Here is a 72,089-nt window from a genome sequence, read left to right on the forward strand (position 1 = left end):
TGTGGAAGAAATATAGAGCTGAGTATCATCAGCATAACAGTGAAAGCTAATTCCATGTTTCCTAATGATATCTCCTAAAGGTAGCATGTACAGAGTGAAAAGCAGCGGTCCGAGAACTGAGCCTTGTGGTACGCCATACTGAACTTGTGATCGATAAGACATCTCTTCATTTACTGCCAACATAGTTTTCTAGTCTATTTAAGAGAATGTTGTGGTCAATGATGTCAAATGCAGCACTAAGATACAAGTAACACTAATAGAGAGATACAACCACGATCGGATGATAAGAGCAAATCATTTGTGACTCTAATGAGAGCTGTCTCAGTGCTATGGTGCGGTCTAAATCCTGACTGGAAATCCTCGCAGATATCATTTCCTTCAAGAAAGGAACACAGTTGTGAGGATACTGCTTTTTATAATATCTTTGACAGAAAATGTAGATTTGAGATTGGCCTGTAATTGACTAATTCTGTAGGGTCAAGTTGCGTTTTTTTAACAAGTGGTTTAATCATAGCCAGCTTAAAGGTTTTGGTACATATCCTAGAGACAAAGACGAATTAATGATGTTAAGAAGAGGATCTATGACTTCTGGAAGCATCTCTTTCAATAGTTTAGTCGGTATAGGGTCTAACATACATGTTGTCGATTTAGATGAATTAACGAGTTTGCAAAATTCTTCCTCTCCTATGGCAATGAATGAATCAAATTTTACCTAAGGGAGACTATAATGTACTCCCTGATGCGATGCTGTAGTAGACGGTTGCATAGTTATTATTTTGTCCCTAATATTATCAATCTTATAAGTGAAGAAGTTCATAAAGTCATTACTGCTGTGTTTCTTGGAAACTTCTGGGCTTGAAGCTTTCTTTTTCGTTAGTGTAGCCACATTTTCAAATAAATACCTAGGATTATGTTTATTTTCTTCTAATAGGGTTGAAAAATAAGCATATCTAGCAGCTTTTAAAGCCTCTCTGTAAGCAATCGAGCTCTCCTTCCATGAAATCCGAAATACCTCTAGTTTTGTTTTCTTCCAGTTGCGCTCCATTTTTCTGGCTGCTCTCTTAAGGGCCCGGGTGTGCTCGTTGTACCACGGCGTTGGACTATTTTCTTTAATCTTCTTTAAGCACAACGGAGCAACTGTGTCTAAAGTGCTGGAAAGGAGAGAGTTAAAAGTTTCTGTTGTAATATCAAGTTCTTCTAAGCCATCTGGGATGCTGAGATGATGAAACTGATTAGGAAGATTATTGATAAAGCAATCTTTAGTGGAAGAAGTGATAGGTCTAACATACTTGTAACACGGAGTTGGCTTTGCAGCCTTGGCTAAATGTAATTTACATGAGACTAAATAATGATCTGGGATGTCGTCGCTCTGCTGCAGAATTTCAAAAGCATCAACATTGATTCCATGTGATAATATTAGATCTAGAGTATGATTACGACAATGAGTAGGTCCTTTTGTTGTCTACACGTGTTGTCTAACTCCAATAGAGTTAAGAATGTCTTTAAATGCCAATCCCATTGCATCTTTTTCATTATCTACATGTATATTAAAATCACCAACAATTAGGACTTTATCTGCAGTCAATACTAATTCTGATAGAAAGTCAGCAAATTCTTTGATAAAATCTTTATGGTGCCCTGGTGTCCTGTATACAGTTGCCAGCAGAATTCTCAAACTTGATTCATCGTTTACATTATATATTTTTACATTAAGCACCAACACTTCAAAAGAAGTATATTTAAAACTAGATTTTTTAGTGGTTTTGAAAATATTACTATAAATTACAGCAACACCTCGCCCTTTGCCTTTCAGACGAGGTTCATGTTTATAACAGTAATCATGCGGGGTGGACTCATTTAAAGTAATGTAATCGTTTGGTTTTAGCCAGGTTTCTGTCATACACAGCACATCTAGGTTATAATCTGAAATCATATCATTAACTATGAGCGCTTTCGAAGGGATCGGATATTCAGCAATCCAAGCTTTATTGTTTGTTCATCTGTATTATATCTATTTTCTATTTGTTGAATATCAATTACATTTTTAACCTTAGATCGGTTTGGAAGTTTTTTGGATTTCCAAATTCGGGGAACAGACACAGTCTCTATATGATGATATCTAGGTGAAAGAGGCTCTATGTGATGGGATTTATCTGACCTTGGTGACGCGAGGCCGCTAGCAGATGGTCGGTTTAGACAGTCTGTCTGCTTCCTGACCTGAGCCCCAGATTGTCATGTTTTGTCTCTGAGACTATGAGCCAAATTACAAGAGAGAAGAGCAGCACCATCCCAGGAGGGATGAATACCATCTCTTTTCAACAGGTCAGGTTTGCCCCAAAAACTTTTCCAATTGTCTATGAATTCTCTATTATTTTGCGGACACCACTTAGACAGCCAACCATTGAGTGATGACAATCTGCTAACTATCTCATCACTCCTTCGAAGAGGAAGGGGGCAAGAGCAAATTACAGTGCCTGACATTGTACTTGCGAGTTCAAACACTTCTTTAATATTAATTTTGGTGATCTCCGACTGGCGGAGTCGAACATCATTAGTGCCAACGTGAATAACAATCTTAGAGAATTTACGATTAGCATTAGCCAGCACTTTTAAATTTGCTTTGATGTCAGGCGCTCTGGCTCCCGGCAAACATGTGACTATGTTGGCTGGTGTCCCTATTTTCACGTTCCGTGTGATCGAATCCCAATTACCAGGGCACAATTAACAGAATTCTCAGTGGGTGTTTCACTGAGTGGGGCAAATCGATTTGTTATGGCAATCGGAACGGAAGAGTGGTTTTTTGATCCGTGACTAGAGCGATCCCTGACCGTCACCCATTTGCCTTGCTGCACAGGCAATAATTCAGCCGGAACCGAATCATGTAAAGAGTTCACTATGCTTGGCGCATCCAAAATAGAATCTAAAGCACACTTATTATCCTCAATTAAAGTTTGGATGCGTGTTTCTAATTCTGAAATCTTCTCCGTCAGCCTGACTTTCTCCTTGCATTTATCACATATAAACCCTATATTGCCGACGGGGAAGGCTATGCTAAACATGTAACATGAAGTGCAGGTGACAATAACTGGACAAGACATTACTCACCGTGTTTGTTGACTGATTCTTACTCACCTGGGTTTTTTACAGGAAGAAACAGGAAAGAAAACAAGAGCATAACAGGAACAAACACCACAGTCAACGAGAACAATCAGACAAAGACAACGCACGAAAAGGCTGCTTATAAAGGGAGAAGAAAAAGTGTGCAGGTGTCGCATTAATCAGACGGTGGCGGGAAATGAGCGTTGCTGAGCAATTGATTATTGATTTAAGAGACTACAGTAGTGTTATCTGTACAGACTAACACAAGGTAACCCCTCAGCGGTGGAAGGAAGTGTTTCAGAGCTAGAAACACTGCCCTTATCCTGAGGCAGTTTGTGACAGACGAGATGAGGGTCCCCTCAAAGTCCACATGCTGGCCGGCAATCGAGAAGCACACCCAAGCCCGTGAAAGCCGCGTCTGTCGTGAGAGATTTGCGACGGCAACACGCCCCTTCTGCCAGGCCACAAAATACAATAAAGTACCTCCTTTCTCTCTGGCAGGGGTACATCTTCCGTGGCCGCTTTTGCCTGTAGAGAGCGCAGCTCTTGTTCAAGAAATTTTTGGTCTCCTATCTGGCGTGGAGATCAGCTCCTACAGATCTGAGATGACCCACCCTCTCTGCCTTACCCACCAAGTTTGATGTTACTCGGCAGGGCTTTGCGGGTAAGGTGGGTTTCCTCCACAATGATGTGCATAAGGGGGAGAGATGGCCAGCGAGTGTGCTTATCTACATCCAACCCCTCGGAGTCAGATGAAGAAAGCATAAGTTCCTCGTTATGAAGTCTGAAGAATTAGCAGAGTAAGTTTCAAGATCCAGAACGGGGTCCTCTGAGTCAGCCGCGAGCGCGAGAGATGGGGAATATCCTCCGTCCCAAACTCGCCAAATTAACCTGCGAACCGTGACCGAAGTTGAGAAATGGGCCAATCGGAGATTGAAGAGAGATAGATGATTATAATGCTTAGTCAGCCCCCTCAAGGACTGACCTTGCTTGCTTCTTATCTATGCACATACTGCACATTTTATGTGAGTCATCCGCCGTAATAAAGCGGGGCCATGGCATCACACGCTCTCTGTATCTCAACCCTGATATGATACAGTACAATTTTCAAATTGTGGATCCGTGCTCACTATAAAGGTTAATATTCCCCACAACCCATTGCCCTTTGGAGGAGGAACTACAAACATGAGTAAAAAGTGTTACAAAACTACAAAACATGGCAGATATGCGCAACCGATGGTGAGAGGTTTGAGTGACTAATGTAAGCCCGGATAAGTTGAATTTACTTAAACCATTTGAGGAAACCCGTTGCCCCAAAAAAATTAAGTAATGGTAACTTAAAAATTAAAGTTAATTTAACTTAAAATGTTTTGTAATATCAATTACTTTGCAATTATTACACATAGTATATTTAAGTTAAATGTACTAGCCCGGATACTTAAAAAATTGCAGCAATGGTTGCCCTAAAAAAATTAAGTATGCGTACTTGATAACTTGAGTAAACTTAAAGCTCCAGTAGGTAGCTTTTGTAAACAAATATTTGTTAAAACTGTCATTATGTCCTGAAAGTAGAATATGAGACAGATAATCTGTGAAAAAAATCAAGCTCCTCTGGCGCCTCCCTGTGGTCCTACTGCCATTTGCAGAAATACACCGCTCCCGGTCAGAAACAACCAATCAGAGCCAGGAGGAATGTCTTAGCAGTGTCAATCACGCTCGTGTACGCGCTGATCTCCCCTCTCTTGCACAGCGCGAGCGCGTACCGTCGTTCGTGACTCTCCTGTTCAAACTTGTTCATCCAAATGAACGAATCTTTTTTCGAGTCATTTCGTTCATTCTACGAACGAATGATGCGAAAAAAGATTTGTTCATTTGGATGAACGAGTTCGAACAGGATCACGAACGTGCATCACAGAACAGAGCAAGGCGAGCATTTGTGCTTATAAAACTTAAAGTTTTTGATTTATTTTTGAAATGACCGATCGTTTCACTAGATAAGACCCTTATTCATCGTCTGGTATCGTTTAAAACCCTTTGAAGCTGCGCTGAAACTGTCATTTGGTCCTCGAAACGTTTGTTTCCTATTGAAGTCCATTATATGGAGAAAAAGCCTGGAATGTTTTCATCAAAAAACTTAATTTCTTTTCGACTGAAGAAAGAAAGACATGGACATCTTGGATGACATGGGGGTGAGTAAATTATCAGCAAAAGTTTTTTTTTAAAGTGAACTAATCCTTTAGCGTTATCTTAGTAGCTATAACTTATAGAGAGAGTGCAACCTTATAAAGTTACATGTATTGCAAATTACATAATGATTTGAGGACCAAGTTTGTAGTCAAAGTATGGGCAGGCCATCGTCAATGTAAAGCATATTGTTGATGTTTCGTCCCTATTAGTGAATGTTCCATAACTGTTTATAATCCGCCGTCATCGGTGGTCCTGCTTACTAGCCTGTGCGTTCACGGCAGCCTCCGCTGTGGGGGAGGAGCTGTGGAGGGAGGGCTGTAGCGCAGCAGAGAGCAAGGGGGTTGGACCTGTAAGTTGTGCTTGTTCAAATTTTCAGGCTAAGTCAACATTTTCTCAAAACTCCCTACTGCAGCTTTAAATGAAATAAAAACAAGCAAACAACATACATTTTTTCCCCCTCTTTTTATTTCAATTGAAATCTTTTTTTGATTTCAAGATACAACACAGTGAAGAAACATCATTCCTTGCCTTCAAGTTTAAGAGGTTTCTAACTTTAGTAATAAAAGTGTCTCTACTCAGAAACAACCCTTAATGAAATGCTTGAAAGTGGCAAAATGTGAAAATTCTCCTGAGAATTTTTTTTCTCCATAAAACAGCTGTATATGCATACAGATATAATTAAAACTACATCGTTTGCATTCACTTACATTCAAAAAAGAAAAAGTATACATTCAGATGTCTTGTGTAGAGGAAGCACCGTTGCACTGTAACTTACAGCAGATTTTTTTAAAGATTGAATTTTAGGTGTCAGCTCACCCTTTCCAAAGTCAAGAAATACCTGCTGGATGAAGTGGAAAGTGTTTTTCATAGTCCAAGTGCAGGGCATAAATGAGTCCGAAGAGAAGACAGAAGGCCTGAGGTTTTCCGGTTCCATTACTAAGCTCCCTTCCAAGATGATGTGCACACTGAAAGGGGTTTGTTGTGGACTTTCTGAATCCAGGCAGAGGATTCCCGATGGAATTTGGTGGTACAAGTCCCTGTCATTGACATCCTAAGAAAGAAACTGATTGACAAGACATTATCATTCCATGTCAACTAAAATGCATTTTCAACTAAAAATGAAAATCACCATACAATGTAAACTACACTGCATGTAAAAAAACAATACTAGTCTTAAACGGAGTCCTTCATTAACTGGATATTTTATACACTTTCAGCCCCAGTTGTGCACAAACATTTTTGGTTAGCTGCCAAGCCACATTCACTGCAGTTTTGCTACCAATACTGTAATTGCATTTGTCCTTTCAACTCAAAAGACATTGGTAAAATGTATTACTTTTAATTGTACTTAAAGGGCTTCGTTTACCCAAAAATTAAAATTCTGTCATTAATTACTCGCCCTCATGTCATTCCAAACCTGTAAGACTTTCGTTCATCTTCAGAACACAAATCAAGATCTTTTTAATGAAATCTGAGAGAATTCTGTCCCTCAATTGACAGTCTGCAAAACTATCACTTTCAAGATCCATAAAGGTAGTAAAGACCTCATTAAATTAATCCATATGACCTAAATTTTATGAAGCAATCAATGTGAATGCTTGGTGTGCACTTAAAAAAAAAAGAAAAATATTACGTTATTTACAAAATATATGTCTCCAATGCACATTCACAAGAGCACCATGATGCCACTGGGGTCACATGGATTACTTTATTGATGTCTTTACAACCTTTCTAGGGCTTGGAAGTGGTAGTTGCGTGGACTGTCACTGAAGGGATTTGACAGTGTTGCCACTTTCGGGTGTGCATATGGCATTTGTCGAGTCAGATCCTGAGATGACGGCCATGCTTTTCCGGGCCGCCGCAAGCGTCGGACTAGAGTGGAACCTTCCACCCTGTCCTGTGCACTCGCTGCTGCACGATTGGTTTTTTGCTGTGGTCGCTGACACCTGTCGGCGTCCACTCCAATACCTTTCTTCCGGGATGTACATCAGGAGATCTCAAAATCCTTGAAGACCCTGTCTTCCAGCGATCCCTCGTTGATCTTCTCCGCCCTTCCTGCCCTCCACGGGGCCACTGCCCATGGGTACACTGGGGTCCCCCGGTTGAACGCTCTGTTGTGATACTAAAATAACTGCGTCCTGAGAGTGCTTCTTCTCGGCGCGATCCTAAGCACCCGTCCGATGCCTGTAGTTTTTCGTCTACACTTGTGGCGAAATCCTATAGTGCCCAGCACAGGCAGCCGCCTCACTGCATGCCATCAAATAAATCCAAGATGGCGCCGCGGATGGCTGCCTCGGTGTGGAGCTCTCCAGCTATTGTGTTGTTTTTGTTCGTTTGTTCTGCGTTTAGTCATTCTTTTCCTATCAGTTTCACCAAAGACGAACTACTGGACATTAGGAAACACACACCAGAAACCTTTTCTACAGTTTTTGATTATTCGGACGTTTTGCTGGACATTCTCGTCGGAGGGGCAGCGTTGTTGTTCAAACGCGCGTTCAGACGCAAACGCGGGAAGCGAGCCGGCGCGCTGGTTAAACTCCGCGAGCGCGGCCTGCGCACTGCACTCCCCAGCATTCATCTCGCGAATCTCCGATCCCTTCCTAACAAAACGGATGAACTTCTTCTCCTCACCCACACTAACAAGGATTTTTTAAACTCTGCTGCTTTGTGCTTCACTGAAACCTGGCTGAGTGAAGCCATACCGGACAACGCAATACATCTGCCGGGCTTCCAGCTGTTCCGAGCGGATCGCATCGCGGAGCTAACGGGGAAAACGAGAGGTGGTGGATTGTGTTTCTACATTAACGAAAGTTGGTGTTCAGATGTAACAACACTGAAGAAGATGTGCTCTCCTAATTTAGAGGCACATTTCATAAACTGTAAACCCTTCTACTCGCCTCGGGAATTTTCCTCTTTCATTCTCGTGAATGTTTACATCCCTCCAGACGCGTGCGTGAGCGCGGCGCTACAACAGCTGGCTGAACAAATATCTGAAACGGAACAAAGGTACCCAGACTCTCTTTTAATCATTCTTGGGGATTTTAACAAAGCAAATCTTTCCCGTGAACTACCAAAATACAGACAGCACGTTACATGTCCCACCAGAGACAGTAATATACTGGACCACTGTTACACCACAATAAGAAATGCATATCACTCCGTCCCACGGGCAGCTTTGGGGCTCTCTGATCACTGTTTGGTTCATCTCATACCGACCTACAGGCAGAAACTGAAATCAGCTAAACCTGGAATAAGGACTGTGAAAAGATGGACTAATGAAGCAGAGCAGAATCTACAGGCCTGCTTTGATTGCACTGATTGGACTGTTTTTGAAGCTGCTACCAATGATCTGGATGAGCTCACAGATACTGTAACATCATATATAAGTTTCTGTGAGGATACATGCATTCCTACCAGGACATTCTTATCATTCACTAATGATAAACCATGGTTTACTGGGAAACTCAAACACCTTCGTCATGCCAAAGAGGATGCTTACAGAAGTGGGGATAAAATCTTGTATAACCAGGCCAGAAACAGATTGACAAAGGAGATCAGAGTTGCTAAAAGGAACTACTCTGATAAACTGAAAAAACAGTTTTCATCCAACGACCCATCATCAGTCTGGAATGGCCTGAGGAACATTACCAACTACAAGTCACCATCCCCTCGATCTGTGGACAATCAACACCTGGCTGACGATTTAAATTCATTTTACTGCCGGTTTGAAAAGCCCTCATTCACACCACACACCCGGTCTGATCTGCACTTCACACATTCAGCATCACCTCCTGTTCTCCAATTATCACTCCCCCCTCCTGCCATCCAACCTGAGCTTAAGGTCTGTGTGGAGGACGTGAGCCGAGTCTTCAAAAAACAGAAGACTAGGAAAGCCTCAGGCCCAGACGGCATCTCATCTGCTTGTTTAAAAGCCTGCGCTGACCAACTGGCCCCGGTCTTCACGCAGATCTTCAACAGATCATTGGAGCAGTGTGAAGTTCCCTGCTGCTTCAAACGCTCCACTATCATTCCTGTCCCCAAAAAACCCAAAATCACTGGACTTAATGACTACAGACCTGTCGCTCTCACGTCTGTGGTCATGAAGTCGTTTGAAAGACTGGTGCTGGCCCACCTGAAGGACATCACTGGACCCCTGCTGGATCCCTTTCAGTTTGCTTACAGAGCAAACAGGTCTGTGGATGATGCAGTCAACATGGGACTGCATTATATCCTGCAACATCTCGAAAGACCAGGGACTTATGCAAGGATCCTCCTTGTTGACTTCAGTTCGGCCTTCAATACCATCATGCCTGGTCTTCTCACAGCCAAACTGACCCAGCTCTCCATACCATCCTCGATCTGTCAGTGGATCACCAGCTTCCTGACGGACCGGCAGCAGCGAGTGAGACTGGGGAAACACACATCCAAGACACTCACAATCAGCACTGGTGCTCCCCAAGGGTGCGTTCTCTCCCCACTGCTCTTCTCCCTGTACACTAATGACTGCACTTCTAAAGACCCCACTGTCAAGCTCCTGAAATTTGCAGACGACACCACTGTCATCGGTCTCATCCGAAACGGTGACGAGTCTGCTTACAGACTGGAGGTTGAAAAGCTGGCTGCCTGGTGCAGTTATAACAACCTTGAGCTGAACACGCTCAAAACAGTGGAGATGATCGTGGACTTCAGGAGGAACAGTTCAGCACTCCCCCCACTCACCATCATGAACAGCACTGTGGAAGCAGTGGAGTCATTCAGGTTCCTGGGCACTATCATCTCTCAGGACCTGAAGTGGGACAATCACATTGACTCCACTGTGAAAAAGGCCCAGCAGAGACTGTACTTCCTTCGCCAGCTGAGGAAGTTCAACCTGCCACAGGATCTGCTGATTCAGTTCTACTCAGCCGTCATTGAGTCTGTCTTGTGCGCTTCCATCACTGTCTGGTTTGGTTCAGCTACCAAATCAGACATCAGGAGACTACAACGGACAGTCCGGACTGCGGAGAGGATTATTGGTGCCCCCCTGCCAAACCTCCAGGACCTGTACTCTTCCAGAGTGAGGAAGAGAGCAGGTAAAATCATCACAGACTCCACTCACCCTGGACACCACCTGTTTGAACTGTTACCGTCAAGACGGAGACTCAGATCACTGGCCACAAGAACATCTCGGCACAGGAACAGTTTCTTCCCACAGGCCATTTCCCTCCTGAACAGTTAACACTCCTCCCAAGGCATATGCCTGTAAGTGCAATACTCCCACTGTTTAGTGCAATATCCCACAACTCAGGTGATACTTATATGTACATTTATTTATTTATAATATTCAAAACACTGTAAATAGGTTCATAATCTGTAAATCTGAAAATGTCTATTCTGACTAAACCCAACTGTGATAGTTTTATTCTCATATATTTATATTTTTATTTTTTATTCTTATAATTTGTAGTATTATGTTTCATGTTGTATTTGTATATGTCCACTGGAAGCCTCAGTACCAAAACAAATTCCTTGTGTGTGCAAGCACACTTGGCAATAAAGCTCTTTCTGATTCTGATTCTGATTCTGATTCTGATGCCATGGCCATTCTGCTGGTCTACCTGGCCCAGGTGCTCATGGACATGCAGAAGGGTAGGACTGACCAAGGGCTCTTCATCGAGCTGCGCGCCGCCACTGACCTTGCTCACCGAGCGACGAAAGTGGCCGCATGCTCCCTGGGTCAGGTGATGTCCACCATTCAAGCCTGTGGCTTAACCTGTCCGATGTGCAGGATGTCCGGCGGACCCGTCTGCTCGACACCCTCATATCCCAGGTCGGCCCTTCGGCGGTGCGGTTGAGGGCTGTACAACAGTTCTCAACCGCCCATGAGCAGACTGAGACATATTCTGTCCCAACGCCCCGCCGTCCACTCAGATCCCTCAGTCTGCCCACCGCTGAAGGCTCCCACCCTGTCCGTTCACCCGGGCTGGTTCTGGAGGCCGCAGTGGGACGCATCCGCCCTCTCCAGCCCCGCCCCCCGCTCTTGAGACGGGCGGCTCAGAGATGGGACTCAGTTCTTTCCAGGAGCTGGTAGCAGGGCCACTCCTTTCTCTGGTGGAGGGCCGGGGAAAAATCCTTATTCTCAGAAAGAACTGACTCTCCCGTCTCTGAGTACACAAAGTTCTCGGACGACACGGTGCGCCGCCCCCGAGCCGTGCACCCCTCGCCCCCCTCTGTATCAGAGCCGGATGACAGTGTGTGCAATCCCCGGACCGTACCGCTCTCATCCCCCTCTGTCGCCAGACCCCTGGCAGAGCAGGCCCCCCGCAGAATGCTGGTCCTTCCCTGGCCTCCTCTGTCAGGGTGTGGTTATGCCTGTGCCCCCACACCAGGCCGCTATGCCGTCCACGTCTGGGCCGGTCATTCCGCTTCGCTGCACCACCGTGGGGACGTCTGTGGTTTGCATGACTCCGCTGGCACAGTTGTTGGGAAACTGAATAGAGCTTCCCAATCTGTTCCGCTGGGTCACGTGGACCACCGGCTTGGCTATGCGATTCAGTTTGCTCAGTCTCCTCCCCGCCTCTGGGGAGTCCGCTCCAATATGGTCGGTGGCTATGCCCCTATCATGAGAGCGGAGGTTGCTACCCTACTGGTGAAGGGTACGATCGAGACTGGCCCTCCAGCTGAAATGAGGTACGGGTTTTACAGCCCCTACCTCATTGTCCCGGAGAAATCCGGTGGGTTATGGCCAATCTGAACCGCCCCTTCACAGGCTGCCGTTCAAGATGCTCCTGGCCAAACGCATTTCCGTATGTGTGCGGCCACAGGATTGGTTTGCAGCGATCGAACTGAAGGACGCCTACTTTTATGTCTCCGTTCTCCTTCGACTCAGACCGTACCTACGGTTTGCTGTCAGGGGGCGCGCATATCAGTATATGCGTTTCCCCCAGTGAGCCTTCTTGCGCAGACCTTGCGCAAGGTCAGGGAGGACGAGGAACAGGTCATTCTGGTTGCGCCACACTGGCCCACCCGGACCTGGTTCTCCGAACTAGTACTCCTCGCAACAGCACCTCCCTGGCCGATCCCTCTGAGGAAGGACCTCCTTTCTCAGGGACGGGGCACCCTATGGCACCCTCGTCCCGATCTTTGGAACCTCCACGTGTGGCTCCTGGACGGGTCGAGGCAGGTTTGAGTACCCTACCACCACCGGTGGTGGCTACCATCACTTCCACTAGAGCATTGTCCACGAGACATGCCTATGCGTTGAAGTGGATCCTCTTCGTCAAATGGTGCTCTTATCACCGAGAAGACCCCCGGAGATGTTCGATCAGTGTCGTGCTTTCCTTCCTACAAAATGGGTTGGAGCGAAGACTGTCTCCCTCCACTCTAAATGTCTATGTCGCCGCCATTGCCGCACAGCACGACTTTGTTGAAGGTAAGTCCTTGGGAAAGCACGACTTGAATCGTCAGGTTCCGGAGAGGAGCGAGGAGACTGAATCCTCCTCGCCCTCCTCTCGTTCCCTCTTGGGACCTCTCAGTGGTGTTAACTGCCCTGCAGAGTGCTCCCTTTGAGGCTCTGCAATCAGTGGAGCTAAAAAAAAAAATAATAAGTTCCTGTCAATGAAGACAGCGCTCCTGGTTGCACTGGCCTCCATCAAGAGGGTAGGGGATCTGCACGCATTCTCCGTTTGACGAAGCGTGCCTGGAATTCGAGGCTGGCTTACTCTCACGTCATCCTGAGACCCTGGCCTGGATATATGCCCAAGGTTCCTACCACTCCTTTTCGGGACCAGGTGGTGAACCTGCAAGCGCTGCCCCTGGAGGAGGCAGTCCCAGCCTTGGCACTGCTCTGTCCAGTACGTGCTCTCCGCACCTATGTAGACAGAACGCAGTGTTTCAGGACCTCAGACCAGCTCTTTTCTGTTATGGTGGGAAGCTGAAGGGAAAGGCTCTCTCCAAGCATAGGTTGTCTCACTGGATAGTGGACGCCATTGCTTTGGCATTCCAACAGCAAGGTCGACCGTGCCCTCCACCGGAGTGTGGCGTCTTCTTGGGCTCTAGCGCATGGCGCCTCACTAACAGACAGCTGCAGAGCTGCAGGCTGGGCGACACCGAACACATTCGCCAGATTCTACAATCTCCGTGTGGAGCCAGTGTCCTCTCATGTACTCGCTTCAACAAGCTAGTACTGGACCCGCTCAGGTGTCTTCGCTTGCTCGCCATTCAACTCCACGGACTGGATACCTGCGATATTCTCCTCAGGTGAGCTTCCCCGAAAGCCCTGAGTTCCTCCAGGACTCCTGACGTCGGCGCCAGTGTCTATTGCCTGCGCGTCGGCTAGGTGCCTCCTGTGTGCATCGTCCCTCCTCTGAGCGACCCCCACATGTGTATTCCACTGTAAGCCTCTCTGAGCATGTGTCTTCCCTTGGCAAGCTACCTTGCCACCCCTGGCGTTGAAATATTCCACCTGCGGCTGGACACCCCAGTGTTCTCCATATGCATCCCTCCGGGTCATATGTGTATTCTCTAAGTATTAGAGTTAACTAATATTAACAAGATATTTATCAGATTTTGGGAATTTAAGAACAGGGCAACACAAGTTGTCAAACAGGAAAGGAGAGAGGAGAGAAAACGGAGAGAACTGAGGGGTAAAGGAAAAAAGATGAAACAAGAAAAGTGGAAAGGACAGAAAAAAAATGTTCTCAGAAAAAAAATTTAGTAAGAGATTTAAGAATGGAAAGAAAAAGAAAGAAGAGAAGTCCAGAGGAAAGAGTAGAGACAAGAAAAGAATAAATAAATAGAAGAGATGACAAGAAAGGAGAGAAATTACAATAGGAAAAAGAGGGGGTAGACTGATGTAGACAAGTAAACCCACCTTTGTCTGAAAGGTCTAAAAGGTCAGCCAAAAGCTGGCCAGCGGGGCCTTTCTTCCTGAAGATTTCCATCAGATTTGCAGAGTAATGATCAAGTGCATCAAGAAGTTCTCTGAGATTTTTCCCACCACTCTGTTGAACTCATAATAAACCTTAATAAAGGTCAAATAAAACATAGCAAACAATACTCAGCAAAGAACAATACTAATCAAACCCACACAACAGACAGCTAAACTTGAATGGTACATCTGCACTTGGCTATTGATCAGATGATTTGGTGTAAAATTGGGATAAGTGAACTTTTAAGGCATTGAATGATTTAAATGTCTATGTACTTTTAAATCATTCAATGCCTTAAAAGTTCACTTATGCATTAATGATGTAAAGAAGGAAATGGCTCAGTTCTAGCATAAGTTATATGTTTGAGTCTAAAATGTGTAAATAGCTGTGATATTTTTTCACAGTTAACAGGACAATACTTACACTTCCAAAGCATTTCTTCCCGACATCTGCAACAATAAACAAGATAGTTTATCGTTAGAAGGCCTCCATCCGTTTTTTAATGTATAACATTTTAATCAACGGCAACTTATTCCATTTAAAACAATGGCTGTATCAAAATTAAAGTTTTATCTAACGTTAGCTTAAATTCACTCACCAGATTTAGTAAACTGTGGTCGTCATGTCTCACTTCGATGGAAACCTCGTTGTATCTGTGTTGAACATGCAGGGATTAAAATGGGACCGCCGTGGGTGAGTGAGAAAACCACCTAGCGTAGTTAACAGGTGAAAATGTCACGACCTGTTTAAAGCATGTTATTGCTCAGAAACAGCCCCTCAAAAAAATAAAAAAATAAAAATAAAACTCAAAACAATAAATAGACGAAAAAATTCAGATAAATTCGTCAGGAGATCGAGCGGGATCGTGTTCTCCGCACGCGGGTAAAAATGTTTAGGGCCTAATTTTGTCCCAAATGGTTTAAAACATTATTCACAAACATAATTTTGATGGAGAGAGAGAAAAAAACCAAATGAACAGACGAAACTATGTCTGCTAAATTCGCCTGTCAGGTATTCAAGCGGGACCAGTGAAAAAAGTCAAAAAAAAATTACTAAACATTTGGTAAAACATTTGCTTTCTAACTACTCACCAACAGCTCAAGGAATTCGCAATGCACTTTCAACCACGAGAAAATGGCGTTGCTTGCAACAGCTAACTGTGTGTGCGTGCGTCACGTGTGTGTGTGTGTGGCGGGTGGGGGGAAGGGGCGTAGTCAGTACACAAAAATAAAATTTTAATCCATTAAACTTAAAGTTTTCAACACAATGTGGAGGATCTTAACTGTGAGAAGATGATTGACGGGCCGGTTTACTGGTACAGGATGCGACCGAGAGCAACCGTTAAATACGCAATTATATGACGTGATAGTATGTCCCAAAGCTTGTGTGCTCTTTTGCTACATACTCAAAGTATCTACTTTTTTTTCACAAAAAGAGTACATACTTTTAGGGTGAAGTAAAAGTAAGTGAATTGAGACGCAGCATGTGTACACGATACAGGGCAGCTGTGCAATCATTTTGTTTAATCTTATTTTTTAATCTTTTATCAGTTTTTTATTACTGTATATTGAGTTCAATGAGTTGATCTGCACACACATTTAAACAGTGGCTTACCTCCAAAAGTACTGCTTATTTTCTCTTGGCAGATGGCAAGCCGAGCAGCCTGTTTGACATCTTTTGACTGAAAGTAATATAGGCCTAGAGGTGAAACCTCACTGGCTGTTTTCTACAGAATAGCCACTCCCAGACTTCTGCCCCAGGGGCTTTTGTGTTGGCAGATGACTCATAGTATTCAAAGAACCTGTTTACACACACACATTAACACACGAACATCCCCATATACGCTCTAAATAGCACAAACGCACACAAAAGGTGTGTGATGGCTGTCTCGTTTTACACTTAATCCAAGTAAATGTGATTGCCACAGGTGCATATCTGACATTTCCAGAGCGCCAGCTAGAAGGAGTACAGCATGACCAAGGGCACCTTGTTCCTGTTTCTACTTGCAGTGAGTAAACCTGCGTCAACTTTAATCATCATAATCGCCTGTAACAAATGATGAACATCATACTTAATCGTTTTGTTTGATAATGGTGACTACTGGACTTAACTTAATCTTTTTTAAAAGTCATTATTTCTTCTCTTATTGATAAAGTTTTTAGCACTGTCTAATTGGAGCTTTTACAAATCTCATATAATAAACCAGATAAATAATATGATGTTAGATTAGGAATGACGTTAAAAATATGACCGCATGCATATCATGCAAAGTCAAGGTATAAGAGAAATTGGAAACACTTTATTTTGATGGTCCCTTTTGAACAATCTGATGACTATAAGTAATTTAGCAAATTGTAACTACATGTCAACTAACTCTCAGTAGAGTATTAGTAGACTGTCTGCTTAATATTTCCTAACTCTTTATAGTGATGCTCCTCTAACAGACATTCTACTGACTATAAGAAATTTTGCATCGAAATTCACACTGTGATCTGTATGAAATATTATATTGGTGATCCAAACGGTAGAATGTCGTGCTTTAGTACAGCATGCAGCAGTTAAAGTGTGCAAGTGTCATAAACATATTAAAGAGAAACTAAATTACAGTCATGTACAGTATGAAACACAGATTAATTCGTTTATAAAACACAATTTGTTGTTCTTATCAAGTGACATTTCTATGGTGACAGATAACGTTCTCAGGTGATTTGTTTACCTGTGATGTTGCTTCCTTGTGTTTTCCATACTGTAGATAGTAAGGGCAGTGCGATTCTTTTTATGAGTGGTTCGTTTTTATGAATTAGCAACCACACGTTTTTCTAAGGACTTCTATCTTGTAGTTTGTCCTTAGCAGATGATATAAACACAATAGTACATAATAAATAATAAACATAATAAATCATTGCTCTCTGTCCCTCGATCTCATTTAAAGTTAAAAGGTGATCAGGCCTTTGCTGTTGCGGGTCAGAGACTTTGGAATAGTCTGCCTCTTGAACTAAGAGAGATCACTTCTTTAAATGTATTTAAAACCAGTGTTAAAATTTGTTTCTTGTCTGTCTTTAGCCTTTGAGAGGTTGGGTTAGTATCTGTATTTGTAAGTTGCATGTTTTTTTTATGTGTTGTTTGTTTTATGCTGCTGATTGTACAGCACTTTGGTCTTCAGGTGCAGTTGTAAATTGCTTTATAAATAAAAGTAAGTAAGTAAGTAATATTTAATCTGAGGGAAGCAGAGTGGTGTTGTTGTCTTGTGGGAACAAACACCATTCTCATTGTGTCACCTATATTTAACTTTTCGAAGGCTTTACCAGTATTTTCATAGATTAATAGGGTATACATTGATCTTGAGGGGTCTTCAATGTTTTTCAGGGCAAAGACCACTCTGGCGATAGAAACATAGAGTCCGTAGCCATTTTCAGAGAATGGCTGAAGACGCATCTTTTTCGGGAACACTTGATCCATTACTACTTTCTTTTCTTTTTTCTTCTACTCCACGTAAAAATTACACATACTGTGTTAGTCTAAATGGGGAAGGGTCACAGCACTTGCATATCGTTGTCCTATTGTTAGATTAATTGCTTCTATTGCTCTCCTCATTTGTGAGTCGCTTTGGATAAAAGCGTCTAATAAATTATTAAATGTAAATGTTGCAAAAACCCTTGATATAAAATTAGTCAAATAGAGCTACATATTTAACATATACTCTTCGATATATCAATATAGATTTACCATATTATGATTACGAATAAGTTCTATTATGATAAGACAGTAGAGCAGAACTATTTTCATTATTGTTGTTGCACATGTATCACTGTCTGAACTGTATATTAATTTCGATTGTTAAAATTGACATTTATGCATCATAACAAACCACATGTTACGATAAAAATCACAATTCATTAGTTGTTTGCAGTTTTTTTGTAAATAAATTACAATTTAGACTATTGATAATTTTAATGGATTTCCAGAGTCATACATTTTAATTGTACTAATCAGATGGATAAAAACATTTACCCAAACTTTAGCTACAAAATTATTGAAAATTCACATTTTAATTTTAATGTCAGTTGGACAAATAAACATTTACTTGAACTTAAGCTTCAAATTTGCTAAAACTTCAGATTTTTATTTTGCCGTGAGATGGTCAAATCACTGAGTATTTGACATTAGTGCGGGTTCTCTAGTGAAGTGCAGATGTATAACCAAATGCTCCACCAAAACAAGATTAGCAATGTACATGACACATTTAAGATTATTTACAAGTCATTACTTTTACAATTCATTTGAATGAATGAGTCTGCTGTTACATTGCCCGTATTTTGACATGCCATATTTTTGTCCCATGCTATGGTTATTATCACTACATCAATTGCAATTTCGAGAGTGAATCACACATTTATATGTGGATGTCACTTCTAGAACTTAGCAGCATGAAAACAATACTTTTATTTAATAATGGATTAAAGCTATAGCCTCGAAAGTGAAAGTGCGCTAACAGCCTAATACGTATCCAAGTCTGTTTTGGAGTCCCTTGACTTTGCATATGCAGATATGTCTACGGTCATAAATTGTCTGTTAGCAACAGTTCTAATCTCACTGCATATTATTTTTCACATATTGACGTTATATAGGCCTGACACTAACCTGAGTCAAAGTCACCCAAAAAAAGTACATACTGTATCACATTATGTACAACAAAATTGGTAATGCTTTTTTTATGACAACAGCCACATTTGAACCATGTATAAATGTTAAGCACTGGGTGTGGGCATTTATTTATAATGCCACCTATCTATGTGAGTAAGGCATTTGGCATGAGGTTGTTTTTGTATTGTTGTTGCTCATGTTGGCCCTGATTCTCAGTCTTAAAACAAGCTAGACAACGTGACACAGTGTTAAAAGAAAACAGAAAAAAGTAATCTCATTTGAATCAGACACTTCATTTTACACTTCATTTAACTTATTTTTTTGGACATAGAATGGTTAAGTGGATGTTAACAGTGTATTATGTAAATATATTTACACAACAATCATTTCTAAGAAGTTGAGAGGGATGTTCTATCACTATTGATTGTATGTTTTTCAATTAGTATTATCCTGTTTTTTGTCTATTCATCAGCTTGTTGAAGTGACCACTTCCAGCGAAAATGATGCCGGCAATCGTGAAAAGCGGGTAGGTATAATCTAAAAAAACGAATTCGAAAGTTATGTCTCAGCTCACTGACTTGACACAACATGCCCCTTAAAACAACAAATTCCAACCTGTCATCAGACCATAAAAAATACTTCATTTACATTAGATTACATATGTATTGCATCATGTAACATAAATACAGACACGTATACAGAAACGTACAGCTAGAAATATGTATTTTAAAAGACACATCACTATGTGACGATTTAGAAAATCAGACAAAATCATCAGACTTTATCCATAATGTCTTCCCATATTGGGTCCAATGTCAGGATCTGTTGAGCTTTATGTTTTCCTAATAATTGTAAGTAATTGCACTGTAAAAAAAAAAAAAACAACAACATATTTTCAACCATCAATAGAATTTAGAATTTTATTTAAATGTTTTTAAATGTATTTTTAATTTCCTTATTGTTTCCATTTTTATGATTATGTAGCATGTTTGATACCATTTTATATTTTATAACATCTTAGCTAAGTCTACTTGCCTTTAGCTCAAGAATATTGATCCGGGAAGTTCGAATAGCCTATGTGAATATATTGCCAACTTCACTGAACTCCTTGAGTTAAGCACTGACCGCATTTCTTTATATTTGAGTCAAAGTTATCTGTCCTTAAATATTTAAGTTAATTTAATGGGAAGACCACATTAGGCGAACTTGGTAAAACAAGTTTTGTTAGGCACTATTACTGAATTAAAATGGGGGAATGAGTTTCCCAATTAATTTGAGTAGACTCAACTTATTAAGCTTTACAATGCAAAATCAGAAAGGAAACTGATCATCACTCAATATATCTCTTTCTATCTCAAAGGAAGCTGTTCTTATTCGTTCAAAGAGAAGATGGGTTCTGTCCACCATTGATCTTGAGGAGAACAAGCCTGGACCTTATCCCATTGAGCTAACACAGGTAACTTTACACAGTCACTGATTCCAGTGAGTTTGGCCGATTCACGAAAACGTAAAGACCTCATGAAATCTCTTGATGATAGCAATTTGCTACCATGAATGTTGGGGGGTTTGGGTAGGACATTTCATGGCAGGACATATTTGTCTGGGGTAATGGTGGTTTCACTACAGTGCTTCTGAATGCAGGATTGCTGAATGACTAAACGTTAGAAACGTTATCAGCAAGAGGGTATAAAACAATTTTTGGTTATGGTTACACTTGAATAAAATCGTATCTTACACCATTAAATGTATCTAGCATATATGTTACCTGAGATATAGAAAGAGAGATAGAAAGAAAGTGTAGAGAGTAACGAGAGATATAAAGCAGAGCTCAGGTAGAGAGGAAAAGAAAAGTCCACAAGAAGTGCCAAAAAGAAGAGGCCCCTCTAAGGGGACCCATGCAGATGAAAATAAGAAGCCCTAGTTACAATTACACTCTTTTTTTTATTCCTTTCTTGTCCATGTGATTGAAACCCAAATGTGAGACATTCAAACTAACCAATCAGAAGTTTACAGATGTAATCTAAAGCTGTGACAATTAGCAGATCCCAGAGGCCTTGATCACTATCAACACCTCATGAATTGCAACTGCTTCTGGGAAAGCAAATGTCTTTGTTCATTTTCAAGCCTAAAATAGATAGCCCACAGGCTTTAGTTACAGCACATGAATATGCTACTTGCTGATGCTATTAGGAGGAGTAACATTTGAGCAGGGGTGTACAATCCTGCTCCTGGAGGGCCAATTTCCTGCACAGTTTAGCACAAACACACTCGGCTGGAAGTTTCTAGTGATCCTTATGCTAATACGTGAACTTAAAGCTAACAGATATGAACTAAAAGCCAATTTACCCATTAGTATTTCAACACTCAGTTGGCAGTTGCCGGAAAACACAGCGTATTCTAGCCAAGGAAGACAGCAAATAAACTGTGTCAATTTCCTCAATCTGACAACCCATGTGAGCGTCAAGTCCAAGAAGGGAAAAACTCTCATAAATATTTTGAATGTGGACCGCAGTACTCTTCAACTGCTGGCTGTCAATATTACAGACTGCTCCTTTAAGTAATATTGTGTTATTTGGTTTGTTTAAATAGGCTTGGTTATCAAAATCGATTTGTTTAGAATAATGTATGTTTTGGCTAAAAAGTGAACAAATATATAATCATAAATGGTACATTCATCTTTTTATTTTTTATTTTTTTTAATTGATGCTAGATGTTCAATGACAAAAAGGCGGACGACTCTCTCAAGTTCCGCCTCCAAGGAGATGGAGTGACAAGAGAACCACTTGGTTTGTTTTCCATTGACGAAAATACTGGCATTGTATTCGTACACAAGTCCATCGACCGGGAATTGAATCCCCTCTTCCATGTAAGATCTCACCTATGGCAAAGCAAGATTTCAAGGCGGGATTTGATATGACACTAATGCTAACAAAATAATACAGTGGAATTCAAAGAATGGACTGATTTAGTTTATGTTGATGTAGTTCAGAGTGGCATTTTGATTCGTTTGTAGGTGGACTTTGACGTGCTGGACAGGCAGACTGGCGAAGCAGTGGACAAAACGCTGTCATTCAACGTGGACATAAAGGACATGAATGATAACAAACCTGTGTTCTCGCTGGAAACTATCCGTGTACCAGTTCCCGAGAACACTCCTGAAGGTCCAGAGAACACGTATTACTGCATATATGCAAATATTGGTAACACTTTACGGTAAGGGTACATGAATTATCATGAATTCATGTATAAGTTCATGCATGAATTAGGCATTAATTCATGCATTAATATCTCATGAATCATCAGGAACTAACACGTATTCAACATTTTCATTAATGACTTCATGGATGAACAATGCCTTAATTAAAACATTAACTAAGATGAGTAGCTACATCATCATGAATTATGATTTATTACGCGTGATCATGAAGTTTTCTTTGTTCACAAAAAAATTGGTCTTTATTATCCATTGTGGATAAAGCTACGGTTATGGTAGCCTACATGAATCATCATTGATCAACGCATGCAAGACTACTCTTCAAATTATTAAAAGAATTACCTCATGCATGCAGGCTAGAACAGTATATCATTTAATGTGAGAATTGTTTTTCTAAATTATGATCTGAGTTTCCAAGCATGTTAATGTCTTCTTCATAGCCTGCAGGTAAATGGACAGACCCCAAAATTGGCCAATCACAGCACATAGCACACAAATTGTGTTGACATTCAAATGCAGTAGTCATCATTAACTAAACATTATCTTTTAATGACTTCATTATGTGTGTGGCCCCTCAACTAAAGTGGTGACTTGGTCCTTTGAAACACTGATGAACAATGTGCTATTAATGGTGGCAAAACTGTGAAATGACATGAATATGAACATGAAAGTTCAAGCCTTTGCCAACAATGTACTGTAGACACAAATGGACTTTGATCTTAACTTTACTGATTTACTCTTTAACGGTATAAACCAGTTAAATCAACAGTTCAGATTATATCAGTTCAGAAAACATCATGATCATGCGTAATAAATCATGATGATGTACTGTACTCATCTTAGTTAATGTTTTAAATAAGGTGTTGTTCATCCATGAATGAAAACGTTGAATTCGTGTTAGTTCCTGATGATTCATGAGATATTAATGCATGCATTAATGGCTAATTCATGCATGAATGTATACATGAATTCATGATAATTCATGTACCCTTACCTAAAGTGTTACCCAAATATTTTTTCTGTTAAAATGCTTATAAAGAAACTATTATAAGGTGACTCCTGAAAAGTGTAACCATTAAGAGAACATTGCTCTATTTGTTTGAGCATCCAGACCAGCTCAATACAGCAACACTGATTAAACCAACAGCGTGATTTTGGGGGAGGAATTAATCCTGGAAATCTGGCAGCACAGAAATTACACACTTTGCCTGTAAAGAAATTGGATGTTGACTCTAGTGATGTTGTGAATTTTAGAGTTATGGAATGCAGCTTATTTTTTTCTCTCAGACCTTTCTTTATAGACCTCTATATTGTTCTTGATCTTTTCATTTCAGATAAAATAATTGACTGTAATATTTGCAACTGAAGACAATAACTTAAAAGTCAAAACTTCCTCCCCAGTTCAAACGGAGCAGTTATCGAAACTAAACTGTTATCCTTAAATGCTTAGCATAGATACAGTATGTTCTCTTGTTTAATCATCCTTGTTTGAACAGGTATTCTGCAAGCAGTATTACAAGCTTATGACAATGATCAGTCGGATACTCCTAATTCCGAATTCACCATGAGGGTGGTGTCACAAGAACCTGCATTACCAAAAATTTCCCTGAAGGACATGCCTGGAACCACTAAAATCAAACAGCTCACCTTCACTGGATGCTTTGACTATGATGTGAGTAACTAATAGAAAGGCAAATGCATGTTTTGAGCATTTTTCAGTGTTTTTTATCTCTTCTGTCTATTGTATTTTAGAAAGTAAAAACATATAAAGTGCTAGTTGAAGCGAAGGATCATGGGACACCCGCAATGTCTTCAACTGCAACTGTTTTTCTGGACATCAAAGATACCAACACCCACCTACCAGAGTTCAGTTCTACCAAGGTGAGTCAGGCTGGACAGTCTTTGTAGATTGATGTGCCAAAAAAAGTGTAAACACTGTGACCAGGGTTACCAGGAGCTCGTACCATGATGGTAGTTGAACAAACTCTGTAACAAAGGGTTACGGGATTAGTTTCGAATTTACAAAACCAAACCAAACCAAACCAAACCAATCCATTCATGCTTTGTTGTTACCATTATTACACTGGTCATCAACCTTCTGTTTACTCAGGCCCTGGATTCATGCAGCACATGCACATGAAAGCGTGACATCAGTAGCAAACAGCCAATCACATGCTGTGAAACTCAGATTCACTTTTCACAAGACGTTTCTCAATTCAACTCATTGATTCAATTCTTTCTTCTGCAGAAGATTAAGAGATTGAAGAATATGAAGTATATAGCCGAAATGCATTTACACAGAAAGAAGAAAATATGTTGTAATATCAGTGCAAGTAAAAGATGTGAAGTAAGCTGCTAATACCTTAGACGTTCACATTCATGCTTACACAATCCAATATATTTTTGTGTAGCCCCCTTGGTTGTATACACTTGAATTAAAGTAAAGTTCCCTTTCGAGGGAACTCGAACTGCGTCGGTGACGACACTAGGGGAACGCCCTTCAGCGTAGCATGTCTGAATTTATGAATGAAACCGAATCCAATCCTATTGGCGTTGCGTGATGACGTAGCGTGTGACGGCATAAGCGGATGTGTACAAAAGCACGCCGGCACACAGAAAATGTCAGCTTTTTGCTATTCAGCAAGCGCTCTGTGTTGTGGTGAAATCAGTTTGTCCTATTTGGTGTTGTTTGTCTCAGTTCTGATTTATTGTGAGAATGAGTGAGCAGTTTAAAAATTGTGTGTTCCCGTGCCCTCGCTTTATCACGGCTGGGGACACACACGAGATGTGTGTGGCTTGTTTAGGAATGCAGCACGCCCAACCAGCTCTCGAGGGGGCTGCTTGTGGCCACTGTGATTCTCTTTCTATGAGAGTGCTGCGTTCCCGTCTGGCTTTATTTTCTGAGGATGGCCAGATGCGCGCTCCCCGCGGTTCAGGTCCCGCATCTGCCGAGGCGATGCGGCGGCTTAGATCGTGGGGTTCGCAAAGGGAGCTTTCAGAGGGGATTGGGACTGCCGAGGCACTTTCCCAATCCTCATCTGAAAGCTCAGATTCCCCTATCCCCCGTTCGGGAGCCCGCTCCGCGGCTTCTCCCGTTCGGGATGCAGACCCAGTGCTGCAGCTGTCTGATTCTGAGGAATTAGATGTGCTCAGCGTCGTGGAGGGGGATCTGCATGAAGCACACACACACACACAAACTGCGCCCAGTTATAATGAGCTTTTGGAGGTGGTGACACGGGCTGTGACTAAACTGCATATTAGTTGGCCACAGGAGAGGCAGGAAGAGCGAGTCAGAAGTAAACTCGACGAGCGCTTCCTGCAGCACCGCGCACATCCTCCACGCCGGTCTCTACCGTTCTTCCCGGATTTACACAATGAGTTGTGTAAATCCTGGAACAGGCCCTTTTCAGCGCGCCTGTCTAACCCCCCGATGTTGAACTATAGTGACATTATGGGGGTTAGAGAGAACGGTTATGGGACGATGCCTCGGGTTGAGGAAGCTCTAGCCAGTTACCTTTCACCCGATCTTGCATCGTCCCTTAAGACACCGGCGCTGCCCTCCAAGCCATGTCGCACTACATCTGCGTTGGTGGGCAGGGCCTATATGGCGGCAGGTCGGGCTGGTGCGAGCCTGCACACGATGGCCATTCTGCAGGCGTACCAGGCCGACCTCTTAAAAGACATGGACCAGGGCGAGGGTCCTACTATGGAGGATATTGCCGAGCTTCGTAAGGCCACAGACTTGTCTCTCCGGGTTACCAAGGAGACGGCCCGCGCCATCGGCCGCTCCATGTCAGCTCTGGTGACCACGGAGAGGCATCTGTGGCTTAATCTCTCTGGCATCAAGGAGAAGGACAGGGCTTTTCTTCTTGATGCACACATTTGTACCTCTGGTCTGTTCGGCGAGGCGGTTAATGCTGTCGTCGACAGATTTCAGGACACTAAGAAGCAGAGTGAAGCGTTTAGGCAATATCTCCCTCGCCGGTCGAGGTCTAGGAAGTCGGCTGCTAGAGGGTCAAAACAGCCACAGCCGTCATCCAGCTCCTATCGCCAAGGCCAAAGAGGGAGTGTCGCTTCTAGAGGTCCCCCTCAAGCAGCTTGGGACCCTAGGCAGCGCTCTCACCCACAGCCTTCTGGAAGGACGGATCTGAGGACCGTCATCCAGTCCAGGAAGGCGAAGGGAAAGAGGTCCTAACTCCTGTGGGACCTCTAAGGGCCGCCCCCCCCGAGAGAGAGCGACCGAGGTCCCCTCTCTCGTCGTGCCCTCAGGAAGCTGGCGTCAGTATCCCGCCGTCTCTGACGCATCGGGACACGCCAGCTTCCAGCGAGCACACGCTGTCTTCTCTGCCCCAAAGGCTTGCAGTCAGACAGCGTTCGCGCTCGCACACTGTGGGTCGTTGTCGGTTTTCCCCTGCCGGTCTTCCGCTTCAGGGTGCCGCCAAGGGCTTACACAAAACACTGGACACCAGCCCCGAGGGGCTGGTTCCCTTGGTGAATTTCGCAGAGGCATGGCAAAACCTCACGAATATTTCTCCATGGGTCCTGCGCACTGTGGAAATTGGGTACAGACTACAGTTCCAGGTCCGCCCACCAAAATTCAACGGGGTGGTCTGGACGTTAGTGCGGCCAGAGCAGGGTCTGGTGTTGGGACAGGAAGTCAACTCGCTGCTAGAAAAAGGGGCCATAGAGCGTGTTCCCCCACTAGTCAGAGAGTCCGGGTTCTACAGCCGGTACTTCATAGTTCCAAAGAAGGATGGAGGGTTGCGTCCAATTTTAGATCTGAGGCATCTGAATCGGTCTCTAAGGAGATTCAGGTTCAAAATGCTCACTATTCCCATTATCGTGAGTCAAATCCAATCCGAGGATTGGTTTGTCACGATAGATCTAAAAGACGCCTACTTCCACATCTCCATCCTTCCATCTCACAGGAGGTTCCTAAGGTTTGCTTTCGGGGGCGAAGCTTACCAATATCGGGTTCTTCCTTTCGGCCTAGCACTCTCCCCTCGCACCTTTACCAAGTGTATGGATGCAGCTCTAGCACCCCTGAGGCTCGAGGGCATCAGGGTGCTCAATTACATCGACGACTGGTTAATACTGGCACAGTCGAGAGAGTTGGCGATTCGGCATCGAGATGTCGTCCTCGCCCACATCCAGAGCCTGGGGTTGAGACTCAACACGGAGAAGAGCGTGTTGACACCAGCCCAGAGATCCACGTTCCTGGGAGTGGTGTGGGACTCAGTCACGATGCAGGCACAATTGTCTCCTGCTCGGATCGAGTCTATCCTGACCTCAGTGTCCAGGATAAAGCTAGGCCAAGCCGTCACTGTCAAACACTTTCAGAGAGTGTTGGGTCTAATGGCAGCAGCGTCCAGCGTGATACCTTCTGGCCTGCTGCACATGAGAGCCCTGCAGTGGTGGTTAAGAGCCAAGGGGTTTTCCCCGAGGGGAAATCCATTCCGCTTGATAAGGGTTACGCGCAGATGCCTTCGTTCCCTATCAATTTGGAAGAAGCCTTGGTTCTTGTCCCAGGGTCCCAGGCTGGGAGCGTTGTGTCACCGGATATCTATTTCGACAGACGCCTCCCTCACGGGCTGGGGCGCGGTCATGGACGGCCGTTTTACGAGAGGTCTCTGGCAGGACCAACATTCCTCTTGGCACATAAATTGCCTAGAAATGTTGGCGGTGTTCCGGGCTCTGAGGAGCTTTCTGCCAGACCTCCATGGTCGCCATGTCCTAGTAAGATCCGACAATATGTCGGTGGTATCTTACTTAAATCATCAGGGGGGTCTGAGGTCGCGCCCTCTGTGCAGACTGGCGCATCAGATCCTCCTGTGGTCCCAGCGGAGACTGTCGTCTCTCAGGGCGATGTATGTCCCGGGGGACCAGAACCAGGGAGCAGACATGCTGTCGAGGCAGGGGCTGAGGCCCGGGGATTGGAGACTCCACCCCGAGGTGGTGGAGTTAATATGCGAGAGGTTTGGCCCAGTGGAAGTGGACCTATTTGCGTCTCGAGAGACGACACACTGTCCACTGTGGTTCTCCCTCACACATCCAGCCCCGCTGGGTTTGGATGCCATTGTGCAGACGTGGCCGAGGCTGCGTCTGTACGCCTTTCCCCCAATCGCTCTGCTCCCAGCAGTTCTGGAGAGGGTCCGTCAGGACGGAGTCAGCCTACTATTAGTATCCCCGTTTTGGCCGGCCCGAGTATGGTTCTCGGACATCATCTTGCTTCTGGCAGGCCCGCCATGGCAGATCCCTCTGAGGAGAGACCTGTTGTCTCAGGCGGGGGGCTCAGTTCTCCACCCTCGGCCCGAGCTGTGGAAACTGTGGGTCTGGCCCCTGAGGGGGCACAGTACCTAGAAGCCGGCCTGTCAGCAGAGGTGGTTGAAACTATACTCACTTCCAGAGCTCCCTCCACGAGGAAATTATACGGCCTTAAGTGGAATGTATTTTCCATTTGGTGCAGAGAGTGGGATTTGGACCCAGTTAACTGCCCAGTGGCTTCTGTACTGGAGTTTCTCCAAGACCGCTTTTTCTGCCGGGCTTACCCCGTCCACACTCAAGGTTTATGTGGCTGCCATTGCGGCTTTCCACGCTCCTCTGAGTGATGGTCCTCTGGGGAGGCATCACCTGGTCGTACGTTTCCTCCGTGGAGCCTGGAGGATGAGACCTGCGACTCGCACCAGGGTTCCCTCTTGGGACCTGGCAGTGGTGCTCGAAGGGCTGGCCGAGGCCCCTTTCGAACCATTGGAGTCGGCTGAGGCCAGGAACCTTTCATTTAAGGTGGTCTTTTTGTTGGCTATTACTTCTCTGAGGAGGGTAGGAGATCTCCAGGCGCTCTCTATTTCCAATGAGTGCTTGGAGTTTGCTCCCGGCAACATTAAGGCCATCCTTCACCCCAGGCCTGGCTATTTGCCCAAGGTGCCATCTAATGTGGCACGGCCTTTGGTTCTGCAGGCATTTCATCCTCCGCCTCATGGGACGGCGGATGAGGAGAGACTTCATCTGCTCTGCCCTGTCAGAGCACTTCAGTATTACATCCAGAAGTCCTCCTCATGGCGGAAGTCGGACCAGTTGCTGGTGTGTTTTGGGTCTCCCAAGAAGGGACTTCCCGCCTCTAAGCAGACCATCAGCAACTGGATCGTTCAGACTATTTCCCTGGCCTATCAGGTGCGCAATTTGCCTTCACCTATGGCCGTGAGGGCTCACTCCACCAGAGGCATGGCGTCCTCTAGAGCCCTCCTTTCAGGGGTTTCCATACATGACATATGTGAGGCGGCTGGCTGGGCCACTCCGCACACATTCATGAGGTTTTACAGTCTGGACCTTCCCTCTACACCCGGTGCACGAGTGCTTTTGTCCTAAGTTGTGCCTGAAGACAGCTTCACACTAGGATGAGCGGGGTTCGTTGTGGCATAGTGGGTATCTCGTTCCCCTAGTGTCGTCACCGACGCAGTTCGAGTTCCCTCGAAAGGGAACGTCTCGGGTTACGTATGTAACCCTTGTTCCCTGAGAATGGGAACGAGACACTGCGTCGGTTCGCCACACCTCACCCTGCTTGGAGCACTTGCTTCATAGCAAAAGCTGACATTTTCTGTGTGCCGGCGTGCTTTTGTACACATCCGCTTATGCCGTCACACGCTACGTCATCACGCAACGCCAATAGGATTGGATTCGGTTTCATTCATAAATTCTGACATGCTACGCTGAAGGGCGTTCCCCTAGTGTCGTCACCGACGCAGTGTCTCGTTCCCTTTCTCAGGGAACAAGGGTTACATACGTAACCCGAGACGTTTCCTTTAGACAGAGGTCATGACCACTACCACAGATATAAGTCGACCAATATACTTCTCTGATAGTAGCTTTGGTTTGGTCATGCCATGGTTTCCCACGTACACTTAACTAAAGTAAAATTACATTAAACAGAGGTAAGAGGTAATCAGCAGTTAGCTGTCCTAAACGGAAATTTCCTTTTAGTCTTTACAAAACAAGTACATTTGACACTAATCAGTTCTAAAATAACCAATACAATAACATCAAAAGCTCAGATATAAGGAGTAAAAGATGTGACTGACTCAAGAAATACATAATGCTTAGTGTCTGAAAGGCACTCAGCATTACGGGCCGATCTCATTACAAAACGCCCAGAGCCTCTTGTGCTCTTTCTTTAAATACATAGACTGAGACAGAAACTTATTTCACATGGAAACATTTGCTAACAATGGGGATTTGCGTTCAGAGTTTACACATTTTGAGTGTCTTCCATTTGCCTGGAAGACACTCCCTCCTCTGTAAGAAAGTTATCTTTAAACTGGTAAAAACTTTATTACCTTTTGGTTTACTTCTGTGGAGAATGAGACATTTGTACCAGTCGCACTGAGACATTTCAAATTATACCATACATAATAGTGTTGTATGATAATTCTTCATATTAAACCATATAGATTTTTGGGTGAATTTCAGGTGATCGCAACATGAGAGAGAGAAGGAACGGGGGAATGGGGGAAGAGGGAAAGAGATGTAGATTAGGATGATGCTTAGGTGAGACGTGCGCCTCGAATGGTGATGCTAATTTCACAAGAGAGAGTTCAAATGGTAATTTCCAGAAAGGTAATGTGTCTTCTCAGGGAGTGGTTGTTCTTCAACCAAACTGCCTGGCATTTTCTAATTTCTCAAGTCTGACATGCCTAAAACCCAGAGTTGGCGCAAACTAAACTGAAACAGGCTAGCTACCTAAACCGGCTTCATGGTATAGGCCCCGGGTCAGCCAATGGCATGAGTTTAGGGCAGAACAATCTGTTTGGCTGAGCAATGACAGAAGGGCAGTGTGTTAAGAAAACCTGTTTGTAAACAGCTCAAAACCAATCAGAATTTCTCAGCAACCGCATCACACTCGTAGGGTTTTTGTCTGGGCAAATCAAGCAAATCATTTTTTGTACAGTTCCAATTGATGCTGCTTGTGATGCAGAAATGACACACTTTACCCTTAGTAAATAGACAGCTATATTGAGTAAGTTGGTTTCAAAGCTTGTGTGATATGATATACATGAATGTATCTGTGTGAAACAGTACAACATTGAAGTGGTGGAAATGGTATTAAACAAGGAGATCCTAAGAATTGGCGTTATAGACAAGGACACACCGAACACGCCTGCATCAAGAGCGGTGTTCTCCATCCTGAAGGGCAACGAAGATGGGAATTATAAAATCGAGACAGACCCCAAAACCAATGAAGGTGTGCTGTCTGTTATCAAGGTAAATGCCACTGTTCACTTTAATAGAAAAACTTCTAAGAACTTCAAGTCGTCACCTCTATTTATAAATTGCTATACCGGTAATTCAGTGTTTATTCAGGTCGGTTCAATAACTGAGTTCACTTCAGCTATAAAGCAGCTAGAAAACACTGATGTCATCATCCAGCTCAGTTCAGTTCTCATCCAATAGTATTAGTGCTGTCAAATCAATAATATTGCTGAATATTAAGTCATATAAGAATATAGAAGTCATCACTGGGGAACTGGGAACATAGTAATTTTTTGCCATGCATGTTAGTTTTTTACATTGATGAGCTAAAAAACAGGACTGAATTAGAACAAAAAGACAGCCGATGGTTATGTGGCCTCTCAATATAATTGTATTTCACAGGGGAAGGATTTTGAGAAAACTCAGATCACAGAGCTGGAAATAGCTGTCAAGAACGAGGAGGAATTATTTCAGTGTGTCAATGGAAAGGCCCTACCAGGTCCCCTACCAGGTTCCAACCCAAAGCAAAACTCTGTCAAAGTGGCAGTGAAAGTCATTGACATGAATGATCCCCCTGAATTTAAGAAGACTACTGAAGTAGTTTACCGAAATGAAAATGGACCTCCAGGAGATGTGTTGTTCGTACCTGAAGTCAAAGATGCAGAGTCGAACAAAATCAGGTGTGAATGAGCTGTGCAACATCAATTGACACTTCATTCAAATTTAAAATTTTTGTGGATTTAATTTATATTTTTTTATCCTGCTTTCATTTCACTTTCATCATACTATAATATAATTGTGTAAATGTTTGTGGTTTATAAGATTTTTAGTGTTTTATGATTTTAAATGTTAAGTCTCTTATGCTCACCAAGGCTGCATTTATCTGATAATGCATATTTTTGTGGATTTATTCTAAAAAATAATTATTTTGTGACAAAGTAAAAGTGTTTACTGTCACTTTTGATACATTTTATGCATCCTTGATGAATAAAAGTATTAATCTTACTTTTAAATCTTACTGACACCAAATTGTTTAATGTACTGTATATGACAATATATATTATAAAATTGTATTATATAATCACACACATACATTGTATACACATAGAGGCTTATTTAGAGATAGGAAACTAGATATTTGGATGATCTCATAGCAGAAAGTAAAGCAGAAGTATTGTAATATCTGTGTATATGTGTGTAGGTATGAGTTAGTACAAGACCCAGCCAAATGGGTGAGTGTTGACCCGAATACAGGAACTATCACCACAGTTCAGAAGATGGACCGGGAGTCTCCATTCATCAAAAATGGCACCTACACTGTTGTGGTCCAGGCTATAGATGACGGTAAGCACCGTAATATCTGTTCTCAGTGTGTCTTAAACACTATTCCAAATGTGAAGTATGACAACATTGAGGATATATCCATAAGATACAGAAGTTTTTATTCAAAGTGATGCTAACTAATTGGGTAAATATGCAAGTAACAAGGTAAAAAAGAAATACACAATAATAGATTACTAACTTTTTTTGGACTAATTTACAGAATACTGCACAGTAGGGGACATATGGTGATGGTAAAAAAACAAACAAAAAAACATGGGATTATTTTGCAAAACTTTGGAATCCCCTGAGAATCGTTGTATTCGCTCATACAATTTTGATATGGAAAGGGAGAGAAAAAATGACATAAACATGTGCACTTGACAGTGGCCAAAAACAGACTTGACAAAACTCACCAACTGCAGGTTAAAGCATGAAAAGACACACACACACACACACACACACACACACACACACACACACACACACACACACACACACACACACACACACACACACACACACACACACACACACAAAAAAAAAACACGAGTGCTATATATACGGACTAATTTTATTTTGATGTTACCTTTTGAACATTCTGTTGACTTTAAGTAACTTTGCAACTACATGTTAACTAACTCTCATTAAAGTTTCCGGGCAGATTTATTTTTTAAATGAAATTATATTATAAGCAAGTTAACTCTTGTGCAAACTTCTTAATAATAAAATTATAATAATTGTTTGAGATTGAACAAAGAACCAAACAAATGCAACTTAAATTACGTAATCGTTATTCATTCATACTGATTCATATTAAAGATGAAATCTTGTTAAACATGTGGTGTATAAAAAAAAGTGGAAAAAATATGCTTATGATTATTATGATTATTCTTTTATGGTGATTTCTATGAATAATCCTTTCAAACATTATTCTTGTCGATTGCATCTTTATCATACACTCATAGTTATACTCATATTCATTCATGTGTCTGCCTAATATGTGTGGTATCTTGTTTAGTTTTCACATGAGATGGTTATCTTACCTGAAATTAAGGTCAGTCTTGCGCACAATTCAGAATTGAATTGAGAATGACTCCTAAATTCCAATTCAATTCTTGAATTTGAATTGAATTTGAATTGATGTCAAAAACAGGATCTAGAATTACAATTCGAATTTGAATTAAAGGAAGCAGAATTGCAATTCAAAGCAAATTCTAAGAAATTCATATAGATATTTTAAGTGAAGTGTTTAACAATGAAGCTTTACAGTATATGTCAGATATGATTGCATTACATAATCTATAAATTATATTAGTTTGAACTACTTGTACAAATTACATTAACAGGAAATATTTCCCCCCAGCAATGAATGTTAAAAGCTCTAGTCACAGAACAAATAATTAAGTTTGATTTATTGTAATTGTAATTTTGTGTAACATGATAGAACATGACTCCAGAATTACTTTACTAAATCTTTAGTAGAAGAAAAAAAATCAATTTGAGGTGGAAATTTGTTTATATATATATATATATATATATATATATATATATATATATATATATATATATATATATATTTAGAACAAAATGTATGCAGGGTTGAGGAGTGAGTTAACTGTAATGAAATTATGTTATTGAATTACAAAATGAATGTAATTGTATTCAGTTGTATTACTGAGGTAAAATGTGAAATTTAATTAGTTACTAATCAAATTAAGGAAATTGCTTTACATTGATAAAGTAATCCAAATAAAGTAATACAAACCACATTTATAATGGGTAACTTATAGCAGTAAGCAATTACATTTCCAAAGTAACCTTCCTAACGCTGAAAGTATGTGAGATTCTTTCTGTTGTGTGACTGTGTGGAATTTCTTTGAATTGCCATGAATTTAATTCCACTTCCTGTCATTCAAATTCAAATTCAACTTCTTGTGGGGCGGAGTCAATTCAATTCAAATTCCAATTCATGAATTGAATGGAGGCCAATTCTGAAATTCTGAATTTTGCACAAGCCTGATTAAGGTACAGCTGTATTTGCATGATGGAAATACTTATTTTGCCATTTCTGCTTCTTAGGGCTGGTTCCCACAGAAATCGGTTTTGCTTTTAAAAGCGAGATTTGTCTCGAGACGCGTCTTTCAAAAGTTGAACTTATTTTAACTTGAGCACCACGTTTTTAGAAAGTTGTGTCATGCGTGAGACACTGCAAAAGACGCGAGACGTGAGCGCAATGGTCATACACTAGCGCGTGTTTACATTGAAAAAAGTAGCGCAGTGGAATGGAAAAACGTGATTTTCCAGTACAGGATGAGAACACTCTAGCAACCGCCTAGCAACCACCCAAAATACCTTAAAACACCCTAGCAACACCATAGCAACCACCCAAAATATCGTAGAACACCCTTGCAACACCATAACAACCACCCAGAACACCCTAGCAACCACCTAGCAACCACCCAGAACACCCTAGTAACCACCTAGCAACCACCCAGAACACCCTAGTAACCACCTAGCAACCACCCAGAACACCCTAGTAACCACCCAAAATACCTTAGCAACCCAATAGAAACAACCTAGAAACTAAAATTACTTCAAACTATACTTTAAACTTTAAACTACTTTAGACTTTAAAGTATTTAAAACTTTAAACGACTTTAAACTAATTCAAACTTTAAAGGACAAGTTCGGTATTTTACACTTAAAGCCCTGTTTTAAGATCGTTTCTTTCTAGAACGGTTAAGATTGAAATTTGGACAAATGCTGCTGTTAACACAGAAACCTAAAATTCTCGGGACAGCAGCATTTGTCCAAATTTCAATCTTAACCGTTCTATTTCATCAGAAACAGTCTTAAAACAGGGCTTTAAATGTAAAATACCCAACTTGTCCTTTAAACTAAATTTAACTTCAAAACTAATTTAAACTTCAAATTACCTTAAAATTCAAAATAATTTAAACTTTAAACTAATTTAAACTTTAAACCAATTTAAACTTCAAACTACTTTAAATTTCTTCAAACTTTCTGGTCAAAACTTTCACAAGCCAACTTAAAGTTTGTCTCAACAAACTTTTTCTAATGTTCACAGGAATACCTCCAGCTACAGGGACATGTACTGTTGTGGTCTTCCTGGGTGACGTGAATGATAATGCCCCCTATCTCACCTCCAAAAACTTGCTCATGTGCGGGAACAAGGTCGACCGTGTCAATGTGATTCCAGCAGACCTTGATGGTCCTCCATTTTCAAGTCCTTTTACGTTCTCTCTGGAAGGAGACGAAAAGCTTAGGAAACTCTGGAAGCTGGAGCCCATCACAGGTCAGTCACATGCATTTACTTTATTTTAGGCTCTCAGTTACACGGTTAATGGTTGAGGATGTACAGGTCCTTCTCAAAAAATTAGCATATTGTGATAAAGTTAATTATTTTCCATAATGTAATGATAAAAATTAAACTTTCATATATTTTAGATTCATTGAACACCAACTGAAATATTTCAGGTCTTTTATTGTTTTAATACTGATGATTTTGGCATACAGCTCATGAAAACCCAAAATTCCTATCTCAAAAAGTTAGCATATTACATCCGACCAATAAAAGAAGTGTTTTTAATAGAAAAAAAGTCAACCTTCAAATAATTATGTTCAGTTATGCACACAATAGTCAATACTTGGTCGGGAATCCTTTTGCAGAAATGACTCCTTCAATGCGGCGTGGCATGGAGGCAATCAGCCTGTGGCACTGCTGAGGTGTTATGGAGGCCCAGGATGCTTCGATAGCGGCCTTAAGCTCATCCAGAGTGTTGGGTCTTGCGTCTCTCAACTTTCTCTTCACAATATCCCACAGATTCTCTATGGGGTTCAGGTCAGGAGAGTTGACAGGCCAATTGAGCACAGTAATACCATGGTCAGTAAACCATTTACCAGTGGTTTTGGCACTGTGAGCAGGTGCCAGGCCGTGCTGAAAAATGAAATCTTCATCTCCATAAAGCTTTTCAGCAGATGGAAGCATGAAGTGCTCCAAAATCTCCTGATAACTAGCTGCATTGACCCTGCCCTTGATAAAACACAGTGGACCAACACCAGCAGCTGACATGGCACCGCAGACCATCACTGACTGTGGGTACTTGAGACTGGACTTCAGGCATTTTGGCATTTCCTTCTCCCCAGTCTTCCTCCAGACTCTGGCACCTTGATTTCCGAATGACATGCAAAATTTGCTTTCATCCGAAAAAAGTACTTTGGACCACTGAGCAACAGTCCAGTGCTGCTCCTCTGTAGCCCAGGTCAGGTGCTTCTGCCGCTGTTTCTGGTTCAAAAGTGGCTTGACCTGGGGAATGCGGCACCTGTAGCCCATTTCCTGCACACGCCTGTGCACGGTGGCTCTGGATGTTTCATGATTGCGGTTTTGAGTAATGAAACAGGCTGGGAGTTTTTAAAAGCCTCAGGAATCTTTTGCAGGTGTTTAGAGTTATTTAGTTGATTCAGATGATTAGGTTAATAGCTCGTTTAGAGGCCCATTTCATGATATGCTAATTTTTTGAGATAGGAATTTTGTGTTTTAATGAGCTGTATGCCAAAATCATCAGTATTAAAACAATTAAAGACCTGAAATTTTTCAGTTGGTGTGCAATGAATCTAAAATATATGAAAGTTTAATTTTTATCATTACATTATGGAAAACAATGAACTTTATCACAATATGCTAATTTTCTGAGAAGGACCTGTATAACCATTTATCTGGTCCCATCTGTTATCAGATAGTTGCACTGTAAAAATCATTCACTTAATCAGTATTTGTGTCCAGTGAAAATATAAAAATATGATAAATGTATATCTTGTTTATCCAAAATATATTTTAGTGAGGTGTATGCTGTAAGATTTCCATTGTTATTTTAATATAATTGATATGTGGTTATAGTTTGTATCAATAGTCTGAATAAGTTCTATTTATTTATTTATTCCGCTTTTCATTTTAATTTGCTTCGCAAGCACCACTATTACTATATCTGACATACTTCTTCTTCTTCTTCTACTTTCTTCCATACAAATTTTGGCACCTAACTTGTCCCACACACATGAATGAGGTGACAAATCGAGCAGCTTATTGAGGGCAACACTGCTATGACTTTTATAAGTGATCGGATGTCCATTTTTCGTCCAGCAAGCGAAAAATCCCATAGACTTAACATTGGTCAGAACTTTGTGACATCATCTCTGCATCAGAATGTCGTAGAGACTTGTTTTCAAAGTCCATTTCAACTTCATAGCCATGCCCTAGCAACCAGTTACAGCACCATAGAAAACACCCCATAGACTTATTTCCATTTAAAATAATGAGATGGATATCTCTGGATCAGAACATTGTAGAGAAATGGGGGTGGGCTCTTTTGACTCAGACTGGTCAGCAGACTTTAGGTATCATCCTGGCAACTGTCTAGCCACGCCCCGGCAACCATTTATAGCACCATAGCAACTGTATAGTAAATCAAATGCTTCATATCTCTGGGGATCAGAACAACATAAAGAAATGGGGGTGGCCTCTTTTGTCACAGACTGCCATGTAGTCTTAAAATGTCACCCTGCCAAGCAATGATTTTAAGGTCCCTAGCAACTGCATAGCAACATAAACAAACCAAAACATGAACAGCATCAGAACATTGTATACACATGGGAGTTGGCTCTCAAGCAATTACGCAGACGACCCAAGTATCTGCCTAGTGCTGAGTTTTGCCACAGCAAGCACTTGAATATGAACATTAGTTTGAGTCTTAAAAAATTTAAAATGACAAAAACACACTAAAATAACTAAAACTAAACAGTAATTTTGCATGGTACATCAAGCTAAACTAAATGAAACCGAGAAATGTTTTATTGGCAACAAGCTGAAATCAAATAAGTTTAACGTCCCCCTGTAGTCAATAATTGTATCCCTTAAAACTAAAATGTGATATTTCAACATTTATTCCTTGAAAAAAAATTCTTCTTGCCTTAAAATAGCTTGAATGTAACTCTACACCCTTGCCTCAGTTAAATGTGGTTCTATGAATATGCAAATGAGCCCCGCCTACACTCACTCACTCCAGCTCAGAGATCCAGTCGTTGACGATCACACATTGATCTGATTGGTTACAAGGTAGTTTGTGACGTCAGAAACACCAGCGATTTCAAACCGTGTTTTTGAGAGTGTCTTTGGTTCACTGCAGTTTTAAGGAGAAAATACTCAGCAATGCTGTCGACTTCTGAATTTCCACATTGCACCACATAGAGATGTAAACAACATTAAACTTGTTTTTACACTGTGATAACCCTGTTTCACACTATCATTAAAGTTCTGCTGGGTTTATTCCATATAGGAGCAAACACCTTTCTGATAAGTTTGACGACTCTACCATATGGAAACTACTCGGTTCCTTTGAAGATGCAGGATCAACAAGAGCTGCAGTCAGAAGAGGTTCTGCATGTGGTTGTGTGTGAATGTTTGGAAGGAGCCGTGTGTCGTAGTCCTCTTCCTTTCTCCTCAAGGCTGGGTCCAGCAGCCATCGGTTTCCTGTTTGCCGGACTTCTCATTTTGGCCCGTGAGTTTTCAGACTAAATGACAACATCAAATGTGCATCTTCAACAAATAGACAAACAAATCAAATACAGCCAATTACAACAGTTATCAGTGCCGTTTTACACAACACCATTTTCCACTAAATACTTTTTTATGCATTTTTGCCTTTAATTTATACAACAACGGTGTTTTGGGGGCCTTTAACACAACTTTTAAAAACGTGTTACAAAGTACAAGTTTTTGAAAATGATACCATTATCTCCTCGATGTAAACAAGCAAAAACATGAATTTATGAAAATGGTGATGTCATGCGCATTGCGTGTTCAGTCTATAGGCGCGTAGTTTCTCTTTACAAAGTCGCATCGCCATCTACTGGCCTGGCATGAATAATACAGCGTTTTTAATCCTATTTTACAGAACCTTTTGAATGGGGGGGATTGGTTTGAAAATGTTGTCGTCTGTACAAAGAAAAACGTCACCCTTTTTAGTACATTGCTTTCTTGTAAACATACCCATAGTCCACTTATTTGATCATGTAAAACAATGTGCAGTTAATTTAATATCACTTTACTCTTAAATCTGAAATCTTTTCAATGTATGCAGATTAATATATAATATAATGACACACCTTGTTTGTTTGTTTTTTTGCAGTTCTACTGCTTTCTTTCTTCTGTGACTGCACTGGCAAAACATTTCAACACACACCTCTGAGCCTGCACGACGAGGGACAGCAAACCCTTGTCAGATACAACCAGGAGGGAGGAGGCTCAATCTATAAGGTATGTGAAACTGGTCTTGTTCTGAGTCAAAAGTTATGAATTTAGTAGAAGGAAGTAAAAACTATCAGCTGTGTTCATGACTTATATTTCTTAAAAAGAAGTATAGTTGGTATTTGGTGTCCCTTATTTATGTGGCTTGTGCTACAAAGTGCATTAATATGTGTATATAGATATGACAAAATAATTTTTTCACTGTTTACATACACTCATATTCATCAGTCTGAATTAAATTGAATCTGATTGCATGTTTTTAGACATTTTGAAAAATATAACTTGTCGTATTTTTGAATTAGACGGATTTGTGAATGTGTTTCGGAATCAAAGCTTACATGGTAATTCTTTTAAAAGGTTATTTAAGATAATTATTTTAGAACAAATCTGAAATTAGACTAGACTTAAAAAATGTCATTGTACATCCAAATGTGTTTGGTAATTTTTATTAAAACACATTTTGTAGAATCAATGACTCAAAGACCAAAGAATATGTGAGTTATGCATTAATGACAAAGTCCTTTTAGGGGATATATATTTTCTGTGTAGCTGCACTATTGTTCATTACTGGCGGCAGGATAATAGCCTTTTTGCCTGTGCTGTATTGATGTCAGTAAGTTTTATTGAAGTCAGAGGGGGAAAGTTGTACTTTTTCCAGAAAGTATTGATTATAGTGATGGTAGTGCATCAGAAAACATGGTCGTAGTAAGAAAGGAGAAGTTAAAGATCAAGGAGGATAGAAGCAGACATGTTACATGTGGAAAGTGTGGGCTACACTGAAAAAGAAGAGTCTTGTGGATTTCCACTTGTGCTACAATAATTATAAGTATTATTATTTTATTTTTATTTTTTTATTAAGATTAATACTCAAGCTCATTATATTAATGCACTCTCCGACTACAAATAAACAGGTTATTTGTATGTAACCACAGCGAGTTTGAGGACGCTCGTTCTGATTTTGCAGAGTTAGATGCATTCCTGGGTCAACACATTCTTGCCCGAAAATGTAATACTAATCATCCCTACCCACACTATCCCTAAAATCAGCGAATAACACTGATGTGGAAGCATCTAATGTTGTAAGCCTAAACTTGACATAAACTGTAAACTTGTCACTTAAATCTGATTGGTTGATTGGAATGTTGTTCCAGGATCAACAAAGATGTTGATCCAGGAACATGTTGCACTTGGTGAAAGCAGGTTCTGCGTTTGGGTACATTCCAAAGTATCGGCAGTTATATTTGCATTTAAAGTCTGAACTTGTTTATCTGAGAACATTTGGTGCAGTTTTACAAGGAGCGACATCTATGGTCTAACTGTGATTAATCATTTTGCCTGTAATATTTTTTCTACTCACCCATGCTAGCTTGCAATATTGGTCCGACAGAAAGCATGAAAATTGCATCTGCACAGGTACAAACGTTTTTTTTTTGTTCTTGTTTTTTTACTTTCCCCATATCGTCATTTATAAATGACACAGAGAAAATTGCATTTCAAATACAATAATAATATTCAAGCAAAAAAAGATATAGTTTAGTTTTAATAAAAAACTATGTGCCATGTACTTGACCTTTTTGGCGACAAGGAAGTGAAGGAACAATTTGCACATGTTAGGTCACATGCTGTCAATGCTCTATTGTGAGTTCATTTTAGAATAGACTTTAAAAATGTCATTGTACATCCAAATGTGTTTGGTAATTTTTATGAAAACACATTTTGTAGAATCAATGACTCAAAGACCAAAGAATATGTGAGTTATGCATTAATGACAAAGTCCTTTTAGGGGATATATATTTTCTGTGTAGCTGCACTATTGTTCATTACTGGCGGCAGGATAATAGCCTTTTTGCCTGTGCTGTATTGATGTCAGTAAGTTTTATTGAAGTCAGAGGGGGAAAGCTGTACTTTTTCCAGAAAGTATTGATTATAGTGATGGCAGTGCATCAGAAAACATGGTCGTAGTAAGAAAGGAGAAGTTAAAGATCAAGGAGGATAGAAGCAGACATGTAACATGTGGAAAGTGTGGGCTACACTGAAAAAGAAGAGTCTTGTGGATTTCCACTTGTGCTACAATCACTGATTTGGAATTCCAAGAAAGTTTATGTTAAATGTTAAAGATTTTTTTATGTGTTTTTTTCACATGCGAGTTCAAAATTAAATTTAGTTGCACAAGATGAAATGGACTGGATGAAATGGAACGTTAATTTTAAAGTTTTTTTGGTAACACTTTACAATAGGATTCATTATTTAACATTAGTTAATATATTAACTAACATGAACTAACCATGAGCAATACATTTGTTATTGTATTTGTTAATCTTTGTTAACATTAGATAATAAAGATACAGTCATTCATTGTTTGTTCATGCTAGTTCACATTACATTAACTAATGTTAACAAGATTTTAATAATGTATTAGTAAATGTTGAAATAAACATTAAAAAAGATTAAAAATGCTGTTCATTATTAGTTCATGCTAACTAATGTGTTCTTTTTTTAAAAACACTAAGACCTTCTCTGATGGTTAAAAATGCATTTGAATGTGTGTGAAGTTTCAGAGAATTTGCCAAAAAAATAATTTACCCTAATAGGACAAAGTCAGTTATAAATGACAAAACCCTAAAAAAAAGGTCAAATTTTGGTCAGATTTTGAAAACTAATTTTGGAAAATTAATATGTATGTAAAATATAAATATGTATGTCTTAAATATATGTAAAATACAATGTCATTTATTTTTTCTAGCTGTGATTTCATAGTCCCATAGAGGGTTAATATTGGGGAAAGCCATAGGATTAGACATGTTATATCCCATTTTGGCACAGTGAACAGAATCCCAAGATGAGTTGCACTGAAAGTAAAGAGCTTCATGTCGCTACATGCACTCTGTATAAGACTGACACTTGAAACTGCATGTGTTAGTAATATACACTTACTATAACTGGTCCGTCAAGCTTCTTTTACATGTTAGGACCTGTTTTGCCAAACTATCATAATATTCAAATGATTTCATGTGCAGTTACACGGCGCCAAGCACCTTTTTATGACTGGCACCAATAGCAGGTTTTTCCTCATAGTTTTGTGGTGACTTTTACTCAATGTCTTTTAAATTGTACATGTCTTTTAAATTCTAATGCAAAACTGATCAAAAGTTGAGTGACAGAAACCTTTTGAAACATTATAAAGGTCTTTCTATTTCAAAACAATGTTGTTCTTTTGAACTTTATATCAAAGAATCCTGAAAAGAAACAATATCACGATTTCCACAAAAGATTTAATCAGCACAACTGTTTTCAATATTGATAATAAATGTTTCTTCAGCATCAAATCATCATATTAGGGTGATTTCTGAAGGATCATGTGACAATGAAGACTGAAAGTAATGATGCTGAAAATTCAGATTTGATCACAGGAATATATTACAATTTACAATATATCACAATAAAAAGTATATATATTCTGTATATATGCATAAGTATGAGATCTGTAACTGTTCAGATTTTAACTGTAAAAGTAACAACAGGACCTAAAAGAAAGTGATGTGACATGGCCCTTCAAATCTCACACTGTAAGTTAATAACAAGCTACTAACAACCTGCATATTACTGTTTTTGCAGCCTGGCTTCCTGGTTATAACTGATGGATACAGCAGGGCCGATAATAATTTGATGAGAATCCATGCAGGGGTGAGTGTTAAATCAAGTCAATGCGTCGACTGCCAAGATTTAAGCTTAGATCATTCTGTTGGCATGCATGGAAAAGTTGAATACAGTACACAAATCTGTTAAATGGATTTACATATGGTAACATTATGGAATGAGATTAGTTAAAAATTATCATTCAATCATTCTTTGTATGTGACAACTTTTTGATCATTCAGGAAATTTTTTTTTTCCTAATTCCCCTGCTCGAAATGCCAACGAAGAATATAAACCAAAACAAACAAGACTTCATAATGAATGCAGGGCAAAGGGCATTTAAATAGACAGGGTAATGAACTGACACAACTGAAACAGGTTAACAAATAATGAGCAGAGAGGATACTGGGAAATGAAGTCCGGGAGTAACAGTGTCTGTGGAAACAGTGAGGAACGAGTCTACAATCTTCTGGTACTTAAGGTTACCGCAGCTCACAAATATTTGCATAACAGAGTGGGCAAGAAAAATAGATAAAGCATCCAAAAGATTTCAAATGAAAAGGCAAGTTGAGACTGGTTAGGTTTCCTACTTGTTTCACTTAAAATGTGACTAACAAGGCACCGTAAATGATGAATGACTCCGAAATTAGTGTTGTGGTTTGTGCAAAAACATGATTTTTAGAAAGAAAAAAAAGCAAGAAAACTAGACCCAACCATCAGTAGGGCTTACAAAGATCATACAAAAACTAACAAATGAGAACGATTTCATACAAATTAGCCACCAATTTGACAAAATGTAACATTGTTGTGAATTGCTATGAGATTGTGTTGGCATAACTATAGAGGCATAACTAAAAGTCAATGGCTTTTGCTAGACACATGTGACTTTTTTCTTTGTTCTAACAATTAAAAAATGGGTTACACTTTATTTTAATGTGTCATTGTTACAGTGTAATTATATATTTAAATACTGAGTAATATTAAGCAACTACATTTACTTACTATAGGGTTAGGGTAGGATTAGGATTTGGGTTGATTGCATGTAATTATGCATATTTTACTGTTATTACTGTGGTAAGTACATATAACATATGTAACAAGGACACTGTAAAATAAAGTGTTACCAAAAAATGTAAGTAAATATCATATGTCAGGTTCATAAGTAACAGTGCTCTTTTGGTAATGTGAAATATTAACTAATTTATTCCATCTCTCACAGTATCAGTATAACTCTGGGATATTCCGGGAAATGTCCAATGGCGTCGAAGCGATGAGCATTGTGGGGGACCGCGGAGGTGCGTTGAACATGGTGAGTGACCGCAGCCATCAAACTGAGATATGGGTGAGGCGGGACAGACTGGGAGGGGAAGAGTTGTTAAAGAAAACAAAGAAATTTGGGATTGTTGTACCTTGACATGAGTCACAGTGAGGTTCAAATGTCTGAGACCACAGGCTCTGCTAAATAAGTTTAGGGTAAAACTATGTCAAAATGAAAAAATATCATTCTGCATTTTTTTTATATTGTTAATCAAATGCAAATAAATGGTAGATTTCCATGCATTCATTATATCATTGAACATAAGTCTGATTTACAGACCATAGCAATCCATTGTACAATCGAGTTTGTCAGTCTATCTGAACTTTCAGCAAAATTACCCCAGTCTTCGGTGTCACATGATCCTTCAGAAATCACTCTAATATTCTGATTTGGTGGTCAAGTAATATTATTCGTATCAATTTTGAAATTGATATTAAAAAAAAATAATAATAAAAATAATTCTGTTTAATGTGTCCTTGCTGAATAAATTTATATCAGTCATGACAACTCCTGAAATAATTTTAGCATGTTATTGAATATGGCAATGTTAATGTATTTGGTCTTAGCAGACATAGTATGGACTTGCTACTGCTAATAGATACACTACTTTGAGCATGCAATATCTGCTGCTGCATAAATATACATACATAAATCCTGTCGCAGATCTAGACAGGTGGAGCTGGGGAGGAGGAGGGGTTCAGAGTGAACCAGACTATCAATGAACCAGACTATTAATATTTTTAGCAAGCAAACTCATTGGCTGTAGGATCAGCAGAGGCCAATCAGCTTGTGCCATGCAGTAATTATCACGGAATGGTAAAATAGTGAAGCGAGGATTCAAGTGCAGGAAATAGAAGGATCTTTAATTAATAATAAAAAGGAAACAAAACTACAAACAAAATTCTCCCCGTGGGAGAAACCGAGACAGACATCTGGCAGGAACAGGAAACACTAGTAACATAGGCAACGAACCAGCACAGGACTGCAAACACAGGGAGACTAAATAGGGAAGCAAACAAAAGAGGGCAAATTAATCAATAATCATATAACAAGATGGGAGGGGCTAGACAATTGACATGAGAGCACATGGCACAAGGAAATACATGACAAGCCATGTGCTCACAACAAACCAGACTATACATAAACACATGACAAACCAGGAATGTCAGAGCCCTGTCACCAAACCAAGATATAGACAGAAGTGACAGAACCCTGACAGTAATGATGTGATTGCTTGCAGATTGCATGTAAAGGACTGCAAATATTTCTGTGCCCTCTAGAGTCTCAGAACTGAACTGGATATTAATTTTAAAAAATCTTACTGACCCCAAACTTTTAAATAATAATGTATATACAGTAAATGTATATGGTTCATATTTGATTATAATGGATATTTAATAATATAGTTGTTTTTTCCTCTCTCTCTAAAGCCATATTATAAACAGTCAGTGGTCCGAAGGGATTGGCAAAGCAATAGGGTAAGCTTTTCAAATGACTCTTATAAATTACAAAAAAGATGGATTTTTAAGAAAATATTCTCGAACACTTATAAACAAACGGTTTTGAAACTTGTTAATGTTACATAGTCATCATTGTTAGACCATTTTCATTGTAGTAATAGCTAAACTTGTTAAATACAGAAATAACATACACAATTTAAATGACCATTTACCGGTAAAAGAAAAAAAGATAAGTACCTGTTTCAATTAAAGTCTAAAATAAAATATCACACTTGTTTTTAAGCGTGGAAGCAGCCATATGTCCCGAAAATTCAGCTTGGCTCGTACAGAAAGAAACCTGGGAGAACAAATCGAGAGGGTGAGTCCACTACACAAAACACTCAACTGGCATGATTTTCAGGAAACCTGTAGAAAATATGAGAGAGAAAGAAAAATAATAATTGTCAGGTTTAAGTGTACTTTAAAAATGTAATTCACTGTCTGACATGCTGTACTAAAGAGTATTGAACTTTTTACTGGATTATCATGTCAACTTTTACTTTTAAAGTCATTCCATTTTAAAATGTTTTTCAGTGTCTTTTGAAGAACCACACTTCCAGGTCAGAGTCTTGTGGGAAGTGCTCTGAAAAAAAAAGGCCAACAAATACCTTTAAGAAAGTAAAATAGTGTACTTAATATCAAAAGAGGAGAAGCAAACGAGAGAGGGAGGGAAAATCTCATGAGCTGCTGAGAATGTGGTATCATTTCACCAGTGAGATGATATTTCACAATAATTCATTCACAATAACCACTTATATTATAATACTGTTTAAAGTCCAGTTTGAAAAGAAGTAGACTTTAGCATACTTTTAAAAAGAGTACATATTACGGAAATATATGTATAAAGAAGGTACTTAAGTGTAAACGGAATGTAATTTTTTCAGACATTGTATGTAAACGGCACATATTATAGTTTAAATGTATATTAAATTCAACTATTTTATATTTTAGGCTACTTTTTGACCAATTTACGTAGGATTTATGTACATCTTTATCTATAATTTTAATGTCTTTGAAATTTTGGGGTTAAAATGTGACTTAAAATATAATTGAATCATTATTTATTAAATAATTAAATTTATTCATTTATTCATTTCTATTGAAAGTTGTATGTCGTGTATTAAAAAAAATATTTCTAATTACTCATTTGTAATGACAAAGCTGCAATTTAGTACTTTTAAAATATATTAACTTTAAATGTGCTCTAGTATGTTAGTCAACACATCGAAATAAGTGTACTTTAAAGCATGACGAAAGATTATTACAACATAATGACATGATTGCAAAGTGCACTTATTAAAAGTCTACTTCAGTATTTCAAGAAACAGTCATGAAAATATATATAATATCTTTAAGTGCACTTTTATTTCATTATATTATCTGCAAATACATCAAATATACTTCTAAAATTTGAAGAAATGCACATTCAGAGTAATTAAGTGCACTTCTTTTTCACAAGGGTTATATTAGTTTAAAGTATGCTTAAGGGTAAATGTGAATAAGCATACAGGTTAATTTAATTTGCTTTTATGTCAGTTGTTGTGGAAACAAGAACAGTTGAAATATTATTGCACTGCATGACTTGCCACACTACTGGTGGAGAAGAGACCTTGCTTCCACTTGTTACGAGTTGAAAATCAAGTGCACTGTCGCCACCTGTCTGCTAGATCCTTCATTGCACAGTGTACTATTAGTGTAGGAAGATCTGCAGACCCTGTAGTCACCTAGTGAAATCACTTTCTATCAGCTATCATAAGTTTTAAGATTGTTTTTTCTCTTTCCATTGTGTTATTTTATAGAAAATCAGCGGACTTCCAGAAGCACTGAAGGAATATCCTGAATATTTACCACATGTATATGCATACGAGGGGAAGGGCAGTGATTGCCAGTCACTGGATCAGCTGACTGTTAGCAACCTTGGTGATAACCTGGACTTCCTTCAGGACCTTGGGCCAAAGTTCAGCGCTCTGGGAGGGATTTCTCAAAAGCCAGTGGAGCGCAAGAATGTACGACTGTGAAAATGGATGACGACTTGAGGCTTGAGAGCCTCAAGCCTTCAGCTTTATATCATTTAATGATCGTTCCACAATTCTATAATGCTTTCAGCTCAGCTGCAAATGGGGTACCAGGGATTTTTTTGTGCCGTGATTGATTTTTTTTTTTAAAAATTTTGGAGACAGTGCTCTAGGACATTATTGTTCAAAGACAAGCCTTGAATTTGAGCACCATGAGACCTGCTTAGGAGCAGGGTGATCATGGATAAGCTGTGAACAATACGTGTTCAGTGCCAAGACTGGCCTCACGGAACTATGTGATACACTATGCATTTGTGCTCATGATATATAAGGAATATTATGCATAAGGAAGCATGTTTAGTGCTTGAATTTAAAACTGCTAACTTGACCTCAGCTTGTGCCAGCCTGTTTGATCGGGTTTCATCTGATCTTCCATCTTTTTTTCCTCAGCAAATGTAAACCCACACTTTCCCAACCACACTTAGCCATGCTGATTGTGTAAGCGAGTTTTTGTCTGGGGTTGTCCTGCACTTACATAATGCTATTGGGACACTGACTTTAGGTACCGTATTGTTTCGTGCACTTTGCAAGGATGACTTTTGCATTGCAGAATCTCTTGTGTTTTTAAAGGGATAGTGACTTTTTATCAAGAAATTCTGACAATCCTTTCAAAGTTCTGAGTTTACATCTTGCAGGTCTGATTTTTTTTCTCGGAATTCTGAGTTTACATATGCATATTTATTTTTTATACACCTGACCTGTCCGTATGCACATGCAGAATTCTGTGAAATTATGTAATATAAACTCGCAGTTGCGAGATGTAAACTTGCAATTCTGAGAAAAAAGTCAGAATTGTGAACAATAAGTCACAATATAATGTTTTTAATATTTTTATTCTGTGATTAAAATAAGTTTAAAAAAAACCTGCATGACTTTCTTCTGTGGACCACAAAAGAAGATACTTTGAAGGACACTGGGATACAAAAAAAACATTGGAGCCCATTGACTGACAAAAAGTACAGTTTTTGAAGGACATGAGGTCAATTATAAATAACTGAATATTTTGAATATTCCTTTTTGAGTAACGTTTCCCTTTAAATACTGACAGTTAAAAAACAGCAAAAGTGAATAGAGACAATAAGGAACACGCAGAAACCATTTCGGTGAGTGCAATGAGAGAAAGGAAATGAAGATTAAGATGGGTTATCACTTCAACAGAGAGTCTGGCAGGTGGCAGTAATGCACCATTAATTATTATTACATCTCTCTTCCATATTTGTGTTCCCTGTTCTTAAAGGACTCTGTTCACCTGGGTTTTTCATTGTTTTATGGCTTTATGAAGAGTGGCTGGAAATTATTAATATTTTTATTATTATTGTTATGCTATATTTACATTTTGTAAGAGTGAACACAAATGCAGTGTTCATCTATTTCTTTTATAGTTCTCATTGTATTGTAAATAGTTTTCATTTGTTTCATCCACAATAGTTTTTATGTAAGGATTGATGATATATTTAAAAAAAAACGTTATCTGTATGATTTTGGTGCAGAGGTGCTGAAGGCCATGTTTTCTGCAATGTTAACTTTTTCCTTTGAGGAACAATCTCTCTAAAAATTAATTTTGAACATTATCTGAATAAATATGATTACAATGATACGTTAACATTAGTGAATGTGTTATGGTATCACAATTTTTTTTACAGCATTTATTAATCTAGTTTAATGTCAATTACTAAAACATTTTAATATATTTGTTTATTGTTAATTCATTTACATTCATAATACATTAATGCCATTTACAAAAATATATCTTCAATTTTAAAATAGTATCAGTACATAATGAAATGAACAAAGTTTCTTTAACGTTGTTCATGTTAGCGATCAAATTAATATTGTAACACTTTACAATAGTGTTTTATACAGGTAATGAGCAGAATGCCATCAAGTACAGTAGTTTGAATAAAAATCATAAGACGTTTATAATGTTTAATAAATTATTCAGGTTTCTAAGAACGGAATGTTGCATGCTGTTGCTTTCAGTTATTTGCCATGTGGTTTGTCAGTCATACAGAACTCATCTTAAACTTGCTGTGTCTTTTTTTTTTTTTTTTGAAAAATCTTTGGAATTATTTTAAATTTGTTAAAAAGATCGTCCTGGTTGCGTATGCAACCCACCGTTCCCTGAAGGAGGGAACGGAGGACGTAGTCGACGCGACTGAAATGGGATCACGCTAGGGAGCCTGTCTTCTTCGAGTACTATTGAACGAGCCAATGTAATTGGCGTGCGTGATTCGCATCACACACTCCGCCCCCGCGGCGCGGGTATAAATACGGAAGTGGATGCACGCACTAGTTGCTTTTCGCTGAGGAGCCGAGAGTAACCCGGGGTCAGCGGTGGTCCAGCGGTAGTGGCAAGGGGACTACGTCCTCCGTTCCCTCCTTCAGGGAACGGTGGGTTGCATACGCAACCAGGACGTTCCCTTTCAGTCGATAACGTCGGACGTAGTCGACGCGACTGAAATGGGATCAACCATTGAACACGCCACTAACGCTGCCACCTTCCAGTGCCTAAACCAAAGCCTCCTGATGCCCCCACAAACTTAAGGCGGGGAAGGACAGGGCTTAGGCCAGGGAAGTCACTGCTGTTCCTACAGGACCACTGGGAAAACGTTCCCCGTACGTTGGAAGGAAGGGACGCTGCGGAAGCCACATCCAACCCAGAGGGAGGTAATGTGGAGAATACACATATGAACTGGGCGGAAACCGGGCAGTCTAACATATGGAATGTCACTGGGGTGGCTCCAGCCTAAGACGGGGGGAGACACACCGGACAGTGACGGCAGAGAGACTCTGCCGAGGGAAGACACGGGCTCACCGCAGGGAGCCGTATCGTGGAACAAATACACATATGGGGTCACCGAAGGGACCGCAACATATGGACCCAGCCTAACACAGGTTCCACACTGCTTACGAGTGGTAGGCCTAACACCAGACGTTCCGCACGTCCGACGTCGGAGGGGTGTGGAGGAACTCAACAGGGTTCAATTTTAAGGGAACTCAACTGGAGTAGAAAGGCGCACGTATCCAGTCCATAGGAGGGGAATGGCGCAGCAAGCCGACACTTGAACCGGGCTCACGGTGAAACTGGCTTCATGAGAAGGGAGCCCACGGGAAGCAGCGGTTCAACCAGGTGTCGTCCAGCCCCCAACTCTAGAATCTGTTTAGCAAAGTATATCGTCAACGCCCAGGCGGAGCACTTTACACTCATCATAGAGGAGCTCAACACCTAAGTGGACATGTTGCATCTCGGATCTTTGCCGAAATGAAGGCAAGCACAGTGCAACTTTGCATGGAAACAGCCTTCCCTCTCTGCTGAATTCCAACAGATATTTGAAGAGCTGGTCTGAGGTCTATGACTTGCATTCTGTACACGTCCAAGCGAACGGACAGAGAAGCCAGGGCTGGATCTGCCTCCTCCAGGGCAGCGCTTGCAGGCTCACCACCTGCTCCTATTACGGGAGATGTAGGAACCTTGGGCACAATCCGAGCCGGGGTCTCAGCTTGTGAGAGTTAGCCGGCCCAGACTCCAGGCACAATACGTTGACCGAAAGCGAGCAAGTCCCTACCCTCTAGTAGAGACCACGCGAGCAGGAGAACTGATATAACAGAATTTTTAACTCACTACCTGCAGTGGCTCAGGGGCGGTCTCTGCAGTGCAGTCGCATCAGGGACAAGGCCCAAGAGGATAAAGAGGGACACAAGGATTTACAAGACCTTGCTCCTCAGGAACCTGACGACCAGAACGTGCTTCTGCATACTTCTGCAACACGATGAGCGTCGTTTAAACACCGAGGCAACATCATTTTGAGGGTGATTTAGGAAAACAGCCTACTGCAACCCATTTTGCAGGAAAGAGAGCACTGAAGTGATCGAAAGCTTTCAGGATCTCCTCAGGAGAGAAGACGCACTCAACGACTAGGTTCCACTTCTAAAGGCGTAAGCACGCTACCCAATTCTAGGGGGTGCTCGCAGAAGTGATGGTAACTATCACATGTTCTTGTGATAGCCACCTGAACCTCCGCGTTCAGATGTAAGACCGCCCGGAATCTCCGGGGGAAGAACGCGTGTGCCATCGTGCCCCGTCCCCGAAAGAGTTTCCAGGGGAAGTCAGGAAGGCTGTTGAAGGCTGTTGAACCAGGTCTAGTTGGGCCAATAAGGGGCAACTATGAAGACCTGTTCCTCTCCTGACATGGCACGTAGGTGCAAGTGACGGGCGCAAAAGACAGGAGCATTGCTCAACACAACATGTGAAGATCACTGGGCTTCAGGAGCATTTTCTGCTCAGCGCTTGGGTGTGACAAGTTCACTGAGCTTCAGGAGCATTCCTGCTCAACACCTGAGTGTGATAAACTCACCGAGCTTCAGGAGCATTTCTGCTCAACACTTGAGTACGAAGAACCTCACTGAGCGACAGGAGCATTTCTGCTCAGCACTTGAGTGTGACAAGTTCACTGAACTTCAGGAGCATTCCTGTTCAACACCTGAGTGTGATAAACTCACTGAGTTTCAGGAGCATTTCTGCTCAACACTTGAGTGCGAAGAATTTCACTGAACGACAGGAGCATTTCTGCTCAGCACTTGAGTGTGACAAGTTCACTGAGCTTCAGGAGCATTACTGCTCAACACCTGAGTGTGATAAACTCACTGAGCTTCAGGAGCATTTCTGCTCAACACTTGAGTGCGAGGAACTTCACTGAGCACCAGGAGCATTTCTGCTCAGCACTGCGTGTGATGAATTCACTGAGCTACCTGTGATGGACTCACTGAGCTACAGGAGCATTGCTGCTCAACACCTGAGTGCGATGAACTTCACTGAGTTTCAGGAGCAATTCTGCTCAACATGAAGAGTGATGATTTCACTGACTTGCAGGCGCAAGGCGACCATGAGTCGCAGTCACTTTTAGAAGGCTCACTGGGGTTAAACGTATTTCTGCGGGCCCCTGGGGCAGCTGAGTCCCAGTGTTTGTCCAAGGGTAGTCCGCTCGGTTTACCCAAACACTGGCGGAAAAATAAAACCGGGGGGGCAACTGAGCGGCCCCGGAATGGTCATGACCCAGCCGGACCCAGGGGATGGAGTCTCCACTTGCCCTGGCTATAACTGTCGTGAGGCTCGATGGCGGCACGATTGAGTAAGCGGGAGGAGTGGAACAAGGCACCCTCAGAAGCGTCTGACTCCAAGGAGGAGGTGACGGGTGAGTTTGTGACATGCAGGGGAAGCTTGCGCAACGGTCGCAATGTCTAACAACTCGAGGCACGAATGCCCGTGTAGTCGGGGGTCGCCCAGGCCCCCGTTAAAACACGCCCTTTGTACATGGCCCCTCTGTTGAAGAGGGTTTGGCAGCAGACCGGGATGAACTATAGTCACACAGGGTGAGCTGCTCTGCCACGGTCACCTCGGGACTCGATCGTGAAGCTAGCGCTGAAGCGGTCACATATGGAGGGAGCCAAAGGCTGCGACTACCATATACCCCAGGAGCCTCTGAAAGTTCTTTCAGTGGGACCCTTTCTCACTTCAACACCAGCTGAACACATTCTCATTGGAGAGACATGTTGGACCGAGTACCTCTCCAAAACTAGAAAAGAGATACTCAGCCCGTGGGCGAGATTACTCTCTTCCAGTTGACCTGAAGACCCAACGGGCTCTGGAGCACTCGAGGGGAAGGACACTGTACTGATACTCCACCCTTAGACGCAACACACAGGATGGCCTGCGGTGCGGGAGGTAGAGATCTGAAGCACCTGTCTTTCAGGTCAAAGCTGCAGACCAATCTTGGGCCAAGATGGTCACGACCCACCCCCTAGTAGCACGAAGAACGAGTTTACACTGGCCTTCGTACCGGCTGGAGGAGCGGCTATATCAAATCCTTCGCCAGCAGGATAAGATAAGCACGCACAAGTCAGGAGCACTGCTCAACACTCGGTGTGATGAATATCACTGAATTTTCAGGAGCACGTCTGCTCAACACCTAATGTGATGACTATCACTGACTTGAGTGGGGTAGCCGAGCCTGATGTGGGGCAGCAAAGTAGAGAGAGTGGTGTTAGTGTGCTGTGCAACACTTACCTGTCTCCACAAGCGGCAGGGGGCGCGTGAGAAGGCGGATGACCGGGTCCTCGAACGCACCAAGCTGCCTGCTGGCGACCAAGGGGGAGCTGAGGGGTGTAAGGCTATACAGGGTCACACCCGCCAGACTGGCCCTCTTGGGACCCAGGAACAGATGAAATTGCTCTCTCCTTGAAGTGTGGGTACCGCTTGCTCCGCTTTTTTTTTTTTTTTTTTAGGGAGCCAGCGGCGGAACAGACACACACACAAACAAAGGCTCCACCCGGCCCTCACCCGGGGGGAGGGAGTGATCGTGCCACTCCAAGAGCATCTCATCCATTCCTGGGCGGCCCGCTCCGGAATGCTTTCGCTGTCGCTTGCCACCTGGCTTGGCAGCGCCTGGAGCGGGCTGGGAGTCTCAACTGCGGCCGGCTCCATGCTGAGGCCTGGGTGGAGGCTGCTGCGGAGGGCCAGCAGGAGCGGCGGCCGGAGAACGCCCACGGCGACGAGCAGGCGGAGGAGCTGCCACCGGCGGCGGTTGGAAGCAGCAGCTGGCCACCGGGGCAGGATGTGCCGGATGACCTCCGTCTGCGCTTGAGCGGCAGAGAACTGTTTGATGCAGTTCTCCACCGCGTCGCCGACCAGCCCAACCTGGGAAATTGGGGAGACCAGGAACCGAACCTTGTCCGCATCCGCCATACCAACCAGGCTGAGCCAACGAAGGCGCTACTGGACCACCAAGGTGGACATCGCCAGACCGATCACGCACGCTACGACACCCGTACCCCGGAGGGTGAGGTCGGATGCAGTGCGGTGCTCACCTATGAGCGCACGGTCTGGATTACCCTCGTGCATGCCATGGGTGCCCTAGCCTGCAGCAACGCCATGGCACGCAAGAGGAAGGGGCTTGCCCAAAGGCTTTGTAAGCTCTGCCCGTCGGAGCAGACGAAACTCACAGGCCTTAGGGGGGAGACGAGGATCCCCCCAAAAGGCAGCGGCCGCCGGACACAGGTGCACCTGTGTCGACAGACCGCTCCAATGGAGGGACACCTCGCAACCCTTCACTGTTCCTCCATCAAGGGTAATGAGGGGGAAAAGCTAGTCAGGCAGTTTCTGGCAGAGAAAGATGCTGTTCACCACCTGACAAGCTCTCCATGCATTTCGGGAAAGAAAGGCACTGGGGCGGCGAGCTGAGAACCAGCGCGGCCCGCCCCAAGATACCAAACTCCAGATTCCAACCGAGACTGAACGGGACACGGTGGAGGTTCCACTCGAGCCCGGCAGCCTCGGCGGCCCGTTTCAGCATAGCTGATAATTCTGGATCCGGCTCGGGCAACATTGAACTCCCGGAGGGAGACAATGCAGCCGAGTCATCATCTCTAGAAGTCAGCTCACCCTCCGATGCTGCAATCGGCGTCCTGTCCTCCAGGGGAGCCCCGAGTGAAACCGCTGGCCCACCCATTACAGATGGACCAGCAGACAACACAGGAGGCTCCAGTGGTTGCAGTGGAAGGGAGGAGTGAGGAGCCCACAGGGAATGGTTACCGGGCGGGACATCCAACACTATCCTCCGGTCACCCATCCCACACAGCACCCGAGGGTGGGGCATGGTAATGGGGACTCGCTCTCTGCGAACGAAGGCGAGTCTCGCCCTCAACACTGCGACAGTCATGTTCCCACAGTGAAAACATGAGCTGTCCACAAAAGCTGTCTCAGCGTGCTGTAAGCCAAACACGTGACACAACAGTTGTGACCATCAGAGAGAGACAGGGAACGACCGCACCCAGAAACGCACGGGCGGAATGACATCTTGAAAAAGACGCAAACGCACCCGTGTTGCTCTTTCAGAAAATAGGGCCGTCACCAGTGCCGGAGCACACAGGGGAATGACCGCGGCAACACTGAACAGAGAACTGAAACAGTGAAGCACTCACTTTTCCGCCCTCTAACCAGCCATCAACACACACAAACATTTAGAAATTTGTTGCTGTTAAAACAGCAGTTGAGAGCTCAAAGCTCGCGATCACCGCTGCACTCGCGCTGTAGAACACCAGCACTGGGAGAGTCTTCCTGAAGAACACCGACACACTCGCTCGTTGTAGACAACAGCACTCTCAGAGACATCAAACGATCGGCTCCGAAGCTAAAGGCAACTAGTGCGTGCATCCACTTCCGTATTTATACCCGCGCCGCGGGGGCGGAGTGTGTGATGCGAATCACGCACGCCAATTACATTGGCTCGTTCAATAGTACTCGAAGAAGACAGGCTCCCTAGCGTGATCCCATTTCAGTCGCGTCGACTACGTCCGACGTTATCGACTGAAAGGGAACTTAGAGTATTAGAAATGAAAACATTACAAAATATTCACTTAACTTTTATTTGAGGTTCACAATACAAATGCAAATAAAACTTTTATTTTGACAGGTTTCTGAGTGTATCTGACGATGAAATGCTGGAGATGAGCGCATACTTGAGTATGTATAGTAGCCTACACGAACCTATGGCGCTCATTTTCCTTTCTGTTCTTATGGCGAGCGGATTTGAGATGCTCCAGTGCCGTCTGTCACCTCAGGTAATCAACATAGTGTTGACAGTCTTTACAAAACATAACTCCCCCATTCTCATAAAAAATGTTCGCAAATTATTTTGCTCTGTCCTGTGCTGTGATTTTTGCAGACAAGTGACGTTTCCTTAATTCCTCCGCGTTCAGTTTTATTTTAGACATTTTAAACATTCACTTCTCACAATTCTCACAATCTCACAATTTCTCACAATCGCTCACGCGCAAGTTGTACTTGTCAGTGATGGTCGGACACTACTACAATCTGCGGAAATCTGCGGGCGCGTATTCCGTGTGGGCCTGGTCATGACACATGCTATATGGGCAGTTAACCGGGTCTAGCCTGGTGCTCTCCACACTAGGAAGGGAAAAGTCTCCACTTCAAGGCACACAGTTTCCTTGTGGATGGAGCTCTGGAGTGGAGAATGGTCTCAACAACCTCAGTTGAGAGACCAGACCTCTAAGTGAATCAGGGGAATGTATAATCAATAATTAATAATTCATAATTCAATTATGAGTTATCACCTACAATTTTAAATCGCCCAAAAAATGGAATATATAGTCCATGAATCTGTATCTATATATAGATAATTAACCACAATGAATTATAGTAAATTATGAATATATATAATATCAGATAGGCTATATACATTTTCGGTATAACCTTTAACAGAATTAACCGCACCTTGAATGATCTGTTCGTCCACCGAACCGACTGCACGATCCTCTGATCAATTCTCAAGAAGGATTATTCTTATTTCTCTCAGGAAAGATTATTCTTCTGGTTATGAATAATAACTTTCTGATAATATCACTAACTAAAGTAACAATATCAAGCTTGTAGCTTAAGATCACACATTAAAGAGGCTTTGTTTGATGAGCAACAGTCAGAGACAATAAAGGGTATAATGGGGTTTAATAAATGAAACTATAGCACAAATTACATTTAACAGCAAATATATACAGAATAACGGAGGTCAAGAAAGGAAGAAAGAGAGAGAGAGCAGATCACAGAAATAGCATATTTCACCAACAGTGAACCTCGAGAGCCAGCAAGAAATCACACACCTTAAAGCAGGGATCAACAGCTTTAAACACATTTAAATTTCGATGGAAATAAATAGGCTACTTGCATTATAGACCTTTGTTGTGCTGAAACAAGGCTGCGTGGGTGTGTGGTCCTCGTGCGTCCTTGAACTGGAAGCGATCTGGAGCTCGTTTCGCTCGCGCGAAATTCAAAACTACTTGAAAGTAAGTTTTCTTGAAAGCTATAAGGAAGAGGTCGTTTCCCTTGTAGGACCGGACTTCTACCAAACACGAAAAAGCAAGCAAGAGTGAAAATAAAAGACTGAGATAAACGCAAAACGAAAAGTAAAACAAAAGTAAGACGAGAGAACAAGAAGACAAGACAAAAAACACAGATGCTCCAGCGTCAACATCCTTTAAGGAAGACAGTCCACACCTCTTTCGGAGCGACCTGACCAATGACATTCAGCAATCTTTGGCGGGAGAAGACTTCTTTGTTTCTTCTAACAGCCTAATTTGCATGGTTTATGGCGCCGTCATCAGTTTGGTCATTTCATTTCCAAGATGGTAAAACATAGTAAAATACATTTTAACGTAACCTCATATATATTTAGCTAAGGCAAACCGAGAGGATTAAAACCGTATCAAGAAAGTTATGTAAGAAGAACAGGAATACTGTAACGGAACAGGCTTTCGCTTCGCTCCCTCTCCGCCACCGGAGGAATCCCTCCCCGGAATATTAACCATCCTTAGGAACTTCACTTCCCATCATGCCGCTTACCTGGGACTGATTACGCGACACACCTGCACCACACTGATTGCACACACACCTGCATGTCATTTACACACACATAAAAGCCACTTCCACACACCACTTCTCTGCGAAGTATTGTATTGCCCTGTCTTTCAATAACAAGCGTTTATTTGTGAGTTTACCATTCTGTGTTCTGATCTTGGATTGTGTACCCCGACCTCTGACTGTTCTCTGCCTGTCTCGACCCGGATTGCCCTTTGGATTTGTATACTTCTGCCTGCCTTGACTGTTGCCTGTGACCCCGACCTTCTCTGTGTTACCTTCGCTGCTACTGTCTGCTGTCGATTACCCTGCCTGTTTGACCATTCTCATTAAAGCTGCAAATGGATTCCTCAGTATCTGTGCCATCATTACAAATACGAAGTTACATTCATATGCATGAATATAGGCATTTAGAGTTTATCTAACACGTCTAGAGAAGTCATGCCTATACTAAAATTAAAACAGAATGCATCGGTATACAGGAATATATTTTACCCTTGTCAGAACTACTTATTTGTGACTTCAAATGTGAAGAATGTCTATATATGTGTGTGTGTGTGTGTGTGTGTGTGTGTGTGTGCGCGCCGTGTGTCTTCATTGGAAACCTTTCTCGCCGGAAAGGGGGAGTGTTGGGGGTGATAGAAATTCGTTTGAAGCTCACGCATTCTGGTTTATTGAATTTTGTGTAAACACTCCACCTTATGACGCCATAAAGGTTTCAATGGGCAATTTGGACCCAGACCCTCTGGCGCGATACTTGTGAGTTACTGGGCATCAGTCAGGGGTTAAACGTTTTTTTTGCATGTTGGAATGAATGAGTCACCATGACACTATCCATACGCTACACCTGGCCACAGGGAGATAACAGGCTCAATCTTTGAAACTCCTACTCTAATGAATCAAGACATCCAGGGGTTTGAAAGACGTCAAGACAGTAAACCAAGCATGAGACATCCGGCCAGGGCAAACACAGACCCAATCCTGAACAATCCCTATCACCACGCGGACCAAGCTGTCCACTTAAAGAACACCTGGAAAAGGAGGAGGAAGAAGACAGCCAACAGATTGCAGCTGACCGAGAACAGCTAGAAAAAGACATTCGCATAACTGACGAAGCGATTCGACGAGAAACTCCATGCGACGAGCCTTGAAAAGAAGCCTCACAGAGAGATCGTCAGAGACTTCAAAGTCACTCAAGGAGTAGATGCCGCTCAGTCAGCCCTTACTACAAGAATGTATCAGGAACCCTCCTTCTGGAGGACCCCTCACACAACCAGCCAACTTGGAGAAGAGGGCACAATTTGTGGAGCAGGTCAGAAAGCGGATTATGCCTGCACAAAGAAGAAAGGGATCAACGAAGAGAAGAACAGAAACAATGCCACATCCTGATCAAGGGACAACAAGCCCAATATGTGCCATGGGCGGGACAGGATCTGGATGGACTGATAACCCGCCTGCCTGACATACATGAGGGGGCTGGCAAATGGATTCGACTGTGAGACTGTGAGACGATGGATAAGATCCTGGCCATCGGAGATATCAAGGCCCTGCTGGCAAAATGCGTAGGAGGCGCAAAAACGAATTAAATCCTTGCCGACGCAGGACTTAACCAAGCGGTCGACTCAATAACAATGGACGCCATACCACTCGACCATCACAGAACTACAATGTGGCAAGCCCTCCGGGGACATTATCCCAATCAAATGGATCCAAAGCTGTTAAGAGGGGAACCAATGAGAGAAGCAGAAAACCCAACCACTTATGTCCAGAGACAATCAAGAAGATGGAAACAAGAACTGGAAAGAGATCCTGAGCGGGATCCGTTGATAGCAACACTGTTCAGGACTGCCATACTGGAAGCCATGCCTTCTGCTGTGAAAACCAAACCGGAAGATGTGGTGGGACTGAACTCAGAGACAACAAAGGAATTCTGTGACCACGTGGCTCATGCAGTAAAACTATACAGGAAGAACGAACAAAAGTTGTAGTATCAAGAAAGAGAACTTCAAAGAAGACTGTTCAGCTGCAGCTGGATGAACTAATCAACAAAAAGAAAAAAGTCCAAGTTGCAGTAAAGGAAGTTTAAGGTCAGTCTGAAGTCATGCCAGCTGTGAACATACCACACACAGCCACACAGGCCGCACAGCCGGTACCCGCCCCTATGGGCCAGACTGCACTCAACACTGCAGGAGCTCCGCAGCAGCAAAAAGCACCAATTGTGGTACCTTCCTGAACAACAAGACAACAGAAGTGGAACAATGCCAGGAAGAGGAAGACAATACAACAATCAGCAAAGGATTACTGACCAACAAGGTGTAGGGTATGAGCGCAGAATCATGGAGTCAGCATTCCTTTACACAATAAACACACGTTAACAGGGGTTTCTAAAGCCCCAACCTATGACTCTTCCAATTCTAAATCTTCCGCTAGCGCCAGCCAGTCTGGAGGGTAGATTAGTTTGTGACACCTTTACAGCGTAATGAGTCCCCACAGAGATCCTCGCGCGATCCTGATTTGTTCGCGAGCCAACATCCAAGAAGACCGTTATCTCCAAACCCCCCCCCCCCCCCCCAGCGAGGAAGGAATGCCAGATGCGCAAATGGACAACACACACACACACACACACACACACACACACACACACACACACACACACACACACACACACACACACACACACACACACACACACACACACACACACACATATATGCATCTATAACATTAAAACCCAGAAATGAGTGATTATGAAATGTAAACATGATGTATTCCTGTATGTTTGAAGTTTATACTGTATCCTGTCTATCTAGGACTGTTAGTTATGTAGTTGAACCTTGCGGACTTCTATAAAGGTCTAAGAGTTTATATATATCCTTGTATGCGTAACAAACACGGAGTGATTGGTATTAAACGAAATCGCTCAACTTGCTCGAGCCAAATATATGTAAGAAGTTAATGAAAAATATAGTTTACTATGTTTTCCATCTTTGGAGTGAAAAGAGACCAAAACTAACATCACTGGTGTTCTTAGATAACGGCGTTTACGACCCAAAGGAATGTTCACAGAACTGCCACCCTCTCTGAATTCTAACCAAGGAGGAGAAATGAATCCTGTATTCATATATATACAGTATATGCTATTATATATCCACTTGAGAATTGTATGAACAATGTATCTAAGTTCCCTATTTCATGAGTTGCCTTTTTGTGGTTTGGTCTATGTTTCTCGACAACTCTAATGCGATAATGTTTTAAACTTGGCCAACTAATGTTTAACCAAATCCATTTGTGGCAAGTTTGGTCTTGATAAACTCCAATCTTCATTCCCCATTTGTTAATTGACATTACATTTTGCTAAACTTGTGACACATTAGTATTATAAGAATTGTGAAGATTCTGCTCTTAAACACCCTAATTTCGTCGGTTTCAAATGTCTCTCTCTTAGACAAAGAGCAATAAAAACCAAAGTCCCGCCTGTGAAATTCCAACCCTCTAATTGGCCAAGTCAACAGGAAGAGGCCGGATTTCTCCAAGGTGATAAATGACGCTTCCCCCCTCCGCTCGCTCTCTGTTACTTTGACTGTCAAAATGTAAGGTCTCGCCTCCGGGCGAGCTCTTCGCCTTTCTTTTATTTGTTTCTAGTTTAGTTTGTGTTTTTCAGTCTTAGATAAGTCTCCGTGTTTAATTCCAATCGACGAGTGAAAAGAACACCGCGTGACATATCTCTTCAGCAAATCCATCTACAAGGGACCTTTAAACGAGCGCGCGCTCGTTTTGAAGGAGAAACACGCGCACGTGACCACGTGGCGAGAGACGCACACACGCTTCTTCACCAGCCATGCGAAGATGTGACGTTAACTCCGCGTGATTTCCCCGTAGAGATCTTTATTTCTTTTCTTTGTTAGTCAAAGTTTTGTTTTCCGTAGTCGACTCTGCTCACTTCCACAAAGTGAAACAAACTTAGCCGAACTATTTTCCTTTGGTAATGTTACCCCAAAGACTTGGAAACTCCGTTCAACGCGCGCCAAGCAGCACCCAGTGACGCTTCCTAAAGGACTCCGCTCACGCACGCGCAGGAATGCCGCGACACAGAGAGACCCAGAAACTTAAGTATATCTCTTTATAGAGCTTCTAAGAAGCATTAAGATGATGTTTTCGTGTTGTCACAGGCAGGGGACTGTCAGGGGAATGTTGCCAATGCTCTCTCTCTCTCTCTCTCTCTCTCTCTGTCCCTTCCCCTCTCACACGTGTTTCCATTGTCCACACTCTATGCATTTCTCGTTCATCGATGCCTTATCGTGTATTGTTGTTTATTATGTTTGTAAATACATATATCCCATGTAACCGTAGTAAATACATAAGTAGTTCTGCCTTATTAAATTCATTATATTCATCTGATTGATGTACTGCCTTTTTGCTCATTTAAGTCCCTTAAGTGCCAAAAGATCTTATAGCAACAAGCTTACAAATTAAAGATACTTTAAAGAGTATGTGTTTATAGGGCAGGAAACCCAATTCTTGTGGCCACAGAATTGCTTTTCCTGAAATCCTATAAAGTAAGATGATATTGTGGATTCCCACAGATATTAGTCTGACAATTGAGCTAATTAATTTAGCCTGTTTTGTAAGACGTGGTCCGTGCAGGTAATTGCAATCAACTTGTGGTTAAGTGCAAGGATACACAGGCATGCATGCAGGTAAAATGACATGTCATCCCTTATCGGGAGTTTTATTAACATGTAAGACTGATCTAATCCAAACATGTATGAATAATTATTAATTACCAATTATTAATTATGATATGCAAATTCCCCACGGATTAGATCCGCCCCAGAGTCTTTACAAAGGCATATGCTGGGGATGGAACCAGCATGGACATACCAAGAGATTCTGCCCCACAAACCCATGGCCACAAAACGGGCCCAAACAGGGTCAGATGTATCAGCCATGGCAGCAAATTGACCAGAACCAGCAACATCAAGTATCAGGGCCTGTCAATCCATGGCGTGGCCCTGATCAAGGCTACTAGGGATGCCCAGAAAATTCTACAGGGAGCGTCCCTGTAGTGGAAGAAAGCAGACACCTTTTTTCATTCATTTACCAAGGGAAACTGAGCCCACTGGATCAAGAGATGAAATGCCGATACAGAATGATGCAATCCTTCCAGAGGATCCGAGCATGAAGCTGAGAGAGCTCTTAACACTGATCCTAGTATTGATACATCTGCTGCAGCAGTTGCCTCAAGCTCAAGGCCTCCAGGGAAACAGTCACCTGAAGCCGGGCCCTCCACCAGAGAACTACACCAGCAGCAGGAGTTTGCTACACTCAACCTTCAGGACATTGATCTCCCCAACATTAATTTTCCCGATTTCGACTTCTCCAATGTTGAATGGGATGAGTTACCATAACATGACTGAACCAACTCAAGGTAACAAAACAAGCAGACACAGTGTAAAAAGAGCCTTGGAATGGGATTGGTCCACTGATGAGAAGTATACAAAAATTGAGTTTGACTTTGAATCAGAACTAAGAAAGGAGAAACTATTGGATACAGCTTATCACAATGAAGGGTACAGGTGGGCAGAGTACACTGTAAAACAGACGACAAAGAGCACCTGTGTGTTATGCTCACCTTAACCTCTGAAAAAGTTAACGATAGTGCCAAACCAATATGACAACGTACACTGTGCCAGATTCTATTTGCAGTATTGTGACAACCAAACTGGTCACATAACTCCATATTGCCCAGCGAAATGTCTAGCCTTGTTAGGGAGCCAGTACTACCATAAACATTATAATCAGAAAGGGTGGGGAAGTGAATGCGAAAAACTTGATGTAAGAATAGACCCAGCCAAACGAGAAATCCCAAATAACTACGTACTAGATTATCATTTGAATATGAATGTTTTAACAAGATAAAGTGACGGCGAGATATGGGGACATTCCAAGGCAAGTGTTCCATAATATGAAGAACGTCAGTCAAACATTCAGGAATTGACATTGGGTGCACAAACTCAGGAATGTACCCTATTGAGCCAGGTCTGGACGAGTTGGATGACTTCCTGTGAGCAGTACTGATGAAGGAGTAAGGAAGAGGGTGCGTTGTTACTTTTATTTTCTGATTGTTTATTTTCACAATTTGACACTGTTTTTGATAGAGAGGAGGGTAGCCCCACTGTGTATTTTATGTTTTGGGGTAAAATTAGATAGATCATTAGAACATGGGAAGATTAGTGAGTTAGTTAGAGAGGTTATTTTTTATTTATTTATTTATTTTACTTGGTACAAGTAAAATACATATACATATATTCTTACATATAGTCCTACCGAGTATAGTTTATATAATCACACTAATTGTTCACAAAATATGAATATGTGAATGAGAGGGGACGATACAAGGTTTGAAGCAGGTCATTGCCTGTGGTACGAGGTAATGCATATAGATATAAAGGGAAAAGATACAAATGATTGTATTACTTTTATCACTTCTTAATTACTTTGCTCGCTATAAAGAGTTATTAAAGTTATTATTAGAGCTAGATAAGACCATTATTCCTTGGCTGGGATCTTGTAGACCCCTTTGAAGCAGCACTGAAACTGCAATTTGGACCTTCAAGCCTGTTGAAGTCCACTATATGGAGAAAAATCCTGGAATGTTTTCCTCAAAAACATTACTTTCTTTTCAACTAAAGAAAAAAATACATAATCATCTTGGATGACATGGGGGTGAGTAAATTATCAGGAATGGAGTGGAGTGAACTAACACTCCAGTGTCACCGGCCCATCGGTGGGCCCACAGCCATTGCATATTTAAAACAGTAATATCCTATACTAAACCTAAACTAATCTTGACAAACTGTATATCATCTGAAAGCTTACAATCTGTAGTTTTCAGATTTGGGGACTGATTTTCAAAATATATTACAGAGGAATATTTACATATTTAAAACAGTAATATCCTATACTAAACCTAAATTAATCTTGACAAACTATATATCATTTGAAAGAGCTTACAATCTCTATTTTTCACATTTTATGACTGATTTCCAAAATAAATTAAAGAGGAAAATTTTCATATTCATAAGGCGTGTTCAGACCTTTATTTTGAAATAGGTTTGAACATTAAAAATCTTGAAAGATTGGTAGAAACCTCAGTGTTTTCATGGCAATAGTTCAGAAGATAACATCCATTCAATTTTTTGGGGAAAAAAGATCTGAAAATGTTTTAAATATAAAGAAAAATATAATAGATTCAACATTTGTGAAGTGGCGGCGAGCTATAACTGTCACGGTTCATAGATTCACTGTCTCTCTCGTCCACGTGCTGTTGTTAATTGTTGTCTCTGGGCGTGGTCTCTGATCACCGCTGATTACAGCACCAGCTGTCACTACTTGTTTGTCCCTATATACTGTGCAGTAATCAGTATCTCTGTTGTCAGATCATTGTGGTTCTCCCCGTGTGTGTCCCTGTACCGTGCCTGCCTTTCCTGGACTGTGGATTTGTTTCGTTCATCGTTGTTTGTTCTCCGTTGTGGTTAACTGCACTACCATCTGTTTCACCACACACCGAGGATTCACGGGATCACCGAGCACCACCACCTTGTTGCCTACCTGAGTCCCTGCGTCACATTCCAGCGAGTTTGTGTCTGTCTGACCTGCACCTGTTATCTTGCCTCTATGATAAATGAGTTAACTTGCTTTTGCATCCTGCTTCATTACTGTTACAATAATGCATATAACAGTGTGCTTTTTATGTGTTTATTAGTGGTTGAACTCATAAAAATCTGCCAAACTTCTCATACAGTACTTGTCACAATCCCGGCTCGAATTCGGGTCTCAGGTGTGATGAGTTGAGAGATCTACCACTCAGCCACAGAGGAGGTAATGTTGGACCCAAACAAAACACTCAAGGCAATACTCCAGGCAATACTTACTTTGTATTAAAAAAAGGTACTTTGTAAGTCAAAAGTAATCCAACAAAAGTTCTTCTCAGAAAGAGGTATACTAACAGTAGTGATAATGAAAACAATCACAGGAGAGAAATAAAATAACTCCACAAGGGGAAAAATCTAATAACTAAGAACACCTTGGAATAACTTGGAAGGACTCGGAAGGACTCGGTGGGACACGGCAAGAGACGCATGGCCAAGACTCAAAAACAGTGAGGAACAAGAGTAATAAAACACAGCTAGAAGAAGACATTTGCCAGATTATTGTTGAAGTGAAGTATTATGAAATTATGAAAGTGAAACAGAAAAAAAGTCATACAAGTTTGAGTTTATTAAAATGAACAATGTAAAAATATAATTATTTATATTTTATATAAAACCGTGCACACAGTTTATTTATTTTTCTCTTCACGGAACCTTGGGGGGCTCTGTAGAAAAAGCTCTTTTAGCGTCTATGAGAAAAAGTCGCTTGTTTTGGGCTTGTTTTCACGGGCCTGGTTGCTTATTTGTCTCGCGAGATCTGGCAACACTGCCAGGTATGCTGGGCAGTGGAGCTGTGTGTCGAAAGGAAGGCAGCATATTCAGCATATTACTGAAGCTGGAATAAACATCACAATCTGATTATCTGTTTCTATGATGACAGCAGAGTTAGTGTCCCAGTCACACCACTGAGAATGGCCGAAGTTACACATAAGGTGTTTCACTCATTTGAGGCTAAAGCGAAGGTTTTTTGATTACTCACTCACCCTTGAGTCTGGCGCATCTGGCGCGAGTGATTTCAATGTTAAGTCAATGTAAAGACGCGTTTACGCGCGTCTTGAGGTCCTGCGGCGTGAATGAAGCATTAAGTGCGGCACGGTAGACGCGAATTCGCCTCATTCGCGCGTCCAGTTCTTTTCTATCAATTCACTGTAGCTCAGCATCGCGATGTAACGTTAACGTTATTACTTTAACAGCAGCAGTAAAACTGTTTTTGAGCCATTCCACCGAAAGGGTGACATTTCTGTCCCCAGGACATTAAATGTATAAAATTGCATGAAATTTAACTCTAAAAGAGATTTTATTATTAAGCAAAATGTCCTGCGCATTAAGCTAACTGCAAAAAAAATTATTATTAAAACATTAATAAAAACTACATAGAACACTAAAAAATTGCATTTTCTGCATGTCCCCACTCCCTATCTCTAAAATTGACCATGAAATATGATGATTAAAATCCTTCTGAAATCTTAATTTGTTTGCATTGTTGTGTGATTTTATATCCAATCTATGCTTTAAAAAAAATTCATGAGAAAAAAGTATTTTATCTAATATTTTAGATAAAATAAAAATTTTAGTCGTGTCCCTGGGTTTTCACTCAGTCATGTTATCTTAACCCCCCCCCTGAAAAACTTGGAATATTCCACAAGACACATTTTCAACAGGAAGCTGAATCATCATGATTTTCTGAAGGCAATGGGAAGACCATAAGTAAGTCCTCTCATTTTAATTTCTGTATATTTGATGAAATTGTAACTATGACTGAGAAGGTCAATCTAAACATACTGTCCTGTTACCTAAATTATTTCTTAGATTTTATTTGTTTATTTAAAAAATATGAACTTTTGGTAAGTCACTAGAAATTGCTCAGTGTCCTCATGCTTTTAGCATGTATGCTATGTGGCCATATGCACTATGCCATGTAATTGATAACTTTTTGCTTAAAAACTCAATTCTGTTACTTTCAGTCCTGTTGCTTATGTGAAAAATAACAGGAGTGAGTTAAAGTAACAGGAGTGAGTAGATTCCTCTGTTTTGTTGATTTAATACTGTAAATATTAGTTTATATAATACTATTCACCTGAATTATGAGTTTTAAGGTTGCAATTACTTATTGCTTATTATAGACATTAGAATTAGTTTTACAATGTGAACACCATGCTTACAGGAAGACAGTCCACCACGAGGTGACTTAAACGTTTTGTCTTTCTTATATTTTGTAGAAGATGGAGAAAACCCATACTATGCAGGTGCCAGAAACACCCACCTATGGCATATTGCAATGGAAGGAGCGAAACACATCCGCAACCCTCTCTTTCCCCCCTTTTTTGTCTTAACTTCCCTCTTTCTCCCTCACTCTCTACTCTTCTCTCTTTCCTTCTTTCTCTCCTTCTTTCTCTTTCCACCTCCTTCTCTGTGAAGTACTACTAGCACTCTATCAAATACACACACATATGGACACTCATTCCTGTTACAAAGTGTTCATTCCGGTAACAAAGTGTTCATTCTTGTTACAATTTTTTTTATTTTTCTAAAAAAATATAGTTAAACCAGTGTTTTTATCAGTTTTGTTTGGTCCATCATTTATACAATAGTTTAATAAATTATTATGCGCCATTTGAGGAGCACTCATCCTGCCATTTTGCAGGGTGCAGAGGATGGCATTCCCCCTGTACCTAGGCCTGCTACTGACACTGCTGGGCCATCTAAGCAAGGTATGCATAGATGTATCCATCACCATCAACATCATCACCATCACCATCAACACCAGTAAAAACACAGAGCATTTTATGGGAACTTTTTGATACTCGTATCCATCAAACCCAGATGATACACAATGCTACAGCTGATGCCACAGTGGAAGTGAAAAAATACATCAACGATGCGTATTTGCCCAGAACTCATGATCCACTAATTTACTTGAAAGAGAGAGCAGTAATCTTTCCTCATTTGTATGTCCTAGCTAAAAAATATCTTTGCATGCCAGCAACAAGTGTCCCTTGTGAGAGGATTTTTTCAAAGGCAAGTAGGCGAAGTCCTTCCACAGCAGAAAAATTAATATTTTTGAATAAAAATATGTAAAAAAGTGAGACATTGTGGCTTGTTTTATTGTATTAATATTCATTTTGCAGGACCAAAATAACATTATGCACAGGGAGGAGCCTATAGGTTACAAGATTCACATATTAGAAAAGTACAATAATAAAAAAAAAACAAATTTTCATGGCTCGTCAAGGTTGTTTCAGATCAACACCTGCAAGTGACCACTAGGTGTCACCGTTGAGACGGGTGTCTGATTGATTCGAAGCCTCGAAACAATATGGACCATTTGGTTCAACTGTTTCATTGCTTCACGAAGCCTCGATCTGCCCATCACTACCTCGAGGGCCACTGTCCTGCAGAGTTTAGCTCTAACCCTAAATCAAACACACCTGAGCCAGCTAATTAAGGCTTTCAGGATTACTGGAAAGCTACAGGCAGGTGAGTTTGATCAAGGTTGGACCTAAACTCTGCAGGACAGTGGCCCTCGAGGACCAGGGATGAGAATGCCTGCTCTAGCGAAAACAAGGCACATGTGACCTGGAAAACGCTAACAAGGACACACGAGGAAGAACTAAGGCAAAGGGGAACACATGTGACCTCTAGAGGCCTGGAGACGAACAAAGCTGACAATACTACTTCTGAATAGGATGTCTATTTCACACATTGTAGGGATATTGTGGAAATATTGCGGAGGGCGCAAGTCGTTTTTCTGAATATCCAGTTCTTGTTTCAGTGTAGTATCTACCACAAGGTAAGGTTGTTTTCGATTATCTGGTTATTTTCTTTTTTTGACTTCTCACAAATTTGTATTTTAATTAGACGCGTTCCCACTTTATATAACAGCCGCTCTGAATAGTATCGCAGTTTAAATTTTATAGCACTTAAGTGAGCGCTGGCCAACAGCTAGTTTCGATTTCTCCCATTATTCGGGTAATTTGCGTTTGCTGTGTTAATTGCTGGGCCGAAGCAGCTGTCCTCACTCAGGCGTTAGTACGCATTATATCTATGTAGTGTGCGCGCTTTCGCGGAAGCGCCAGCGGAAGCGTTCAGCCTCCTCGTGTGAAGACCGACTCAGGTAAAGACCATCGACTCTACCTGTGCGACTCCACCGAGCAAGGACTCCGGCAAGGCATTTAAGTATCGTCTCCTCTCCTTTTCCTTTCCCATTTGTATCTTATTTCCGTTCCTCATTATGTGCTTTCAATACATTCCTGTTGTCTCTCGACAATGTGCACTCATCACGAACAGAAGGCAGCGCAATGCTACTAATCTGCGTCCTATTCTCTCATCCACACACACACCTCTCTCTCTTTCTATGGATCTATGGAATTGTCAGTCAGCAGTCAATAAAGCTGACTTCATTCCAGCCTTTGCATCTCATTCTACTCTTAATATCTTGGGTTTGACTGAGACCTGGATCTGTCCAGAAGACTCAGCAACCCCTACTGCTCTCTCTAACAATTTCTTTCTCCCACACCCCTCGCCAGTCTGGGAGGCGTGTGGGAGAAATCTGCCACTAAAGATTACTTCTGCCACTAAAGATTGCTTTATCAATAATCTTCCTAATCAGTTTCATCGTCTCAGCATCCCAGATAGCTTAGAAGAACTTGATATTGCAACAGAAACTTTTAACTCTCTCCTTTCCAGCACTTTAGATACAGTTGCTCCATTGCGCTTAAAGAAGATTCAAGAAAATAGTCCAACACCGTGGTACAACGAGCACACCCGGGCCCTTAAGAGAGCAGCCAGAAAAATGGAGCGCAACTGTAAGAAAACAAAACTAGAGGTATTTCGGATTTCATGGAAGGAGAGCTCGATTGCTTACAGAGAGGCTTTAAAAGCTGCTAGATCTGCTTATTGTTCAACCCTATTAAAAGAAAATAAACATAATCCAAGGTATTTATTTGAAAAAGTGGCTACACTAACGAAAAAGAAAGCTTCAAGCCCAGAAGTTTCCAAGAAACACAGCAGTAATGACTTTATGAACTTCTTAACTTATAAGATTGATAATATTAGGGACAAAATTATAACTATGCAACCGTCTACTACAGCATCACATCAGGGAGTGCATTATAGTCTCCCCGAGGTAAAATTTGATTCATTTGTTGCCATAGGAGAGGAAGAATTTTGCAAACTCGTTAATTCATCTAAATCGACAACATGTATGTTAGACCCTATACCGACTAAACTACTGAAAGAGATGCTTCCAGAAGTCATAGATCCTCTTCTTAACATCATTAATTCATCTTTGTCTCTAGGATACGTACCAAAAACCTTTAAGCTGGCTATGATTAAACCGCTTGTTAAAAAAACGCAACTTGATCCTACAGAATTAGTCAATTACAGGCCAATCTCAAATCTACCTTTTCTGTCAAAGATACTAGAAAAGGCAGTATCCTCACAACTGTGTTCCTTTCTTAAAAGAAATGGTATCTGCGAGG

The 72,089-nt window shown here is 41.5% G+C and overlaps 1 protein-coding gene and 1 long non-coding RNA gene across 3 annotated transcripts; one reads left to right on the forward strand and one right to left on the reverse strand.

Annotated features, from left to right (window-relative positions):
* Positions 1 to 13,999: 13,999 nt before the first annotated feature.
* On the reverse strand, positions 14,000 to 15,385 carry LOC143712682 (uncharacterized). 2 transcript variants are annotated; one of them, XR_013195047.1, is made up of 4 exons: positions 15,287 to 15,385; positions 14,794 to 14,905; positions 14,619 to 14,644; positions 14,000 to 14,287 (listed from the first exon to the last, which is right to left on the reverse strand). It is a non-coding gene; the product is annotated as an uncharacterized LOC143712682 (long non-coding RNA). The 2 variants fall into 2 exon arrangements; XR_013195046.1 differs by lacking the exon at positions 15,287 to 15,385 and having other exon boundaries at positions 14,794 to 15,255.
* A 604-nt stretch (positions 15,386 to 15,989) lies between these two features.
* On the forward strand, positions 15,990 to 50,074 carry cdh26.1 (cadherin 26, tandem duplicate 1). Its single transcript, XM_077204625.1, has 18 exons — positions 15,990 to 16,203; positions 19,312 to 19,365; positions 20,200 to 20,295; positions 21,550 to 21,705; positions 21,853 to 22,000; positions 23,550 to 23,725; positions 23,806 to 23,934; positions 31,123 to 31,308; positions 31,699 to 31,976; positions 32,498 to 32,640; positions 35,708 to 35,935; positions 38,973 to 39,194; positions 39,825 to 39,952; positions 43,559 to 43,627; positions 44,799 to 44,888; positions 46,328 to 46,375; positions 46,641 to 46,715; positions 48,196 to 50,074. Exons 1-18 carry the CDS (start codon positions 16,168 to 16,170, stop codon positions 48,412 to 48,414), a joined length of 2,481 nt encoding a protein of 826 aa, XP_077060740.1. The 5' UTR covers positions 15,990 to 16,167; the 3' UTR covers positions 48,415 to 50,074.
* The last annotated feature ends 22,015 nt before the right edge of the window (positions 50,075 to 72,089 follow it).

This window comes from Siphateles boraxobius, unplaced genomic scaffold, assembly GCF_051911475.1.
Source record: "Siphateles boraxobius isolate OS27281-9 unplaced genomic scaffold, OSU_SipBor_1 50, whole genome shotgun sequence".
Lineage (NCBI taxonomy): Eukaryota > Metazoa > Chordata > Actinopteri > Cypriniformes > Leuciscidae > Siphateles > Siphateles boraxobius.

Coding starts and splice junctions, on each gene's coding strand:
- cdh26.1 (XM_077204625.1), top strand. CDS start 16,168: ATGACCAAGGGCACCTTGTTCCTGTTTCTACTTGCA. Junction 21,706..21,852: donor AATTGAATCCCCTCTTCCAT/GTAAGATCTCAC, acceptor ATTCGTTTGTAG/GTGGACTTTGACGTGCTGGA. Junction 35,936..38,972: donor GAAGCTGGAGCCCATCACAG/GTCAGTCACATG, acceptor TATTCCATATAG/GAGCAAACACCTTTCTGATA.